Source organism: Equus quagga, chromosome 11, assembly GCF_021613505.1.
Source record: "Equus quagga isolate Etosha38 chromosome 11, UCLA_HA_Equagga_1.0, whole genome shotgun sequence".
NCBI classification, from domain to species: Eukaryota; Metazoa; Chordata; class Mammalia; order Perissodactyla; family Equidae; genus Equus; species Equus quagga.
The window spans coordinates 45,441,028-45,513,116 of record NC_060277.1 but is presented as its reverse complement, the minus strand read 5'-3'; the positions used below and the strand labels follow the sequence as shown (position 1 = coordinate 45,513,116).

Here is a 72,089-nt window from a genome sequence, read left to right as displayed (position 1 = left end):
CAGGGAGCCTAGGGAAGACCCTGCCTCTGTGCTCCTTGAAGCAGAGACCCAGTCTTATCGTTTCTTTTGTATCCTCTCAAAAGCACCTAACCCAGAGTTCAGCACACAGCAGGTGCTCCAAAACTGCTCTCACCATTTTGAAATATGAAGAACAGCAAGTGAGTTTTACTCCGTGAACCTGATTTGGACTATAAAACCATTGTATCCACTTGCGAAAGTGCAAACTGAACACCTACTAAGTATAGGCAGTGCTCACTGCTTCTGTCAGAGGAGCCTCTGGAAGGACTGCTGGGTCCAAACCACCAAGTACATGAGGCACGAAGACACAAACAAGAAGGGAGTGTATCCAAGTTTAAGGATCCAGTACAGATTAATAGAACAGGCTAGAGAATCTTAAATGCTTAGAGGATGTGAGAAAGCATGAATCTAGAAGCTAGAAAACCTAGGCTCAAAGCCAGGGGTACCACTTCAAGCAGTATGACCTTGGGCAGACTGTATCATCTCTTGAAAGCTCAGTTTCATCTACGAAATAGGTGTATAATATGCATACTTACACTCCTCCCTCACTGGATTTTTAAAAAATATCAAGCAATTTAATACAATGTGTAAGGTTTAATTAAATTATAGAGCATATGACCTGACCTGGGGTAGGTCATATCACTGCTCTAAGGCTCAGTTCCAACTTTAAAATAAGCGTATAATATATATACTCACATTCCCTCTCACTGGATTCTTAAAACTACCATGCAATTTATGGGGCTGACCTGGTGGCATAGTCATCAAGTTCCCACGCTCCACTTCCGTGGCCTGGGCTTGGCTGGTTCGGGTCCTGGACGTGGACCTACACACCACTTATCAAGCCATGCTGTGGCAGCATCCCACACACAAGAACTAGAAGGACTTACAACTAGGATATACAAGGATGTGCTGGGGCTTTGTGGAGGAAAATAAAAGATGGCAGCACATGTTAGCTCAGGGCCAGTCTTCCTCACCAAAAACAAAAAAAAATCCCATGCAATTTAATATAATATCTAGTATTAAATTAATGTTATAGAGTTTACAAAGCACTTTTATAATTTTATCTCGTTTTAATCCTGAAAACTTCACTGTGAGGTGGACATTACTATTCCCATTTTTCCACTATTTCTTTTCCACGAGACTGTAAGTTCCATGAGAGCCTGGACTTTGTCTTGTGCATCACTGTATCCCCAGAACCTAATGTACTATCTGAAACATTGTGGGAACTTAGACTAAGCAAAAAATTTAAGATTAAGGCTCAGAGATATAGTGACTTGCTCATCCTGGGACCCATGGGAAGAGCTCTTTCATTTGACATATTATAGTACAGAATAACATTCTGGGCTAACGCCTGATACAAGGAACAAGGAAGTGAAGCCATCTCGTTCATTCCATCCAACACTGATTTGGAGAATCTACAAGCAAACAGCAAGTAGATAATGCTAGAGGATCTATTAATATTCTTTAATGAAATCACTTTGGGAATTATAACATGGAAAAGAATAACATTTATTCAGAGATATTTTTCCTCTTTAAAATATATTTAGACGGCATAGTTCTCAGGCTTAACAAACAAAGGCTATCATTTTTAACAGTGTTTTGAAAGTTTAGAGTATTATTGGAAACAAAAACTCTGGTGTTTCCCTTAGGAGAGAATGGATAGAGAGAAAGTAGCAAAACCTGAAAGCAGAGGCTGAGGGGAGAAACATCCTTAAATAAGTAATTGGGAAGCAACAGATCTGGTAACGAGCAGGGGAAATTGCTAGAGGAGTTTTGACTTTAAAGCTAAAAGCAGATTGTGAATAATCTGAGAGTAACCTGTTTGTGGTTAAGCCAAAGCTAGTACTTGATTTATAAAGTATCTTTAGAGGAAAAGAAGAATAAAGTTGGTGGTTATAGTACAAGTTGAGTAAGAGTTAACATACTATGCCTAAATAGCAATATTCTTTTAAAAAAAAAACCTTGCCATACGTCTCCTCTATGTTTATTTCATCTATTACCAACGTATCTAATTTGTGGGAAGATATTAATGACTAGTCTAATTTTTCCAAAAGGTAAAAACTGGGCTTGCTCATGTTTTTATGCGACATCCCTTCTCAGTCCCCTCACCTAGAGTGAGCCAACCTGCAGGAGCGCCTTTGTCCACCCGGTGGAAGGGCCTGGAATTGCAGGAATAATTTTCAGAGCAGCAAGCCTCTGACGCATGGGTAAGGAAACCTAGACGTCCATGCATGTACGCAACCAACACTTACTGGGCACTAAAAAAAACAAGATGTTAGAACATAAAGACGAATTTCAGCAGCAACAAAATTTTAAAAGGTTTCAAAGTGCATTATACACTGGTGTAGCAAAGGGTTTAAATGCCAGCCGTGAAGGACCTAGCACATAGCACTCAATTATTGAATTCAAAGTGCTACAGTCTAATCAATGCTCACTCTGATTGCACATCTATCAGCATTTTAATTAAAACCATATGTCTTACAACAGGATTCCAGTTCCTGTGAGATGAATTCAGCCCAATATACGTCTCACAAAGATCACTTGTCTACTCTTGATTGTGTTGGGCCAGTTTGCGTACCTATTACAACTGATAGTTGCCAAGAAAAAAAAAAAGGAGAAGAAGAAAAATTATGTGTTCTGATGAGCAATTTAATACAGGATGAGAATTATTCACTTTTCTTGGATACTGCTCAATTTTATCACTCCTCAGGGGAGGAAAAACCTAAATTTGTTTTATTTTGCAACAACATAATCTAAAACACTCTAACCTGTGAACTAAAATACCTCTTTTAAAACCTGTTGAAAACTATGACTTTGCTGACTAGTTCAAAACAGTCACAAATGCGCAGTCTATAATTTAGGGCCTGAGCAAATTAAAACTATTTCCTGGCCTGCCCAAGGCCACAGAAGTTGCTGTAATAGGCTCTGGAGCCAGTTTGCAAGGGGACTAGTGGATGCATGAAAGCCTTTTTAAAATACACGTTTTCTTTTGTTTGTGTCTGTATCACTCAGGGATACAGAATGAACCGAGAGCCCATACATAGAATTTAATCTCTTGATTAGGATACAAACATTTGATTCAGAGATGCTTTTCTTTGTTTGGACCCAACTCTGGTCTTGAAATAGGAGGCCCTGATGTGCATGTCTAGGTGCAACCTGCCTCCTGACTAAGGTGATAAAATGGCCACGCCAGAAATCCACTTTCCAAGCCATTTGCACAGCCCCAGGCAAACTCATCCATTAAGAACACAGCTAGAGGGGCCGGCCCCGTGGCCGAGTGGTTAAGTTCGCGTGCTCCGCTGCGGCGGCCCAGGGTTCAGATACTGGGCGTGGACATGGCACTGCTCATCAGGTCACACTGAGGCGGTGTCCCACATGTCACAACTGGGAGGACCCACAACTAAGATACACAACTATGTATGGGGGTAGATTTGGGGAGATAAAGCAGATAAAAAAAAAAAAAAAGAACATAGCTAGAGATACAAATAAGAATTCAATCCATATCAATTCATTTGGGATTTTAAATTTTTCATTGAAATGTTGATTAAGCATATACCAAGTACCAGACACTTGGTCAGTTCTTGGGATATAATGAAGATGAAAATTGGGCTCAAAAGAGCTTACTGACTAGTGGCCGAAGCCAAAATGTTATTCTTGTTGAGCCTGTGAACACTGTCCTCAGACGCCTCCAGAACGGCCCCTGCAGCACACTTTCTAGGTAATACTTTGCTTGGCTTCCAAAGGGTATATAAAAAGTAAGCACTTCAATCAGTAGGAGAAGTTTACTTGGGGGAAGGATTTCATTGATTATATCTGACTCCCCACCCATCTTTATAGAACAGGAAGCAGGAGGTGTTCGAAGGGAGCGTGCTGACACCGGCATAGGGAACAGTGGAGACAACTCCCCTCAACAGGGCACAAAGGGGAAGAGTGGCTTTGCTGAATTGCTCTCCTCTCAGAGCAAAGTGATCTCACTTTAAGAGACAAATCTCAGGGCACACACGCTCCAGTTACCTCGGGACTCAGCAGACACTTGAACCCTGCAAACCACCTCCTTAGAGCTGAGCTAGGTCCCCAGTAAAAATGGTGGGTCTCAGCCAATGGATGAGAAAGCAGGAGAAAAACAAGAAAAAGGAAGTAGAATGTAATGAAGTTACAGAGGAAATGTGGTGAGAGGAAGGGGTTAAGAAAAGGAAAAAGAGCTTAAGACAAAAGGCAATTAAGAGAACAGTAGTTTGGATGAAAGGAAAGAAAGACTGCACATATGAAAGAATGATGAAGTCCTAAAATCAGCTGCCTTGGATGCACTAATGGGACACCTACATTCAGATCATAACCAGTGACTTATTCTTTTCGTAGTGTTGGTTTGCTGTGGTTGAGAAGAGTCTAAACGTAAGTGAGCTATCCTTGGGCTTTGAAAGTCACTGCAGAAACATCACCTCCTCTGTGAAGCCTTCTCCAACCTCCAGGCAAAGAGCATGGGCACCCTTGTGCTCCTCTAGCGCTAGGCTTAGGTCTGTTATAAGATGGAATTTCTCCTATTGTTCCACTGCTCCTATTGTCTCTCATTGTTCCTGTTGTAACTAGAGTCCATACCTGGGGGAAAAAAGGTCTAAGTACTAAAAATCCTCCATTCAGGGAATCATTAGGGTTTTGAGGCAGACACCACACACTGCTTGTAGTGAGAGATCCCAGGACTGATTGAACACAGACATGGTCACCAGTGATTCTAAGGGAGGTCTGGGAAAAGGGGTGGGGCCTCGTAAGGAGTTCAATATTCATGAAGACAGAATATCACCCCTCCTGAAGGAAGAGGAAGATGGAGCCCTCAAAAAATCGCTCTTAAAATTTGGCAATGCTTATAGGAAAAGCAGACTAGCATTTTGTTTCCTGGTTGAACATAATATCCTGACCCTGTAACAACGAAATGGGGGAAGAGGGAGAGAAAGGAAAGATGGCATGGTAAAGGATTGCTATGTGGAAGGGGGCACAAATGGCATTTTTTGGCAGTCTTAAAAGTCATAGACAACTGGTTCTATGTGGCCTTAAAGACCAGAAGTTGGTATTTATGGGAAAATGAGATTTGAAGTAGTCTGTCTGGGATTGCCACAGGATGAGGGAGGGTTGGGGGACAAATGTGGGCATGTAATAAAGGAATGTAGTGGGATTCCACCACTTGGATGTTGGCTGGAAGATGTGGCCCAATCTCAAAAGGGACCAGCTGATTCATCCTATAGGTTGCACAAGATAAAGGGGACACCTCAGCCCCTCTCCTTTCCCCATCAAGGCCAGAGACCATCAACTGAAACAGCAGTTCGCCACCAACCGAGGAGAGAAGTATAGCCTTGCCCTGTTGAGTGATGAGAGAGTTTCTCCTCTGCCCACACCAGAGGAGTGAGAGCCCTGAGGAGGGAAGGTGCAGGTGTCCGAACCAGACCGTCCTCACCTCCACTTTCTGTTGCTAGAACTGGAGCTCAAGCCTGCACTGGGGGACTGGGAGGAGAAGACCCTTAACTCAGACAGGTGATTATTCTAAAACGAACAGGGCTGAATAGTAAACATCACACAGGACTGTTTTTTGAACTTAAAGATGATACCAAGAGAGAGAATCAGGCCAGTCTGTGTTCCAGGAAGCAGGCACACAGCAGGAAAGGAAGGCTGGGCAGAGACAGTTGAGGGGTGCAGTATTAAAACAGAGAATTTTATGTTTTTATCTCCAACCACTTGAGAGCTCTCAACAAATTGGTTTCTTATCTCAATGAGAGGATTTACCAAATCTGACCTGGATTTGCCTAACTGCCCTAGTACAATGTAAATTCCTTGACAGCAAGGACAATTTCTTAGTCATCTTTATATCCCTACCATCAAGCCTAGTGGCTTATACTCAGTAGGCATTCAATACGTATCAAGCTGAGACTAAATGTTAAAATCCATTTTACAAGGTAAGCCCAGGTTTCCTATGAATTTTTTTTACATTCTGCAATTCAATGGTTTCTCCTATTAGGCTCATTTGAGAAAGTTTATTAAAGCTGTTGGAACAAAAGGCACTCATTAATTTGATAATATCACTATATCATCTTTCACCAGGTGTGGCAGATTGTTGCAGTAATGGCCCCAATTTGTTCACATCTCTTTGTATCCACCTCCAGGTAGTCCCCTCCCATACTGACTCTGGGCTTGGCCAGGTGACTTGCTTTGGCCAATGGGACAACAGTGATTGTGATGCAAATAGAGACTTGAAAAGGACTTGGGCATTGGGGCTTGCCTTCGTTTCTCACTCTGGGAATCTTGTAGTCTCAGTAAGAAGAAGCCTGAGCTAGTCTGAGGGAGGATTAGGAAAACGTGATCTAGTCAGCACTGTCTCCTTAACCAGCAAACAGCTATCTGTCACATAGGTGCATGAAGCCATCCTAGATCATCAGTCACCAGTCAACCCGCCAGCTGACTGCACAGGCAAGAGTGAGTTCAGCCAAGGTTAGTTAAACTACACAGACCAGAAAAACGGCCCAGCTGATCCACAGACAATTTTTAAAAATCCATTTGCAAGCATGTATACATCTTCTCTAAAGCATCCCTTGCTGAGGCAAAATGAGTAGGGAAGTGCTGGAGAGACACAGAAGGCCAATGGTTATTCTGCATGTCCACAGAGCAAAATCTCTCTTTCATGGAATACACGGAATAGGTAACATTGGAGGAATTCGGGATCTACCTCCTCCTATCTTTTACTTCCATTAAATAAATATATTTTGGAGGGGTAACTGAAACTTTAATAGTTATTTTTAGGAATCTCCTCTTTTTTTGCACATTTGGCTCTCAACTTCCTCTGGAACTGCTTTGTCCATAATACACCCCTATTTGTTACTCAAATGTTCTCGTTTCTTCAAACAAAACATAAAAGTAAAGAAGTTTGTTCAGCAAGACAACGTTGCACTCTACAAAAGAGCCAAGCAACACACGATCTTGAAATCAGAAACTCCCAGCTCTTTTCCTACACTGGCCCTGAAGTTAACCATTTTTGGGGCCCAACTGCCTGGGGAGTGAATGAGGACTGAAGGAATCAGAGTTGGCAAGAAAAATGTGTCTCCCTCTGAAGACTCCAGCTGCACATTCAGTAAAGACAGGACATTTGAAGAAAGAGCATAATCTACCTGTCAGAAACATTTTGATTTCACTTAAATACCAGGCAAAGTGACAACCACTTTTCCCACAACTGAGAAGAATCTCCTAACATGAGAGGCACTTGAAGACGTGTTAAAATTTTTGCAGCCATTAACACATTCCTAAGAAAAATACTGCTGGAGACACAAGAAAGCCAAGGATAACAATCTCCTCTTTCCAATGAAAACGTTTCGTCTGTTTGATTAAAGGAAGATAAATGAAGGGGCTAGGGCCAACTCACCTCACATTCTGTGCTACACTTTGGTTTGCTTGAGATCAAGTTAGCTTAGGAAAAATGCAGACTGTCTTCAACGCCTGCCTTCCTGGAGCCAGGGCATCTGATGAGGAAGCACTCAGCATTCAGCCAAAGAGCCCGGGTGGCCCTGAAGGGCTTCATTCTCTGGTGATCTTTTCAGGGGCAGGCAGAAGGGGAAGGCAGGCCAGAGCCATTAGTGTCTGTGTCCTTCTCCCCTTATCCCTATACATATGGAGTCAGAGAGGTGCAGCTCATCTTAAGAGAAGAATGTGACCCTCTGGACCAGAAGACCTGAAGTCTGGTCCCAGCTCTGCAATCACTTTGTGACCTTGGACAACTCTTTTGGCATCTCTGAGCTACAGTTTTCTCTTTTAGTAAATATGAGAATTATTGGTCTAAAACAGTATTTTTCAAATTGTGATGTGTAGCCATTAGTAGGACATAAAATCAATTTAGCAGGTTGCAAGAGGCAATTTTTAGAAATATAGGACAGGACAGGACAGGACAGGACACAACAGGATAGGACAGGACAGGAGAAGACAGGATAGGACAGAAAATACACTGCATCACATCGTGTTTCATAAGACTTTTGTTTCAGTTATTTGATTGTGTGTGTGTATGTGTTGGTAAATACGGTTTTCACTCTATATTGTATTTTTAAAAAAGTTTTGATAAATACTTGGTTAAATACTCAGGTTTTCTCTAACTCTAGTCTTCTGGAGTTTGGTGAGACACATACAGGCACCATTTTGATGAGCCTACATTCTGGGTCCCTCCAGACCTCAGTACACATTACTACTCGGTATGAACCTGTATTTATGTGCATTGAAACCACTAAAATGTGCATGTTTGTATATTGCTGTGCATGTGCTTTCGTGTTTTTATCTCACCTAATACAGGACCTATCCGCATGACCATCATTGCTGTACAACATGACTGACAATGGTAAAACAAAACAATGTAAACCAATGGCCTTCAACATTAGAGGGATTGGTTTCCAGGAGAGCCCCTGGATGCCTTGGGGCGGTGTTTACATGATGCACAGGAGGAAGGAAGGGGTCCATACATATGTTCCTGTAGTCTAATAACCAACAGCAATGCTTCCTGGGAAATACACCACCACACCATAAAAGTAGTTATTTGTAAAAGCAAGTTACATGCTCTTGTGACTTAAACACATTTGAAACAACAGTATAAGCCTACAAAAGCATTAAACATGCTTAGCTTATTCAAAGCTTCTTTCCTTGTACCTGTCACTGTGCCCAGGACATGGTAGACACTCAGTAGATATTTGTTGGTGTCCTATGTGACTTTGCTAGCTGGGGGAAACTTCTATCTCAGTAGCTTGGCCCTTTGTCCTTCCCAATGAATAGAGAACAGTAATAACTGTGATATCCATCCCACTGGCCAGAATCCAGTCACAGATTGCCAACCTTAACATAGAGAGGCTTGACATAAACACAGATATTGGATGAATACCATCGGTCTCTGTTAACATGATCACTTAGTCCCTCTTAAAGCATTTTATTATTTTGGCTTCCAGAACACAACAGTCTCTTGGTTTTGCTTTTAGCTCAGTGGCCTGTTCTTCTAGGTTTTCTTTCGGTTTCCTTTTGTTCTGGGTGTGTCTTTTGTAGACAGCATATAGCTCAATTTTTCAGCCCATTTACATTTATTGACATCATTGATATATTTGATGTGTTTTTATCATCTTACTTTTCAGTTTGTATTTGTCCTACTTTTTCTTTTTTTTTCTTGTCTTGCCTGTTTTAACGTGAGGTGTTTTTTTTCCCCCACGTTTCACTTTTCTCTCTCTAAGGCTTTGGGATTTATATACCTTACTCAGTGGTGTTCTGGAGCCAGCTTGTAACAGCTTGTGAAAGTCAACTGTGCGTATCTCTTCCCCACTTCAAGTTCAGTGACTGTGTGTTGGTAGCTTGATCCGCATCATGGTGGGAGTATTGACCTCACAGAAATTGGCAAATGTCGCAAATCAGGGCTTTGTCTTCGGAGAGACAATCATTAAACATTTACCAACTCACCACTATTTCTATTCTTCTAGTGGTTATGCTCAAAACTTTACCAAGGGTAATTAACTTAACGAAATCTAAAATTAAATATCTTGAACTCCTTCTGAACAATATAAAACTTTAGAATAACTAGTCTTACCCCACCGAGCTTATAAACTACTGTTGTCTAATACTTTAGTCTTGTCTTTTTTTCAGCACCATAAATTACAGTTATTTTATTTACACAAAGTTTAGGTTTACCTACTTGTTTATCATTTTAATTCCCACCATTCTTTCTTGTATCTCAGTCCTTTCTGAGATCATTCTCCATTTTCTTGAAATGTATCCTTTATGAGTTCCTTTAGAGCGGAATCCTTGGTGGCAAATTCTCTCACATTTTTGTTTATCTGTGAAAGACTTTATTTTGCCCTCATTTTTGAAAGAGAGTTTTCTTGGGGGGGGGCGGGGCGCAGAATTATAGATTGACAGTTGCCATCTATCATCATCATAAAAACAACATTCCGCAGTCTTCTGGCTTCCGTTATTGCTATTGAGAAGACTGAGGTCATTCTAATTGTTATTCCTGTGTGGGTGACCTGCCTTTTCTCTCTGGCTACTTTCTACGTCTTCTCCTTGTCTTAGTGTTCTGAAGTTTTCCTTGGATGTGTTTGGGATGGGTTTCTTTTTCTTTATCCTCTTTCGGCTATGTTGTGCTCCTTGGAAATGTGTAGGCATAATTTTTATTAGTTTTGGAAATTTTACAACTATCACTTGTTATATATTGCATCTCCTGTATTCTCTCTAGTCTCTTATTTTAAACTCCTATTGTGCATATGTGAGAACATCTATTTCCTTGTTCAGCATGTCTCAATTTTTGCTAACATAGTTTACAGTACTGTATCTCTACTGCATTCTAGACAGATTTTTCACATAAATCCAATTGACTAATTCTTTCTTCAGTTGTGTCTAATTTATTATGTTACCAATCCATTGAGACTTTTTCAAAATTACAACACATGTATTCTTACTCCCAGAAGTTATATTGTTTTTTAAAATTTGTCCTTTTTTGGTTGTTTTTTGTTGTGCGCTCATCTTTGTAATTGCAGTCTTCTTTTCTTTAAATATTTAAATCTTAGCAGTCCATGGGCATTCAAATCTGTTGTTTGTTCTTTCTACTGACTTTCATTCATAGTGGCCTTCCTTCTAGTGTGTTTGGTAATCTTTGCATGTGAACTCATGGCTTGATATTATTCTGTGGAACTTCTATAGCCCTAACTTGGGGAAACATTCCTTGAGAGTTTGGTTCTGCCTCAACTGGTCATCAATGGGCACCTATGACCTGGAACTACTTTAGCCTTTCTAAAGAGTTTCAGCTCAGAGCCAGAGATCCAGATTCAGCTTCACCTCACTACTGTTCCAAAGCTTAGTACCCTCACAACAGTGTTGCTATAGTAATACAGCCTCAAAGGTATAGGAATTTATCCCTCCAGGCTACCTGCAAGATCCAGTATGCTCCCTACTGCTCTGTCAGCCTGCCGCTCCCACTCCCCTGTTGCTCTGTTTCCACTCCCCACCTCCGCAGTTCTGATCTAGGTCAACCGTGCTGGGCCCAACCTCATCAAGGCTTCCAGTTGCCCTGAACCAAAATCAGAGATGCTCATGCCATGTGTTTCAGGGAAGGCAAAGTAGAAATCAAGGAAAATGCATTAAATTGAACAAAAAACAACTCCCTCTGCTGGAAAGGGTCTCCTGTGTCCACTCCATCCCTGACTCTTGTCTATCTGGGAAGCACTCGGCTATCTTTCAAAACTCAGCTTAAACATCACTAACTATGCACTTAATTTATTGTCAGCCAAATTGTTTTTGACCAAACTATTGCCTACTCCTTTGTGATCCTACTATATTCCACATGTATTTTTATCATAGCATCTTCAAATTTTTATTTATGTACTTGTTTTCTAGACTACTAAATTGTATGTTTCTTGGAGGCAGTGACCATTTACTTTTATTCCCAGCACACAGTAGAATGCCTTGAACTTATTACTCACTTAATATGATTAAAGTAATAAATGAATAACAGCCAGAAGGGACCCTTTCTGTCTAAATAAAGTATGCTAACTCTGGGTCTTAGTAAGCAAATAGTATATATTTTGTACACAACTGTTTATGATTTATAAACTTTGGGGCATGTGTTAATATTACATAATTGCTTGTGCATAAAAGGTCTTTGGAGTGTTGTGAAAATGATGATCATAAAACCTAAAACCATGATTATGTGCATAGTTCAGAGTTTTTACAAAAGAGAGCACCTAGGGGAGAGAAAGTTGTTTCCACTTCACCCAGATTTACTCCCCCAAATATTTTTCTTACAAAAATACCTAGACCCTGCCAACTACTGTTGCTTGGTGAGATGAACCTAAGAGTGACTGGTGAAATTCCAAAAAAGATCAAATGAATTCTAAGGCTCAGAATTTATCATATTTCACCTGTTTCACCAAATCCTCCTTAATTCACTTGTTGCCAACCAGTTTTCTTTTCTTTTCTTTTTTTTTTTTTTTGAGGAAGATTAGCCCTGAACTAACTGCTGCCAATCCTCCTCTTTTCGCTGAGGAAGACTGGCCCTGAGCTAACATCCATGCCCATCTTCCTCCACTATATATGTGGGAGCCTACCACAGCAAGGCTTGCCAAGCGGTGCCGTGTCCTCACCAGGGATCACAACTGGCGAACCCCAGGCCACCGAAGCGGAACATGTGTGCTTAACTGCTGCACCACTGGGCCATCCCTGACAACCAGTTTTCTTAAATGAAAGCTTTTTTTTGGATAGACTGGGGTAGGGGAGGTGGTATTTTTCCCAGAATGTACGTCAATAAATATTTACTGAATTGAATATAAATCTTCATTCATATTGATTTTCTTGATCTACTGCATGGAACAATTTAATCTATGTACTCTATTAAAAGTCATTAAAAGCTGAACTTAATAAATCGGACTCTCCAAATATTGTCTATCACATCCAATAATGATAGATTTGGATTTCTGATTCTGCAAAGATTTTATATTTGATGTCAACATCTAGATAAGCATAGTTAATGCTCATGTCTGGGTGTTTTTCTTTGAAAGATGTGCAACCACTTCTGCACTGAAATGTCCAATCATTGAGCAGAGGAAATCTAATTTCATTATTATTGATCCCATTTTTAAAAATAAATAAGGTGGTCCAATAAATTTTGAAGTCAAAATTGAAGCAATCTTAGGTTGGCTACTAATGTTAGCAACGATGAGAGAACATTGAGATACAAATCCATTTGAGAGGCAGAGTGGTTTTCTATTTTGAAAACCCAGGTTCCATTTTGATGTTACATAGTGGGGAGCAGAGTGATAAGCAGTGAGACAGATTTGGTGACATCTAATGGGCATGTCACCTTTCCTGGGGATTCTCAACTTGAGTCAAGGGGAAGGGATGGGAGATGAGGAAGCAGCCTTTCAGATTGATCTGTGGAGGGTTTTTTCCCCCACAATATAACTGTTGAACCCCAAGAAAATATGACCATGGGACATGTAACAAAGATGGCTTATGGTGTGTGTATCTCCACCTTCACTGTTTAAGTACCTATGTTTAGAACCTAAACTATCTGAGGTGATATTTTAACTACACTCCATCTTTTAAAGGCTCAAATGAAAATTGATATGCAAATGAATACCCCTTTATAATGAAGACGTAATGGTCCCAGATACAATAGTTTCCATGCTGTGTACTGTATGCTTGGTATAATGGCAGCTTTTTCCCCTAGCTGTATGACATAGCCTAGAAAGCTCGATAGTCATTTTTCTTGTCTAAAGGCACCCAAACTTCTCCTTTATAGGAATACCTCTGGCTGGCGTATATACTTAAGTTAGTGATGCTGTCCTCCCACAGCACTGATTATGCACCAGGTACTGTTCTAACTGCTTTACATTTATGAGGTGATTCAACCTCACAACATCTCCATGAAGAAGGGACTATTATGATCCTCTTTTTACAGATAAAGACACTGAGGCTCCGAGGAGTTATGGAACCTGCTCAAGATCTCATAGCTAGAAATTGTAAGGACATAGACATGCACTTACAAATTGAACACAAGTTTCCTTTCATAAGAATGTGATACAGAAACCAAATAAACCTATAGAACCAAAAGAACTATCTGAGAATCTCAGGTGAAAAACATGACAATTTAGGTCATGTTAAAGATAGGTAAGGAAGTCAATGCTCAGGAGAATATAAAGTATGCAAACTATCAACTTTCCTTACTTTTCCTTCTCTTACAGGTGCTTCCATTCTTTATTTATAAGACTAGGAAAACTGGAAGAATCCATACGAAGTTAAAAACAAAATACACATCCCGTGTTGAAAGCCTGGGTGAAATCAGATGCCTTATGTCATTCTTATTCTTCCCACAGAGTTATTTCAGAATGGGTCCTGAATGATTGCATGGTGAATAGCATATAGTTTCCTCAATGGATAATGAGTTGGGTATCCAATCCTCACACCCGCAGTCTTAGTTCTTTCTCTTCATAAAAGTCACAAGACAAGACTGTCTTGTGTTTGAGTTTTACCGGAAGCTATCTATATGCTTGACACGTGATTTTCTTGCTAACCTCCTCGTGTTAGCGTTTTCTTTTATTATTGTCTGTAGTTCAAAAGCAATTAACATAATGGCGGATATACTTTAGGATTTTCGGAGATGAACCACTCTATTCCCATTCAGTTGGATAATAGCTTTCACATACCAGATAAAGCTCTGTCCCACAATAGTTTTTGTGAGAGGAAAGAGGAAAGACGCAGGGTGGAGCTGGTTTGGAACAATTCCGGTGTATTTAAATACCATCAAAATATGGTGTATATATATGGTAGATATATTTCTTGTTAGTGCCATCGAGTCGATTCCAACTCCTAGCACCCCTGTGTACAGCAGGGAAGAACCCTGCCCAGTCTTTTTGTGCCATCCTCTCACCTTCCAGCACTGGATCAGAGAATGCTCCTCTGCTATTCATAGGGTTTTCATGGCCAATTTTTTTGGAAGTGAGTGGCCAGGTTCTTCTTCCTAGTCTGTCTGGTCTGTAAGCTCCACTGAAACCTGTCCACCCGGGGTGTCCCTGCTAGTACTTGAAATACAGGTGGCAGAGCTTTCAGCATCACAGCAACACACAGCTGCCACAGTGTGACATCCAACAGATGGATGTTGTGGTTCCCTGAGTGGGAAACAAACCCAGGCCACTGCAGTGAGAGCACCAAATCTTACCCGCTAGACCACCAGGGCTGGCTATAGATATAAATATATTTTTACTAAATATTATCATTATTATTGCTATTGTTAAACTGTCTTACCTCCTTCTTTCCTCACCAAGTGTGAACATTGGGTGCTTGACACCCAACAGGTTGACTGGAAAGGGAAGGATAGGATTGATGACACAAAATCACTTACCTTCATCAGTGTGGACCTATTTTACTGAGGAATCAATTTTGGAAGATAATAGTACAAAAATCAACATATGGACAACAACTGTGAACAATGCCTGGAAAACAGCTTATAATGCTGAATTTCCGTATTGGTCAAAATTTATATTCAAGATGAAGAAGCTGTAAAAAGAAATATTTATAGATCTCAGACATGATGGATCATGAGGGAGGGAGAAAGGGCAAATAGTGTTTAGAGGAGACAAAAAGTAATCGAAAAGCATTTCTGACTCGAGAATATTTTGGGAGAGTTGAGCTTAGGAAACAGGTTTCTGATGGACTAGCATTGGGGTCAGCCCAACAGTCAACAAGAGGTAATCTGGGGAGGCCATTTTGTCCTTCATTCCACTGGAGGCAAAACTGTGTTGATGTATAAATGTGCCTCCTGGTTTCCAATTGTTGTTCTCACTCAGCAATGAGGCATGAAGCCTGGGAAACCACAGATATTTGGATCTAAGAAAGTATTTTATTTCCCCTCTCCAGGGCTGTAGAGTGGAAAATACACAACGGCACTTTATCTTAGTCTTCTGAATTCTCATAGCCTATAACCCTCTTCCTCTGAGCTTCAGGCTCATTAACTTGATCTGTACATAATGCTGTTATCAAAAAGGGCTCTCTGGTGCACACATCCCGGGCTGGGAGGAAGATGGGTGGGTTTCTTCCTTCCTCACAAGCCGCACACCTTACCGTTCTAGCTTCTCAGCTGCCAGAAACAGACGATCTTAAAGCACAGCAGCAACAATCTCTTTCTCTAGTCATGTAGCCTCCATATGCTTTGTCGGAGTAAGTTTCTCACTGAAAAGGAGAAAAATGGTCCTCACTCTGCCTCACACACACACACACACACACACACACACACTAACTTTTTTTTTTCCTGAAATCTCTGAATCATCTGAATTCCTTCAGGACTGAGTCAATTCCAGTCTCTTCTATGGGGGTAGGCAGGGGGGGAAGAGACAGAGCAGTGAATTCAGGGCTTCCAAGCATGGTTTTTACTTTCCTGAATCCTTAGAGACCTCCCTCCACAACTTTTTTCCCAGCTGTACTTGGAAGCTGTAACAGATCCAGAGACCATTTTAGAACCTCATTTGTATTGTCCTGACACTTAGGAATCCAGTTTCTGTTACAGGGATGTCATCAAAGTTGGTGGGCTCAAAACATGACCTACTTTTTAAAACCCATCTGTTAGGAGCCTATAGATTTTCTTGGTTTGTTTGTTTCTGACTGTCTACAGAGAGGGCAACAGCGATGTTCTCACTTTCCAAGCCCACCCCCCGAATAGCAAGCAACTGCGTGCTCACCACGAAGGGGCTGATTGCCTTCCAAATATGCAGCAGGCAAAAAAAAGAACAGTGATTTTCTTTAATCTGGAGGGAGAAGGGTAAGGGCAGGAAGTAGTACTTGGTTTAATTTATGCTCATCTAGGCTATTTCCCACCAAAACCTTACTCCAGACCAAGAGCAGCTTTAGAAAGTAGAACACAAGATCTAGCAGTTAGTTGCCAAGCTCTCACCACTTTGGGAGTATGGTTCCCTTCAACGATGAGTTCCTAATGTTGTGGAGCCAAAGAAAGGGGATTCAGAAACTACGAGTTGAAGTTAATGAACTTTTAACATAAGCCACTATTGCCCGTGGATAGCAGCTCTTCAATGGGCCCTCTCCATTGATTTTATCCTAGTTCAATGGCTAAATGTGTGCATGTGTGCACACACACAAGCCCCCTCTCACACACGCACACATAAACGATGAAGCCTCTAAGTTCTCACTTAGTTCTAAATTTTTCTTCCTCTCAAAGTTGATCATTCCTGGATTGGAATAAAGCTACAAATAAGGAAAGAGAACAGGAAGGAGGGAGGGGGGGTGGGGGACAGAAGAGGAGAAGGGGGAAAGCAGGAAGAAAAAGCAAGACATTCCTATAGACTGGCTATTTAGCTAAATCCTTAATCTCTACCCAAACGTCAAATTCCAGATTCTAACAACATTCAATTTTCCATCAAGTGGACCCCAACTCAGTTTAGTTACTGATTCTGTAGTTCACTGTAACATGGTTTAGGATCCTATTTTAGAGTCCTTTGATTAAAGTCCAGCCTCCTCGCCTTCCTGCCTCCGATCTCCAATTCTGTAGAGAATCTTCCTTCCCTACAACAGACTCCACACCCCACTTTGCTCTTGCCATTCTTAAGCTTAAACTCTGTCAGCAGCTCTGCCTGGCCCACTGGAAAATGCCCAGAGTTCAGGGCCTGATACGCTAGGTCCTCTGCAGCTGGCTCAAATCTTCAATTTTCAACTTATCTTTACGAGGCCTCGATTTTGATGCTCACAAAATGACTCTTCCACCTCTAGGAATGTGTCTGTATTCTAAGTGAGGAGAAGAAGAAAAATGTAAGAGAAAAATAAGTGAAAGGTGGCATCTGTACCAGAAGAGCAAAAACTTTTCAAGAAATCCCTAAGGCACGTCAATTTATATTTCATTGTCCTGAAATGGTCACATAGTCACCAACAGCTGCAAGGGAGTCTGGGAAGGCAAATAATTCCCAAAAGAAAATTGAGGTTCTGATAATAAGGAAGAAAGGAAGAATAGTAATTGGGTAGGCAACTTGCGATGTCTCCCATAGAGCCCAGAGCCAATAGTGCAAAGACGTTACAATCTATTTCAGTAAAAGAAATTAGACAAATTCATCAACGGTGCAAAGCTAACCTCTGCATGGCAGCCTTTGAAATTATATAGGATTTTGTTATAAGTCAACCCCAGACAGATGGGAGATAAAATATCCAAATTATTACATCCAGATATAAATATTTTTTATAATCTTTTTGTTCTCTCTTCTGAGCTCTGAAATCATGACTTGCTAGGAAGCAGAAAGTGATATACCAAATGAGTTAAGTTGCCATAACATTGACTACTCAATTATTCTTTATAATTAAAAGAAGCTTAGTCCAAGGGTAAAAATGAATATCAAAATTATCCAGCATTTTGGCACACAGCTTGAGCCCAGGCACATTAAAGTGACTGATATTTTTGTGTTGTCAAGCAAAAAATTACATAAATATTTACACAGCATCAGTCTGAAGGGTAAGAATCAGGACTAAAATAAATCACTTTCTACATGAGAATTTGCATTAAAATGAAAAATAAATGCAAGTATGATATATTTTTCTTAAATATCCTCAATCGCTTTCAGATAGCTCAACTCTAGGGGTGGGGATGGACAGCAGCAATTGTCTTTGTGACCCAGCCTGCGACCTGCAGTCAGTCACATTCTCTCAGAACTTAGGTGGATAATGCTGAACTCTTGCTGAGAGGAAGAAACGGAGTTTTTCATAAGCACATTGAACTGTGTGGAAGCATTCCTTAAAGAGACTAAGGAGAAGTCTCTCCTGGGCTTGACACCAGCAGAGAAACCTCCAGTCCTTCTTTCACTTTGTCACCAGTAGACACTGATTTGGGCTGGTCTCACTTTTTGGTACTCTTAATTTGGCTTCTGTACTATCTTCTCTTTAATATGTAAGCTTCCAGAGAATTGTTCCATGCCCAAATCAGAAGAAACCCAAGCATGGTCTAGAAACTCAGCCTTCCAAGCTGCACTTTGCAACTGATTCGCCCTGTGGGCTTCAGGCAATTCATCTCTCTCCTTCTATTCCTTCATCTCTGAACTGGGAATAACAGCAACTGTCCTTACTTATGACATTGTTTCCTTTGTCATTAAATGTTGATTAAGCATCCACATGCGTGACACAAAGTTGGAGCTGTATAGGCTGAACAGGGAGATGCTGTGCCTGGCTTTAGAGAACTTTCATGATGCAAAAGACCCGTGGAATCTGGGCACATAAGTACAGGGCAAGAGTGTGCAGCTTTGTATGTATGTTTGTGTGTGTGTGTGTGCTGAAGAACCAAACCTGGAACCACATTTCATTTTCTATCTTTCTGACTACGTGTGTTTGCCTTGACTTTAGGTTATCTTCAGCCATTAATAAATGGAAATACATATGAATTTCAGAAGCACTGGATTTCACACTGGAGCGTAACCAGATTCTGCCTCCTCTTCTATTAGCACAAAGAGCATTCACTAGCCTATGCCCAGAAGGCACTCACATAGCAGGTGTACAAGATGACCCCACAGAAGAATTAGCAACAACCAAACATTCACAGCATCAATGAGATTGTCACGTATTGGTGTCACCTAGTGCGGAATGCCATAGGGCATTATTCTTCATGGGAGAAGTCAACATGAGACTGAATGATAATGGTTATTTGTGCTAAGAAAATACTTTTTCTGGGCAGTAACGGGCATTTAGAGAAGTGGTGACCCAGGGGTTGTAGAATGGAAATCATACTGTGTTAAAATGTCTCCAGCTATGAAGCTCCAGCCCTTCCCAATAACTTTGTGTCAATCTATACTGTTAAGAGACAGTCAATTCTATGAGATACATTATAATATTTTTAAAGCAAGCAATTGTGGGAAGTGTTCATCTGGGCCCTAGCTGCACTTCCCTTGTTTGCTTAATCTAGGCTTTCGGTCTTCCTGAAAGATGAAAGCCTACCATTTTAGCCTCAATGCCTCATAATATGTGTGTTAAACTCACCACTGCCTCATTATTTATTAATGTCAAGTTATTATACTTCAGTGGAGGAGGGGGGCTGAAGCCGCCACAGTGACAGATGTTCTAACAGATCAGCTTATATAATGAGAAGTTGGGCCAAATCTGTCGAGTGGGGTGTTTTTTCAAAAAACACACTGACTTCAAAGAAATGAGTTGTGGCATCTGTAACATCTACGGAGCAGTGCCAGCGGAGGCCAGCGGCTCTGCAGCCGAGCGGCACAAGTCATGTGATTATTGGAGCTTGCAGCGCAGGGACTAGAACAACATCTGGGCTGCAGCAAGCCGGTCAGGACATTGTAAGAGAGCTCCTGTGGTGCCTCAAACTTTGATTTTACAGAGCTGTGGGGAAAGAGACAGGCTGCATACGAGAGCTCGTGTGTTTTGGCTCCCACGTTTTGTCCTCGGTCACTCTGGGGGACCCCACTTAGCCAGGGAAGCTGAGGGACACTCTTGGACAGTCATTCTCTATCCACTCTGCTAGCTCTGTGGGTTTGTGCTGGAGTCTGGGCAGGTGGTCCCTGAAAAGGGTATAAAAAAATAATAATACCTCTCACTAATTACACTTATTCTTTCTCAGCAAGAAACTCTCAAGGGGTGCTTTTGTGGAAGAACTTGATACCTATCAGTTGGTTTTGGGTAGCATGCCAGTTGGAAACGAAATAATGTATTGTGTATGTGCATGTTTGTGTGTGGTGAGGGAGTGAAGAGATTGCGTCTTATAACTGAGAATTAAGAATATGCATTCCCAGTATCACAATATCCCAGTACCTATTTCCAGTATCACAATGTGCAAAAACCATTTTCCCTGTCCCCTTTCTAGAATATTCATTTCTTAAACAAATATTTTTGTGAAACTTTCTGTGTGTGTGACATATAGTAGAAAGAGTCCTGGCCAGAGAGAAGACCTGAGATTGACTCCCAGCCTTGCAGCCCCCTGTCCCATGAGCCTCACCTGCTGCTGAGATGCTGTGGAAGGCATCTCTAAGGAGCTTTGGAAATCCTGGAGTTCTCTCACCCGGCGCGGGGGGCACAGCGGCAGGGTGAGGAAGAGCATGGTTTCTGGAGCCAGAACGCTTGGGTACAAATCCTGACTTTGCCACTTATATGTTGTGTGACCATGGGCACATTATTTACTCCCTCTTTGATACTCAGTGTCCACATCCATAACACAGAGGTGATAATAACAGTAGTAATACATCCTATTACAGATGTTTGTTGTTAGGGGCAAATGTGCTAATACATATGATGCATTCAGAATTTTACTTGGCACATAGAAAGCATTGTATGTCATGTGCATGCACACATGCACACCCCCTACACACACACAAAAGAAAGGTGTGTGGAAGCTTTCCACTCTCAAAACACAAGCAGGAGCAGAATCCAAAGGGCAGGATGTCCATGTAAGTTAGAAAAGGGAAAGAGGAGCACAGGAGCCAAGAGCCACCAGGCAGAGGAAGGGGCTGGGCTGAGGAACCTGGAGTTTAAGACTCTCCCTTATTAATGCCTACTAACATTTCAGAATCCTTGATAAGGCGGGCTTTGGAATGAATCACACTGGGTATGAGTCCAGGCTGGAGTATTCACGAGCTGTGTGACTTTGGTAAAGTATTTAATCTCTGAGTCTTAGTTTCCCCATCTGTAAAAGGGGGATAATAATGTGACCTCCATCCTAGCACAGTTGCTTGGATCCTATGACGTAAAGTAGGTAAAGGGGTTAATAGAGCATCTGGAACATAGTCAGTGCACAACAAAGAGAAGCTGGGATTATTACCATTGGCTGCCCTGCTTCCAAATGGCACCACCACCCCAGTGCTCTCTCTCCAATACTCCCCCAAGGCCACAGCGGCACACATGTGAGAGCCCTTAGTCTATTTCACTCACAACCTCAGATCAGCATGAGGGAGGAGTATGGGGAAAGAAATGGCCTGCGCCAGGAAGAAGAAAGAGAAAGGGACAGCCCCCTGCTCTCTGCCTTTCTTCATGTCACGCCACAAGCGTTCAACAGTGCCTGCCAACGCCTACTCCTCATTGCTTGATAGAAAAGAGGTAGGCTAAAGAGAAACCCCAGGCTGCTTACCCAGGAAAACAGAGACTTACCTATAACAGAACCAGCATGAAGACCAAACTTCAAAGAAATTAGAAAACAAGTATTGTTTTCCAAAATGACCACAGTTCTTTGTTCCTGAAAAAAAAAAAAACAAGCCAAATATGCCAACAGAGCAGGAAGAATTAAAGAATAACTTTAATAGGATCATAATCTTCATGAGCTATTACATTTGTTCCAGTCTCTAGAAGTGACGTTCATCCTCTAGAACAGTTCGGGTTCACGTGCTTCAAGAACTTACAGAATCATCCCAATGCAGGAGCCCATAAATGAGTCACTTTGGGAACAGCACATTTTTTCTTTTCTTCTTATAACTTCAGTAACAGCAGAAAGAGATCATAGTCTCTAGAATCCACAGTGGTAATCCTCCTGTCCAACGTATTTGCACTTCAGGAAGAAAGATGGCATCAAGGCTCAGCAGATTTTCTTGAAGTTTATGGTGGGTCAGCTAAACAGACAAGAAGTCCAGCTTCCTCTTTGACAGCTCTTGTTTTCCCCTTATCTAATGCCAACTCAACTTTACTGGATTTCCATTACCTCAAAGTTTTTTGTGGAAACTCAGTGCCTATAAATGTTAACAGCTGATGGTAGTTCAGTACTTTGAACATCATTAATTAACTAGCTGCATCACACAGGCCAGGCACATTTCCATCAAAAGTTGCTATCTTGTCCTCCAGCCTAGAAACCTTGGCAAGGGTATCCTCTCAGAAAGCCTGGATTGTATCTAAAACCATGTGGCAGAGAGAGAAGCCAAAAACAGGACATCCTGAGAAGACTCAGGCTGGGAACAAAGCTCTGCTATCCAAGCACCAGGGGACCAGCCACTCTCAGAACTCCTCCACCGGCCAGCACACAGGTTTCCATACTTTCATGAGCAATTTCATTTGCTTCCACACCACTTGCCCCACCCTGACCTCCTCTGCTTCTATTATAGTGACAAATAAATCCCAAACTCAATCTCAACTATGTCTTCTTTCCAAAATACGTATAACTCTAGCACACCAGGTATACCTAATGCTTATCATAAACCAGTAACCATTTTCATGCGGTCTGAAAGAAATCCCTCTTTTCTACAACAATCATCCGATGGTTGTCTTTATAAGAACCCCTCCTGAATCACAACCACTAGCCACCTGTAAGAATAAATAGACCAGGTTTTATCCTTTTTACTGAAAAAGAAAAAAAAAGAAGATTGGCAACAGTTGTTAGTTCAGGTGCCAATCTTTAAAAACATTTAAAAGAATAAAAACAGAAGCAATGTAAAATATTTCCATTAAACACAACTTTATTGTTCTGGAAACAATGGCTACCCTGAAAATTTTGCATCCAATTTGAGATGCACTGTTACTGTAAAATAGACACTGGAGTTCAGACTTAGTACAAAAAAATGTAAAATCTCCCATTAATAATTTTTAGATTAATTACATGTTTAAATGATAACGTTTATGAAATATTGGGTTAAACAGAATATTTTACTAAAATTAATTTCACTTGTTTCTTTTTTTAATGTGGACACTAGAAAACTAAAATTATATATGTGACTCATTTTATATTTTTATTGGGCAGCAATGTTCCAGAAAAGAATTATAAAGAATTCTAGGAAAGAATTATAAAGAGAATAGAAAGAATAGTTTCTGCATCGAAATGGAGGGGGAGAAGGACCGAGGGGGGGAAACGTGAAAATACTACTTTAGCCCATCTAACTATGTGAAAGAAAATAATTTTATCTGAGACCAGCTCATAGCTCACAATTCCCTGTAGGGTGAATTTTCCATTCCGTATTCCTAATCAACCCCTGCCCTGGCCACTTCTGGGTCATGAGACTGCTCTGTGTGATGCTGACTTCTCCACGCCTGCACATGACACGCCCCATCCTCTTATCAAAGTGCTTAAAATGGTGTAATAAACACACAGCTCACAGCCACAGCATTAAATGTTTCCCTACACGGTATCTGTGTGGAGCTTAATTAGATGGAAGGATTATAGGAAAAGTTTGTGTCATAATGATTCCTTAAAGTGAAACTGTAGATCAAAGTTCACCACTGCCAAATATACAACTTGAGAACAAACTCAAGTGCTGCTATTAATCACGGTTTCTGGGGATTTGATGACACAGATTAAACTGCTGTAAAGAATACTGCTGTGCATCACGTTCTTGCAACTGTCATCAACGCTTCTGCCAAGTGTCCACAGAGCAGGAAGAAAAGCTGTTCATCGCTTACTGGAGGTGCCTCTCTCACTCTGCTTAGTCAAAAATCTGGGCAACAGTTTAAGTGCATGACAACACCTCAAAGGTATCTGCAAAGCCTCTGCTTTCTTAGCAAGAAAAGTCTTGGAGTGATTGAGGCAAAGTGGAGGTGGAGAGTGAGGGGAGGCCAAGTCAACTGAGATCAGGTATCATGTTTAATTTTGTTTCCATTGAACTTTCAATCAGATATAAGACTCTCCATACAGATGCTATAAAATATTTTAAGTAATTTATAATGTGCTATACTTCAAAGATCTGAGGATATGTAACTTTCTGGTTACATTTTTAACGTCTTCCAAACAGAAGTGCTTCTTAGAGTTGATGGCATCTTATAGTCGCTGTGGGCCAGACAGCAGCTATGATGAGGTTGTTGCTGCCTGCAGGCTGTGTGCAGGACCTTCAGTCATGCTGGTCCTCTTTCGATCACTTTCTTTGAGTTCTTTGCACTGTTGGTTCAACAATGTTTGAGTTTAACTGCAAAATAAAATGTCTTCAAGAAGATTACATAAGGATACAGCGTTGAAACAAAAGGCTATGTGCACATAAAAAGGCATCGAGAAGGAAAGATGGAGCAAAAATTTGACGTGAGTGAAGTCATCTTTGGAGGATTAATGTCAATTCCACCTTTTCGTACAAAGTGCTTCATGGGACCAAACGAGATGAAAAAGCCACCTTATGGTATGTTGGAGACACATGCAAAAAAAGATAGCCCCATGCCTCTTGCAAGCCAAACAATGCAATGGAAGGCAGAAGAAACGGCAAAGCAATGAGGGACTGGTGTGACAAGTCATGTGTTGCACAGGACTATGGATAAGGCCTTGTATCAAGTTTAATTAGTTTCATGTTTTCTTTCTTAGTGGTTCAAAAAATGACAACATATCTTAGATTCCAAAAAAATTGGCAATAAATAAATAAAGAAACAAAGAAACATAGAGTATTAAAGAGCTTGTGCCCTCAGTTTACTTCGGGCCCCAGTGATACACTCCTAAGGGACTTCTTTGTTTTTGGTAAAGAATAAGTTGTCCCATGTTCTCCCTTCTAACATTGGTATGCTTGGATAAAATTGATGTATCTCCTTATTTACTTTTTAAAACGATTGTTTTAAAATATGAATCACTTGGTCTTTTACAGATGAGCAACATTCTGTTACAGAAATGATAAAATTTCCCTGTGTCCTCTTGCCTGTAAATGAAATAAAATTATCTTCCCTTCTTCTTACTTAGGGTCTAATCGAAACGACCTTAGAGATTTACTAAATAATGTTGATAGACTGTTTTGATTGCCAGGAAATGAGGGATGGGAATGAAACACACAGCAGTTGCATTTGTGTATTGGGCTTATGTTTTCAATGCCATACTCTGGCAGCCACACAAGAAACATTCCCCATCCTTTCTTAGTAAAGCAATTGTCACGAATATATTTGGCTTGCAGAAATGAGAGACTGGAAACCTGTGCAACTCATGCTATGTGAGGGGCAGCAGTGGAGTGTGTCCAGGACCCAAGTGTCCGTGGTTAAATTTTCTTTTGAAAATCAAGACCAAAAGTGTTCCTTCCTTCAGTTACATCCGCCTAGTATATGCTCTCATAGCACCCTCGATGCCCATTTCATGGAGAACAGTTACACCGTAGCAATTTTATATTTTTGAGATATTACTTGACTCATTTCTGTTTCCTCTGCCAGATCATACACTGTATGTTTGCAAGGCAGTTCCGTGTCTTACTCACCACCGTATTCTCAATGTCTAGAATGATGCCTGATTCATAATTTATGTTCAGTAAATATTTGTCAAATACTGAAAGAATGAGTGGACAAATTGTGCAATTGATCTTCTGAAAGCTATGAGGATTATTTTTAGTTTTTTTGTACTAGAATTAGTACAGTGCTATGAATGTCTTAGCAGTATGCTTTTTAAAATGTTTTTTCTTTTGCTAAAATAGACATAACATAAAATTTTCCATTTAACCATTTTAAAGAGTACGGTTCTATAGGATTAAATATATTCACATTGTCGTGCAACCAGCACAACTATCCATCTCCAGAAATATTTTATCTTTCCCAACTGAAACTGTGTAGCCATTAAACACCTGCTCCTCCTTCCCTGCCCCCAGCCCCGGGCAACCACCTCTCTACTTTCTGTCGTGTTGAATTTGACTACTCTAAGTACCTCACATAAGTGGAATCATACAAAACTTGTCCTTTTGTGTCTGACTTACTTCACTTAGCATAATATTTTCAAGGTTCATCCATTTTGTAGCATGTATCAGAATTTCATTCCTTCCTAAAGTTGAATAATATTCCGTTGTATATATGACATTTTGTTCATCTGCTCATTTGTTAATGAACACTGGACTTGATTCCACATTTTGGCTATTGTATTCAATGCTGCTGTGAACACGGGTGTACAAATATCTGTTCAAGTCCCTGCTTTAAATTCTTTTGCGTTTATATTCAGAAATGGAATTGCTGGATCATATGATAATTCTATTTTTAATTTTTTAAGGAACTGCCACACCATTTTCCACAGTGGCTGCATCACTTTACATTCCCACCAACAGTGCACGAGGGTTCCAATGTCTCCACATCTTCACCAACATTTGGTATTTTCTGTTTTTTTAATGACATCCACCCTAATGGGTGTGAAGTGGTATCTCATTGTTATTTTGATTTGCATTTCCCTAATGATTAGTGATGTTGAGCATTTTTTCATGTGCTTATTAACCATCTGTATATCTTCTTTGGAGAAATGTTTATTCAAGCCCTTTGTCCATTTTTTAATTAGTTTTTGTTGTTGTTGTTGAGTTGTGGGAGTTATTTATATATTCTGGGTATTAATCCCTTATCAGATATGTGCTTTGCAAATATTTTCTCCCATTCCGAGGGTTGCCTTTCCACTCTGTTGATAGTGTTCTTTGATGCACAAAAGTTTTTAGTTTTGATGAAGACCAATTTATCTACTTTTTTTTCTCTTATTGCCTAACATTATGTTTTGTAACACAATGACTATATGAAAATAATTCTGGGATTAGATGAATTGAGTTAAAATTCTGATTTTGCTCCATTCCAGTTGGGTAGCTCTGGGTAGATTAGTCCCTTGTTTTGCTTCAGTTTGCTTATTTATAAAATTGTACTAAATAATACTTCCCTTGTTTAGATTTTGGTAATTAAAACATGTAAAGGAGGGGGCTGGCCCCATGGCCGAGTGGTTAAGTTTGTGTGCTCTGCTTCAGTGGCCCAGGGCTCACCGGTTAGGATCCTGGGCACAGACCTACCACTGCTCATCAAGCCATGCTGTGGCAGCATCCCACATAGAAGAGCTAGAATGACCTACAACTAGGATATACACCTATGTACTGGGGCTATGGAGAGGAAATAAAAAAAGGAAGATTGGCAATAGATGTTAGCTCAGGGCCAATCTTCCTCACCAAAAAGCATACCTTAAAAAAAAACTGTGAAGGAGATTTGGGATTACAACTTATGTTAAAAGAATATTAGGCAATGACAACAACAATTGTAAGATTTAAATTTCAAGCTAGGGGGATTTTCCTTGAGCCAATACAGCTACAAGATTAGTGAACTTTGATATAAGGTAAACTTTTCCTTCAAGAAACAAGATGACATCATTCTTCCTCTCTTGATTTTCACTACCTCAACATATTCGTTCTCTTTTTTAAGAGATGTGGAAAACATAATTTTCTCAAACGAAGACATCACTACCAGAAATAATTTCCCCCAGCACTTTGAAGTTTTGTACACATATCTCCAAGGAGATCGTAAGAGGGAAAGCTGACAGGCTCATTTCTCGTCTTTCCAGTCCCTAACGGTGAACTCTTAATATAACCAAGGCTTTCCCACTGGCTTCGCCCCACCGTGAATTCCTCAGGGTAGGCGCTCTTCACGGGAAGCAGGTGGCAACAGGAAGAGAAGTTGTGCTGAAAGCTATGTTTTGGCGATTTTTCCTCCCAACCAATTGCTTTCCCTGCTAGGAGCTTCGTGTTTTAGTTCCACAAAACCAGCAAGAAGAACCTTCTTTCCCCTTTCTCTTCCCTTCCCTTCTCTTCCCTCTCCCTCACCTCCTAGTCAGGACTTTTTCCCCAATCATTCTATTATTGCCCCAGTCCCCTTCCTTCCATGCTGTCGGACACCTTTTAGGCTTCAGAAGCCTTAGGCTGAGCCCCAGCTTGTCACTTGATGGCTGGGTGATGGTGGGCAGTTCTTTAACTTCTGCAAGCATCAGGATCGTTGTAAAGACTAAATAAAATAATGGATATGAATGTGCAGTGTGTACTATCAAATGCTGCACAAACTCTAGCTGCTTTTTTATACTTCATATGAGGAAAATTTTGCCTTAATTTCCCCCCATCTCTCCCTGGGAAGAATTGTCTTCTGAATTCATTTAATGGGGATAAGATAAAAGGAAGAATCACATTCACCAGGAATTATCTGGGCATTAGTCTGGTTTGACCTGGGAAGAGAATGAGGCGACACCAGACAGCCTTTCGTCCAGGGGTTCAACAGCAGGTACTTCAGGGAAAGAGTGAGGAGTCGGGCAAGGAGAAAGGGGCCAGGGCATCAGCATCTCCTCAGCCAGGAAGGTAGCCACTGATACCATAAACATCATCCCTGTTTCAGAGTTAATAACTGCTCCTCCCCAAACAAACATTGTCAAAGGGAATTATAATGTGCAAACTCCCCAAAAGTCATCTTTTGGCCTTTGCCTGATAGAAGGGAAATTACATAAGGCCTGGGTCATCGCAGGATGATTGTGTGACAAGACCAACTGTGTGTCCTCCTGTGGGGAGGACAGAAGGAGAAGTGTGTAGCTGCACATAACCTTATATGTCATAAATGAGTTGCCTGGCAGAGTCACACAGCATCAGTCAGTTTTCAGTGACTATAGAGTCACCGCCTGCTGGTAATAACCCTCCAGAAGCATCATCCACACAGTGAGTGAACTGGGTATTGAGGAAGCTCTTCTCCCCATTACCCATTATCTATAATTCTCTCAGGACACATATTACTTTCTGCTCTGCAGAATTTTCCAGAGCTTCACTGTCCAACTTGGTAGCCACTAGCCACATGTGGCTATTTAAATTTAAACTTGAAAGAATTAATATTAAATAAAATTAAAAATTCAGTCCCTCAATCAAACTAGCCTCATTTGAAGTGCTCAATAGCCACACGTGGCTACTGTATTGGACAGCGCAGATAGAGAATGTTTACATTGTTACGGGAAATTCTATTGGATCATTGGACTATTCTGTTCTAGAATACTCATCTCCTACTCCCACCACCTCTCCCTGGCTGTTAGCAAACAGCCTCTCATCTTTACAGCTTCCTTGATCCCTTTCCTCTCCCTCATATAACCGTAGTCACATCCTCCAATGTCCCCACAGCTCCTGGTACTACCTCTGTTTTAACATTTATTCCATTATGTCAGGACTGCATTTGGCGAGAGCTCAACAAATGCTAAATACAAGGATGAGTGAATGACTGAGCTTCGTGTACATAAGCCAACGCCTGCCTTAGCTCCTCAGGGTGTCATCATACCCTTCCCAGGGATTCTGACAGATTCATCACACACATGTGGAAAATAGAAAAAACAGAAGCAAAATATAGTTTTGTGAATCTGGGCAGACACGTCGTACCACCAAAGCAGAGCTATGGCAAGATACTCTGTGAAGTCTCTGTGGCCTCCTGCTTTCTGTATGTGCCCTTCCCCCGGCCTCTGCCTATTTCACCCCCAACCTCTCAGGTGGATCTTACCACTAGATTTGAGGGAAAACCGAGACAAAGTGCTCTCCTGTAGTCCATAGAGAAAGGAATGGACAGATAGCAAGAAGGAGCATGTGAGCCCCCAAATGCAGTGCCTCGCTTGTGGAAGCCGCCCATCCCTAAGATGGCACCAGCTGCTGGGTCAGCAGCCATCGCTATGGTTTTTCTCATAGGAAAGAGGGGTTTCTCCAAAGTGTCTTGAGTCTCCACCAAGAAAGGACACATTTTCTTCTTGACAGAGCACCTGTAGTCTATGGGAATAGGAGAGATCTGTAGGTACTCTTGTGTAATTTTATTTTTTCTGTTAAAAAACAAGCATTTTTTCTAGATGAAATGATAATTATTGCACTATCAACTCACTTGCAGGGATGTGCAACTATAACCTAGAAGTAACCATCTTCCTAACCTAACACAGCATTCTCTTTAGAGCCATGGGCCCATAAGTACCAGGATACAGTATGGCCCTGTCTTGAGAAGCCTGGGCTTCCCAGCACCCCACTGATGTCTCGCACTGCAATCAACAAGACATCTGTGGCTAGCTGCACGTCCTAGGATGTGGGAAACCTCACTTTCCTCTGTCGTCCCTAGACTAGACTCTAGGGACTGCAACAGTCACTGCCTGAAGCTACAGCTGAGCCCGCTGAGGCCGCCTGGAGTGAACCATCTCCCAGTGCATGTAACACTTTCCTGCCTTAGGGGTATTTCCCCTTCGAATTTACATAATGTCCTAATAGCTGTGGACGATATTGATGATAAACTGCCTACAGTTTTGAGAGTAACATCTATTTAGTTGTCAGTCGCAATTCTCTGTTCATAAGATTCAGCTCAAGCAGACTAAAACAAAAAAACGGAAAGAAAGAAAGAAGCCCTTCCTTTCCTGTCTCCGTGTGAGGAAGCTGCAGCCCTCTGTGTCTCTACTGAGAAGGGCAAACTGGCAGCTCAGCAATCAAAATCTCCAGACTACCAAATTTGAGAATCCATTCCAGGTCTACAAAATTCATTCATTTTTCAATTCATTTATTCTCACATTTATTCATGTATCCAGCCCTTCATTAATCACTTTTGATCTTTACCAGATGCTGTGGCAAAAAATAAACACGAAACAGCTCCCTTGCTTGTGGCTCTCCCTTTATAGTTGGGCTGGTTGGCCTACATGAAAAGCATATAATGGGGTATATTCTTTTAAGCGAAGTATACACACAGAGTGCTGTGACAACATTTTAGAGAGAAAGTGTAATTCTCCTGGGGAAAGGAAGATTGAAGGATGGAAAAGGGAAAGCTTCACTGAGAAAATATTTGAGTAAGTCCTTAAAAAATGAGAATGTAAGTGCAAAAGACACTCAAGACTGAGGGAAAAACATGAGGAAAGACCGGAAAGCTTGAAAACGCTTGATGTCATTGGTGGAGACTATCACTCAATTTGCTGAAAATCTTGTCTGAAGCTTGTAGATGGGTCAAAATTGTTACCGCTGAAGGTCACTTGCTTCTCCATACATCACTCTCCTGCTTGATCTCTGAGGACCATCTCTAAATTTTTGTATTTGTCTCCCCACCCTCTCAGAATGCTCAAGGTAAAACAGTACACAGCAGACATTGAAACACATGCAATTTCTAGTTCCTCTCTTCCCTGCACACGGGGGTCATCGTACTCAGAAAAAACAAAACAGCAGACACTACAAGGGAGCCGCCATGATGTTCACTATTCTGAGCCAACCTTCCCCAAGGCAAGGAACTGCTGGAACTTTGTTAACATTCCTTGATAGAAGTGCCTTTTAGGAGTTTCTTTATTGTTGCTGAGTGAGAGCTTCTATTTTGTTTGAAAAACATACGGTTCAACTAATTTTCCCTTGAAAATCATTTAGGCAAATTAAGAAAAAGGCATCTGCAAATCTCTGCAATCCATTTCACTAAATACCTTTAAGAAAAAAGTGCAGGAGTTTTTCAAAACCCTAAACAAGCAAGGTCTTCCCTTCCTGCTATTAATAGAGAAATATCTTATTACAGTTCTGTAAACAGGGCTAAATTGAAAAAATTACATTTAAATGATGTTAGGGTTTCCAAAGAAAACCACAAAACAAACTCAGAGCGAAGGCGATAATGCAACCCTGTTGTACCTTGGCGCACGAGCAAGTATTTTGCAGTGACCATCTGTGATAGGAACATTGCAATAAGTGTGAGGGCACCAACTCCCAGAGAAGCCACGAAGCAACACTTTTTTTCCTGCCAACTGTGATATACTGCAGTATGAAGAGTCTTTCCAGGAAACAGCATTTCAACTTTTACAATGCATTTAAAGACACTAAAAGTTTTTTTTCAGTTTTCTTACCCCAAATGTCTAAAACAATGCCAAGTAAACATAGATACTCAATAAATATTTAATAATTGAATAAATATTGAAAGTGCCAAACTTTACCTATGGTAGTAAGAATTTCATGATGCTTTGGGATCCCGTTTACCTTCTCTTTAAGATAATGAAGGATGTATAACTATTCCCCCAAAAACAACATTTCAGGTATGTTGGGATAAGGGGTAATTTATCAAGTACTATTAAATTTATGCATCCCAAATCACTTTAAAAATGCTCTTCTGTTACCACTACCACTACTAAGAAAGTGAAAAGGCAGATTAAAAGAGTTCATCAGGGGCCAGCCTGGTGGCGCAGTGGTTAAGAGCGCACGTTCCGCTTCGGTGGCCCAGGGTCCGCCGGTTTGGATCCTGGGTACGGACATGGTGCCGACATGGTGCCGCTTGGCAAGCCATGCTGTGGCAGGCATCCCACATATAAAGCAGAGGAAGATGGGCACAGATGTTAGCTCAGGGCCAGCCTTCTTCAGCCAAAAGAGGAGGATTGGCAGCAGTTAGCTCAGGGCTAAACTTCCTCAAAAAAAAAAAAAGAGTTCATCACAGCATCTTGGCTCTCACACCAAAAGCACAAGCAACAAAAGATAGAGATATCTACATTAGATCTTTTCAAAATTAATGATGTTTGTGATTCAAAGGACATTATCAGTAAAGGTAAAAGGCAGCCCACAGAATGGGAGAAAATATTTCCAAATCATAAAGCTGATGAGACTTGTAACTAGAATATATAAAGAACTCTTAAACTTCAATAATTAAAAGAGAACACAATTAAAAATGGGCAAAGGATCTGAGTAAACATTTCCCTAAAGAAGATGCACAATGGTCAATAAAGCACATGAAAAGATTCTCAACATCATCAGTAATCAGGCAAATGCAAATGAAAACCATGATGAGATACCACTTCACACCCACCAGGATGGCAATAATCAAAAAGGTTGTGGTGGGGGGGGGGGGGGGGGGGTGGTCAGCCCGGTGGCATAATTGTTAAGTTCTCATGATCCACTTTGGTAGCCTGGGGTTCATGGGTTTGGATCCTGGGTGCAGACCTACACATCACTCATCAAGCCATGCTGTGGCTGCATCCCACATACAAAATAGAGGAATATTGGCACAGATGTTAGCTCAGGGACAATCTTCCTCAGCAAAAAGAGGAAGATTGGTAACAGGTGTTAGCTCAGGGACTATCTTCCTCACCAAGAAAAAAGGTTGAGGAGGCTGGCCCCATGGCATAGTGGTTAAGTCCAGTGCACTCCTTTTCAGCAGCCCTAGTTCATGGGTTCAGATCCCAGGCATGGACCTACACCCCTCATCAAGCCATGCTGTGGTGGTGACCCACATACAAAATAGAGGAAGACTGGCACAGATGTTAGCTCAGGGCTAATCTTCCTCAAGCAAGAAAAGAGAAAGATAGGCGACAGATGTTAGCTCAGAGTGAATCTTCCTCATCAAAGAAAAAAAAAAGGTTGATAATAACAACTATTAGTAAAGATATAAAGAAATCAGAATCCTTACACATTGCTTGTAAGGACACAGAATAGAGCAACCACTTTGGAAAACAGTCTGAAAGTTCCTCAAAACGTTACAGCAGGATGTAGCAATTCCATTTCTAGGCATATACCCAAGAGAAATGAAAATATATGTCCACGCAAAAACTTGTACACCAATGTTCTTAGCAGTATTATTCATAACAGCTAAAAAATGGAAACAACTCAAATGTCCATCAACTGATGAATGGATAACAGAAATGTGGTATATACCTACGATGGAATATTATTCAGCAATAAAAAGAAATGAAATACTGATACATGCTACAACATGAACGAACCTTGAAAACATTATGCTAAGTGAAAGGAGCCAGTCACAAAGAACCACATATTGTACGATTCCGTTATATGAGATGTCAGAATAGGCGAATCTATGGGCAGAATGTAGATTAGTGGTTGCCTAAGACTTTGGGGTTATGAAGGGGTGGGAGAAAATGGAGGCAACAGTTAATGGGCATGAAGTTTTTTGCAGGATGATGAAAATGTTCTAAAATTGATTGTGGTGATGGTTGCACAACTCTGAATATACTAAAAACCATTGAATTTTTCACTCTCAGTAGGTGAATTGTATGGTTTATGAATTACATCTCAATAAGGCTGTTATTTAGAAAAATTGTCTTGGGCTTATAATTAAGTTATTCTAGTGACCTAATTAATATAATTTAAAACATGGACATAGGATGTGTATGTTGATCCAGCCTTGTATAAAGTCAACGAATTGCAGAGCAATCAACTGTTTCATATTATTGTATCTGAGTCTCAGCATGAATAAAACTCTTCAAAAAGACAAGTTCAAGTGTTTTCTCCATGAGGATTGAAATGTATTTTAAATGGACTTGGAATGATGTCTAGATATTTTACTAGATGCCATACTTATTCCAAAGTGAGTTAATTTTATGCCATGCAATTAAAGCATCATGAAAAGGAAATTTTATTAGTATCTTTTTCTGTTCACTATAAAGTAGCAAATACATTAAGTACAGTTTCCTTCAAATATTAAAATACTAAAATGTGTCCTACATATTATAACTAAATAATGCACAGTTCCATTTAAACAGTAAGTTCTAAATAAGACAATAAATTTTAAATAATCCTGGTGGTATTATGTTCTTTGTAGAGATATAGATATGTGTCCAAAAATATAAATATATATTCCAAAAGATATAATAGTTTTATAAAAGTATTTTCCTAATATTAAACTGAATATTATTTATACACTAGGATCATATGAATTTTTTTTTTTTTAGGAAGATTAGCCCTGAGCTAACATCGGCTGTCAATCCTCCTCTTTTTGCTAAGGAAGACTGGCCCTGAGCTAACATCTGTGCCCATCTTCCTCTACTTTATACGTGGGACGCCTGCCACAGCATGGCTTGCCAAGCAGTGCCATGTCCGCACCCGGGATCCGAACCGGAGGACCCTGGGCGGCGGAAGCGGAACGTGCGAACTTAACTGCTGCGCGACTGGGCCGGCCCCGATCATATGAATTTGAAACTGGAAGGAACATTAAAAATTCTCATCCCAGCTGCTCCTTTCACACATAAGAAAACTGAGACTTAAAGTGGTTAAGTTTTTGCTCAAAATCATAATTGGGAACCCATAGTTTGAAACCAAGTTCCCTAAAGCTCAAGGAAATGATGTTCTCATCACACCAAAACTTGAAAGAAAGCAAACATTATTTGAAAATCTATCAGCATGTAGAGGGATACCAAGTTATTATATCTGTTGGATCTTTCTCTACTTGAATATGTATTTTTGGTTCACTTCCATCACTGATAATGTTTCTAAGCTTTGACCTCCTGGAAGGCTGCAATCTTGTATGTCTGCTTAACTGTCCACATATTCAACTTCACTGTCAACTTATCTGAGCAGCTATTTTTAAGAATGTGATCAATGAAAGTAAAACACAGCATGGTAATAACTTAATAAGATTATTTCATTTCCAATGGAAGGCTTAGGAAAAGCTTTATGTAGATGAGTCAATGCATTCTTCATGAGGAAACCCAGCACTTGTTACACTTTGAGATAAAATTTTCTTCACAAACATGTCTAATCAGAGAGAGCATTGGCGTAGCATCCATGAACTCTGTCATGACTCCTGAAAGAAGCTCATGAAACGACTATTTTTAATGGTTCCATGACAGCTTTGGTTTGAGATGCCTCTTCTTGCACCTTCTCCTCCCTATTGAAATCTTCCCAGAATTGCCTTATTCCAAAAATTACTTTTCTCACCTAATAAAACCTCCAGCTATCTCCAAAGCTTCTGCTTATCAAATTCACACTATGGTGTAAGCTGCTGATAGGTTTAAGTATGGTGGACGATGACTAAGGTATTCACATTTTAAAAGTGAGATTCCTTTTGCTCAAAATTTCACTAATGAATGTAAAGAGTGAGTACGATCCTTTGCTATATCAGCAACACTGTGCCCCAGCCTCCTCTGGGGGCCACCAAAGTCTCCTGACCCCCTACATTCCAGAAATCTGGGGTCAGCAACTGGGTGCCCCGCTCGTGAAAAGATGTTGACCCCTGGGAGGGAGCTTGTATGGAAGCAAGTGTTAATTTTCAAAATGTGACTGGTTGTGATAGCCGCAACCTCACCTCATCACAATGTCCCTTGGAATGTTTTCCAGTCAAGGGGCTTAGAAGTGATCTGTCATCACTGGTCAGTGGTACAAGCAGCTCATTCTTGTATCCTTGCCCTTCTCCCCTGGACCCGAAACAAAACATCCCACTCTGCCCTCCTCTTCTCACATTTGAATTTTCATGTGTTCAACATTTGTCAGGGCTTCACCTTCAATGACGTGGTCAGGGTAAGAAATTATATTTAACACGTGAGAAATGAACACCAGGCCCATTTCTCCATGCCCTGTAATTGAAAGCTACAGAGTTTGTGTTTGGGGTGTGTGCTTATTCTTGGAACAACACTTACAGACATTTTAAATGATTACCCTCCAAAGTCATAAAAGGGTTTAGTAACACACTTTAATATATAATTTCTTAGGCACTTTTTTAATAAAATACAGATATATAATTATAATTATCAATGCATGTATGGCATTTAATATAAGGATAAAAGACTAGTCTTTGAAGTGACATGGTGATTAATATTTACAGTAAAACCCAAAGGAAATAGCATTTGTACAATATTGCTAAATTTTACCAAAAAAAAAGATTAATAAAAAACTCTACTCATATTATGGTGTCAACTTAAATCACCAACAGCAAAAAGGAAAATGCTCTCCTTATTAATACATATGGGTATAGATCATTACTTTCTGTGTTTTCTCAAGATGGAAAACTTTCTTGTTCTCCTTGAATTATACCAAGCACTGAGGCTGGGATGTTCTCATGAGGACTTTTCCCAAATCTTGGTCAAGGTATTCATGCCATACACAAAATCTTCTACAGACCTGCCTTTGGAAATATTTCATGTCCCTTCATGCTAACCTTAAATCTAAAAATTAATCCTAATTTGACGAATTGTTACAGGATCTGTGAGGAAATTTGTCATTACCTATAAACAGATCATTTCCTGTGCAAATACTGTTCAAAGAGTAATCCCCCTAAATACCTAACAGCAGTGCTGTTTTAAAGTAAAGAGGCAAACCAGGAGCCACACACTTTCCCCATCTAAACTAGGGATGAGTTAAAGCAATTCTGTTTAGCACCAAAAGGAAATCACAGTTTTAGCTCGGCAAATATGTGAAATGCAATGAGTCAACGGACAGACACATTGTATCAGTTTCTCAACAGACATAGGTAACGCTCCTCATCATGCATTCTTAGCCTTTCCTATTCATTTCACAATGTGCTATCAAAGTTACTTGTTTTGAAAACTTAAACCATGTACACACTATTTTAGGGATTTAAAAAAAAAAATAATGGTGTTTTCATTGCTCCAGTTTCAAGGTTAAAAATGCTGTTGAGGTTAAAAGTTTTATAGCTCCTTTATCATAATTAGTATCTTCCTCCCCAGTCCTCCAAGAGGCTTTTATAGGAATGGGCCTCGGCCTTTGCACTACAACCCCCAAAAGACAGATTGCTGGAGATAACCCCCTGAAATTCCTTACAGCGTTATTTAACACCGTAAAGGCCCAGAATCGATCTGTTTTGGGAAAGACTCAGACAGAGGGACAAGGTTAAGGAAGGGTGAGGTCTGAATTTGTAGGAGTTTCGAGACATAAGTAGCAGAAATGTCTTTTTCCTTACTGATAGACCATGGGTCAGGAATCTCAAAGCAAGATGGAAAAACATCCTGAATGGGAAAACGCACTACAAAGTCCAAAGACTACCTGATGATATTATTCCTCTTGATTTAAAAAGACAGACATTTCTCACTGGCATCCAAGAATTTGAGGTGGATCTATTTTCTTTTTGCCATTCCACTCATACCACATATTCCTTCCCTGGTGAAAATTTGAAATTAAAAATGTGTATAGAACATTCTTTAATTGTCTACTTAAACTAATAAAATAAGCAAAAAATCCAAAATACTGGAAATTTATTCTCTGCAGATGAAGAAATACCTCTATAGGCCCAATGAAAAGTGAAAAAAAAACACAAGCCTCTTCTCCATCTTCCTTAAGAAAACAATTACTACGGGTTATGGATTCTTATAGACCCAAGGTCACCTAATATCTGTGATAAATAAGAACAAGCAGGAAGACAAAAGTTAATCCTTCATAATCACAAAGACCTCAGAACCAATACTAAGACTTCAACTGGCTTTTGCAGTAGGTTCCCACATGCACCCAAGAAAAGCAGAAATCACTAGTCTCTGTGTGCTGGTTATTGCTGGTTATCAACGCTCAAGTATGAAACTGTGTAGAGCATCCTTCTGATAAATTAAGTTGTAAGTCTTAGTATGGCTGGTATCAATGCCAAGTTTTACGTTTGCCATTTGGTTTTTGAAAGAATCTGAGAACTCTGGTTAAAAATACCATATTTATGCCAATACTCTATGCAACTGGATGAACGAGGAGAAAAAATGGAGGATGTGGTTTTGCTGGCCACAAAACTCCACATGCTATATACAGTATACATCTATACCATAGATAATTACAGTCTCACCATGAGAAAGTCAAACAAGTCAGTGAGCCTTCATTTTCTATTATATGTACATTTTACAAGCTACTGATAGTTTCTTCTCCTATTGCTTTCAAAAAATAAAAAAATAAAAAGGAAAGGAAGAAAGAAAATACATTAGATTCGAATGTCGGTTAACTTAATGGCTTCATCAGACCATATGTGCAGACACTTGAGACGATGACAGAGTTAAGCTTCCTAGAGTCCTAGAGTCAAAGAAACTCTGCTGACCCCCACTGCTAAGCAGGTGTACTCCTTCCACAGGGGGCAACATCTGCCGATCGGTCATGGTCCCACTTGGTGAGGACCCCAAGAAACTTCCTTGGGAAGAAACAATTTTCTCAGGACTGGCAGCCAGTTTGGGGGATGTAGAGAAGTTATATCCATACAAGGCACAGGGACTGTGTAACCTGAAAGTGTTATAGGAACCCTGATGGGTCTGGTTAGTAGCAAAGGCGTTGCTGGAGGGTGAAGGCATGATGTACTGGAGCTGAGGGGACATCCCCGAAATCTGCATGGACAAGCTGGTCTGTGGGCAGCTGAAGGTGTCCCCGTCAGCGCCGCCCATGGACATGTTCACCGAGGCGCCGCTGCTCACGCCCACGTAGGAAGGAGTCCTGGGCGGGGCGAAGGTCTCGCTGGTCTGGTTGGTGAGCCTGTTGTAGGTCTCGGCCAAGGATGTGCTGTATCGGTTGAGGGCGAGCCCCGAGCGGGCACAGGCGGAGTAGTCAGCCGGGGCCAGACTACACAGCTGGCTGGTGTTGGGCCCCAGATGGAAGGCAGGCGAGGAGCAAGGGGAGCCGGACAAAAGATGAGGGTGAGTGGCAGGAACGCCATTCCCGGAACCTTGGAGTAAGGTGGAGGAACTTGTGTTTCCTGCAAAACAAGGTGACAAGTAAAGAGCACTGACTCCACAGCAGTCTTTTGCTTTCAATTTTGTAAACACGAGCTAGGCACGGCTGGTGACAAGGGAAGCTAAAAAGATGAAATGGAGATAGTCTCGGCTCTCAAGGAATTACTGAAGTGAATTCAGACTGAAATATTTTAAACACAGATCCTCTCAATATTTTCAAGGCAAATTATCTCCCCAGGGACTGATGGGTGTTTTATATTATTATTGCAGAAGTGTTAGGACACTACCACATAGAATTTTCTCCCTCAATTAGCTTTTTCTTTTTTTTTTTTTTAAAGATTTTATTTTTTCCTTTTTCTCCCCAAAGCCCCCCCGGTACATAGTTGTATATTCTTCGTTGTGGGTCCTTCTAGTTGTGGTATGTGGGACGCCGCCTCAGCGTGGTTTGATGAGCAGTGTCATGTCCGCGCCCAGGATTCGAACCAACGAAACACTGGGCCGCCTGCCCCGGAGCGCGTGAACTTAACTACTCGGCCACGGGGCCAGCCCCCCGCAATTAGCTTTTTCAATTAGCTCATTTACTTTAATAAATATTACAAATACTGACTTTCCAAGCAACTTTACAGAAAAAAAATTTCATCTTATTCTGCATCTTGTTCCAAAAGTGTACCCATTGCCTCTCTTCTAACCACCTTTTACCCTTTCTTTTAGCAGAGCTTGCTCTGGATCAATATATTTTCTTGCAAGAAAAAAGAAGAAACTCAAAGGAAAGAGCCAAAACTGGTCAAAGGCACATCCAGCCTCAAACATCTCTGCAGCTGCCCACTGCAAGCTTGTGCATGTCAGTGGTCAGTGACTATAGCATGCAGGGCTTGGCTATTGCAATAGGCAATAGTCTAGAACTTGAAAAATTTCATTTCCAACCAGAAAACAGGTTGGTGAATCACATATTAACACAAGAGCAGAAGTTCAGCAAAGAAACAGCCCTGTGAAACTTACCGAGGGTGGTTAACCTTCCTCCAATCAATAATGGTGGTGGGGCTGGCTCCCTGTCTCTGGATCTGCTGGCAGATTGATGTTTGCAAACCTGACAGAACTTAGGCGGGGAGGAGAATTCCAAGGGGCTGGACAGGTTGTAAAACCTTCATTGCTCTAGCGACAGTGTTTTATATAGCTTCTGAAAATAATCTAAAAGCCCAATTCAACCAATGATAATTACCTAAAACCCAGCATGTGAAATTCTCACCGGGGTGCTGGGCAGGATCCTTGTAAAGAGCATGAGGGCAGGGGTGGGCCAGAGTCCTACGTACTGAGCAGAGAAGGAAGTGTCATCCCTTTGCAGCAGCTCCCTCTGAGGAAACACCAGCCCTGACTTGTGGGAAATACTCAGAGGTGAGCCCAAGGAAGTCTGCCTGAGTGGGCCTGAACTTCTCATCATAAACCCAACAAAATAACCCTGCCTAGAGGGGGTTCTGCTGAAGGAAGAGAAGAAAGAAGCTGGCAAGACAGGGTGAACTGGGACGGGCATTGGCGATTTCTCATGAGGTGCACCTGGCACCAGAGCCCACTAGTCCACTTCTAATTTTAATAGGAGATTTAAGCGTGAGGTAAAGGTCATGAAATATATAGATAGCCTAAAACGTCCGAGACTTAACCTACAACCACAACAGCCATTTCTCGTGGTTCATCTCCATACCACACAGAAGAGAGATGGATCCTGTAACAGGACAATGTTAGTGCCGGGGTCGCCATTGTACATGTAAATAGTGACTTGTGCGTTTTTCAGTGCCTGAGCTTCTTGGCAGGAACTGGCTGTGTATGTGACCCAGGAGACGTTGTGATTTACCTTGCTTGGGAATTCCAGGGATATCTTCAAAGGTGAGAGTCCGCAATGAAGGTCTCCAGAATGCATAGGACTCCACAAGGGCTTCCAAACCCATTCTAAATGGAAGAGTCAGGATGGGGATGGACAAAAGAAGCCTAGTTAGGAGCAGTTGGAGCTTTCACCAGTAATAAGTAGCTCAGAACACACCACTGGTGTTGACGAGGCCCCCACATTGGCAGGTTAGGAGCTGGGCACAAGCAGAAAGAAATGCTTCAGAGATGGGCTACTATTCTGCCACCAGGAGCACTAGACAATGGAAACCAACAAGATGTCCTGCTAATGTTCTCAGAAAACTAAGCCAACCTCGGGGGTTAAAAAGCTGTCTCCTTGGGCTAAGGAGCTGAGGTGAAGAGCTTCCATCCTAGCTGATGAGTCCAAGGCTCTGCTGTGCTCTGGAACTTACATTACTTCTCCATCTGATGAGGAAAGCTCTACCACAAAAGCATGTCCCTGGAAAGCCACCTCTTGTCTGAGAGGCACTTATGCCATCTTTTGGTACCTCGGCAGCCAGCTTAAAAGAGCACTCATCCAAAGGAAACGGACTTCTCTCTCGGGGCACGATCTCTTCCACACCCAGGGCAGTGAGGGTGGGCTCTCCCTCCAGCAACAGAAGGTCCAGGGTGAGCAGGACTGGCCTCGCAGTCCCGTGTGTGGGAGGATGGCAGAAAGGAGATCTCACAGGGCAATCTGGGATATACAGCTAGGATCAGTATCAGACATGATGTTAAGGCCCCTACATACACTTCGTGAATGGATACCTAAAGAGACAGGATAAGTGGGTCATGGACTACTTACATGATATATGCATATTTTAAAACAAGGACAACTACACTAACTAGATACATAAGTCTCCTACCATACGTGATTCAGAGTCTTCCCCTCTTTATATCAGATAACTGAGTTCTCTGGGTTCTGGAAATGAGGCCCTTCACTCCATAACCCATTCTCCAGACCTCACTACATTTCCCTTGACCACCTCAGTCCTAAGCAATTTGTTAATCTAGATAACATTGTGCTTTTCAAGAAACAGCTCCATTGTGGGGAATGTCTGCTTCCTGAGTGTCAAACAATACTCAGACATCTCTTGTGCTTGTTAGATACAGTTTTATTTAATACAGACAATCTGTATTTAATGCAAATATTAAAGAGAGAACCTATCTTTAATAGCCTAGGCTCAACATGTTCCCTCCTCTGGATTTCCTGCATCCCCAAGTCATGACTATGAACTAAGACTAGAGGAAGCTGCCCCACAGAGTCGTGCCACCTACGCAACATGGTGAAAGCTCTCTAAACACCCATGGCAAGTGACTGTGCAGATTAAACCATGTCAGCTGCCCTTCTGTTCCAAGGTTTTACACATGAAATTTGCTTCCTTAGAATGTTTGGAGTATAGTCTCCATTAATTTGTTGATTTCTGTCATGACTGCATGAGGCGCATGACTATCCCATCTTAGTTATAGAAGGAGACAGCTGTGTGTGTGGATGGGTGGCATGTGTGCATGCACAGGCTTGCATGCATGAACCATCCTCACGTGAGTCCACACATGGAGCTGAGTCATCTCTGAAGTCACAAGTTCAGGGGGGTGCTGTGCTGGGAACGCTTCAAAGAGCCGTCAGCATCCCCACACAGGTGTTCGTGCTGGGCTGCCAAGGGGAGAGCAGGGCACAGAGTGGACCTACACGTGCCCCACGTGGGCTGCTCTGAGAGGGAGGGGCAGAGTCTGGCTGTGCATGTAATCAGTGTGCCACAGCCACAGGACTATTTAGTGGAAAGGACACTGGATTGGGGTTCCGGAGAACTGGGCCGTGACTGCAACTCATTAAAACCCACTGTGTGACCTTGAGCAAATGTTTTAACCTCCCTGGGCTTCAGTTTCACAGGAAGTGAGGATCAGAATACAGAAGCTCTGCATCCTCTCCTAGCTCTAACGTTCTTTGCTACAAAGTGACTTTTCCCAAACCAGACATCATTTCTGTAGGTGACTTCCAGCCAAATCCAAGATCACGCCACTCAGTACTATTTCATAGATATTCAAGTATTGATTTGAGGGCAGTTTGGCAGCCTGGTCAGTCCCCAAACCCCATGCAGCCTGCAGGTTGCATGTAATACTTGACTAATGAATGCTGGGTGCTGTTTAGCTGATTATATTTAGCTTGTGCTAATACTAAATTTTTATGACTTTCCAGAAACAAGCTTCTTTAAATGCAAAAGAATGTTAGAACACAGTTTTATATAAAACTGCTTTTTAATTATCACATAGATGAGTTTTAGTAATCATAGTTTTAAATATTAAGGATACCAAAGTGGTCATGGAGTGGTTTCAAGGGGAGTTGACTAAGAGGTAAGTAATGAGTATCCACTGGACTTAGAAATTTACTAACTATAGAGATGAGCATTACTGCATTATTTGCTTTAGCAGCGCGAACTTCGTTATGCTTCAAATACAAATCTGTGGACCAAATTCTTAGGGAGAAGTTATTGATCATCACAAGCATAGAACCCTAAGCTTTAAAGAGATGTTCTTAGGTGACATATCTACAAATGCTTTGATTTGAAGTTATTCATGTTTTTCTTGAGGCTGCTATTTCACACTGCAAGTTCCAGAAAGGATTTCAGGCTATTTTGCAGGAAATAGTTATAAAATATTTATTAGCTGAATCTGGACTTTTTTAAAAAAAGCCTTCATTTTCTCCAGTAATGGAGACTTTTCCTGGCCAGTTAAAGAAAAGATAAAAGGCACCTCCTGCAGGAGTGTAGCGAAGGCGATAATTTATACAAGATGCCTTTGAACAATTTCCACTTTTTATCACCACCCTAATTTATGCTATCAAATGGCCAAGTTTATTTAGTAAAATGGTTGTTTTTCCTGAAGTATTTAAAGAGAAGAAATTTTTGTACCTTCCTGAGTAAAAAATTTTATAGGGTCAAACCTAAGGCCTAACTGAAGAATGAAGCTATTCTCAGCACATAAATTCTCTTTCACGTAGCGAATGTCTTGCCGGAGAGCTTTTAAGGGCTAAGCTACTGATTCCTATAAAATAGGCTGTAGAACCATAAACAGCCAGGAAGGGATAATTTTTAATTAAAGCAATTGTTTTATAAAGTTTAAAAAAGTCACAAGACCATGTTTATTTCTGGTCCTGCTCAATTTGTTTATTTCATGTATGGGGAAAAATTTAAATAGAATCTATTTTAAAAAGCAATAACAACAACACAACAGAACCAGGAATCATTAACAAATGTATTGAATTTCTTCTCAGGGGCTTTCTTCTCTATTAATACAGGAAAAAACACGCCCTCTCCCCAAGCCCTCAACACCAAGCACCTTCCAAGGCTTACATCTAATTCAGACTCTGTTTTTTCTTAAGGAAAATAATACATAAGTTAGAAATATTTAAAGCTGACCAAATTCTCTCTTCTCCATGTAAGTGTCTTTTACATTTATCAATGGAAAGTGTTAAAATCAGATTTTTTTACATGGTCAATCTTGATTTATAGATATTTAGCATTCCAAAGTGAGCACTGATGAGCTTATCTGTGATAAGCAGGACAAGTAATTTTAATGAGAAAAAAGGTAAAACTACTCATTTCACTAACAAGAAAGCTAAGAATAGACTCAACATGTTTTCCCTGTACTGAGATATTGTTTAAACATCTGGAGCAAAATAAAAATCTTAAATTTTAACAAAATTTTAAAAGTGTTAATATATAATTCATTGTTTTCTGTATGTCCATTAAAAAACTTTAAAAGTTTTAGAGTCAGGAAAGAAATAGTAGCAAGCACCATGATGCCACGCTAATATACTCCTGAAACAGCCAAAAGGAAGGAAAAAATTCATATCAAACTTAGCATTTTGACCTTACCATACCAAACAAGGGACTGAATTCATTTTCACCAATGCCAGTCATGTTTTTCACTGACCAAATTTTGAAAACCAAATATCTTTTCATTATGCTGACAAATCTAGGATTCTTCCCGAAAACTTGTCATATGCATCTTATCATCACGCTTCTCCTTGTAGAAGGGTTATTCATTATTATTACCTACCAAAAATATACCTTTAAAAATACGTTTTAATTTGTTGCTTCAAAATGAGCAAATAGGGTACAAGCAGTGTGAACAGCAGTGGGCCCTCTGCCAGAGCTGCCCTCCAGGAGGTCTCGGACAGAGCTCCCGACTGTCTCTCCAAGCTGCAGTGCCGCCCTCCTGGACTTTCAGCGAGTTTTAATATATTTATTCTCTGCTTAAGAAAAATGAACTGCAAGCAATAAATACTATTCTTCTATAACCAAAACCACAAGAAGATTCCATCAAAGTATTTGTCACAGTGGAAAAGGAGTCATCCCAAAGCTCCCTTCAGTCACCTCACCAGTGACCATCTCAGTTACTAAATTGTTCGATTTTCAGAAACTCCTCTGAAAAGCAAAGTCAACCAGGAGCTAATGTAAGATAACAAAAGCCAAGCAAAGTTCTTCTCCCCCTTGAAACAGACATGTAAAAAGACAGAATACTTTCCATACAGCAGACACCGCGTTTCAGCACTACCTGCCATTCTCCGTTCAGAGCGGGGAACTTCAGAGGGAAGACCTATGAGTAGTGAGTCTTGTCGATCTATCTGCACTGAGCTAAAGGCTGCTCTGCTGTCGATGCATTTTAGTCGCATGTTAGTCCTGACATTGCACGGTGTTTAAACAATGCCTATATGAAGATGAAATCGGGATTCTGCAAGCACTTGAATGTATTCTGAGAAACGGTCTGTGTCTACACCTACCTACTCCAATTAATCAGCTGAAAGAACTAAAAATCTGGACTACCACCAGCTTTCTTTCTCTCTAAAACTTTAAATGAACTTGTCCCTAAAATAAGATAATAGGGGATTTGACTTCATGTAGACACAGCTTATCAATATCAAGTTTTCATGGAGTATTAGAATAATTTCTGGAATAAAGTAATAAAAATCACACACACAGGTCTTTTTAAAAACAAAATGCTCTTAAAAACATTTACGTCAAAGCCTTACCCTGAAAAGGCATTTGGAGAACGTTTGTCTATTATTGTCTATTACAATCAACAGTTATTTTAGAAAATGTTGCACCAAACTATATTGGAAGAGAAGCATATCAATAAATTCAAAAAAACTCTTGGCACACAGACTAGGGTGATCTGCTTTTTGATAAAATTAATAGAGTGGAATTCATTGTTGTAGCTCTCCCACTTAGTACAAACACCATAAAACACGACACAGAAAAAATAAACAAGTGTGTGGCTGTCAGCCGAGCCAAGACAAATTTGGAAACTAAAGAACATCAGCTCTCTTGGCAATGGGGAGCGGTTTCATATTCTAGTTAGAAGTCTGAGGGAACAAGAGACTTCATCATACTCTGAAGGCAGAATCAAAAGATGGTTGTAACATCGCTAATTCTAAACCCAGAGCAGATGCAGAGAAGATATTGACGGGATACTGAAGCCCCTGGCCCGTAAGGCAGGCTCCCCATGGACCCTTCAGAGGCAGCTCACACTCTGTACCCCAAGAGCTTCCATTTTCACCCCAGCATTGCACATCAAAGTTCCCATTAGGAACATGCGGGTCACAACTCTACACCCTAAATAAGTTACATCCAACACCCGATAGTGTTAACGAATTTAACCTCATCAGAAATGATTGCAAAACCATGTCAGCAAATTTAACTGGTTGCTTTGTAATGGAAAATTCACAATTAAAAAATCAGATATATTTATCACCACCAGAATGCTACCTGTTCCGTCCAGAGTCCCGAAAGCCTTTGGCAAATGGATTCCTATCTATCTTCAGGCGAGTGATCTGCAGAGTAGAAAAAAAGATCACATCAAATCTTATTACAAATGCCAAGGTGATTATAAATGGAAATGATGGAAGAGCTACAAGTAATTCCAAAACTAACTGTCAGAGGATTCTATTGTGTTTCTCTCCCCTATTTCCCAGGTATTTTATTATCTTAGCAACAAAGCTAGAAGAAAATTTCAGAAATCATCTAGAACATCTATGAAAAAGACACACTCCCACCCCTATTCAAGCTCCAAATAGAAAAAAGTTTGTTTTGCTTTTCACATCGTTAGAGAAGGAGATTCTGAATCATCTGTGGACACTTTGCCCTGTGCGACAATCCCTCTGAACTAGAGTTCTTCCCTTTAATTCTGTGATATGATTTAATCCTGTTTCTCTTGCAACAGTGGTGACAGGGAACAGCTAATCTCCAACCACTATTTAACAGCCATTTATACACTTGAATGTTGTCAGGCTCCTACGAAGCCTTGTCTTCTTCAGAATTAAATAACTCCTTTAAATTTCCTGCCTCCATATTTTTCTTTGTCTCTCCTTGAATCGTCTTTGTGACTCTCATCTGAAAGTTTTACTCTCTCTTCTTTTATCTGTGGAGTCCTGACCTAGTCAGCACATTACAGTGAATGTCTAACCAGAGGTAACCACTATGTGAAGGTTCTAGTGGGATTAAATCTTATACCTGTAGTAGAAATAAAAGATTATTTTTTTCTTGCTGAGGAAGATTCGCCCTGAGCTAACATGTGTGCCAATCTTCCTCTATTTTGTATGTGGGTCACCACCACAGCATGGCTAACAAGTGCTGTAGGTCTGCACCAAAGATCTGAACCTGCAAACCCAGGCTGCCAACATAGTGTGCTGAACTTAACCACTACACCACGGGGCCAGCTCCAAAAGATAACTTTAGCTACAGTTCTAATTTATTGACCAGCTTTTTGCACACTAAGACCTCAAGATTTGGGGGCAAACGTTTACAAGTGGTCTAAGTGTCTTCATTAAAAGCGACTTGTTTTCAGCTACACCATCTTAAAATTGACACTAATAAATAACATCCCATCCATTTCTTACCAGACCGTCACTTTGCCCAAAGGGACTGACAGCCCATTTTCTAAGAGGCACATCATGTTTTGTTTCTACGTTCCTTGGTTCAGTGGAATGCACAAAGTTAATGAACATACTTCTGATTGCACCACTTGGCTAAGGATGAACACTGTTGGGTAACACTAAGACAAGAAAGGCATCTTTGGAAAGTCATCTGCAATCCCCCATATGGTCCTGTGTGTGCTCAGCCATCCTCCATTCATCTGTGCAGCACCTAAGATACATGTGCTCCATGTGGTATTGTCTTCGCATGTGGATAAAACTACATTATAAATGATATAATGTAAGGGTTTGCTAATTAATCCACCATGTCTGACAATGGCATTGAAGGAATTCATTATGAATCATTATAGCGCGATTCTCTGTTCATTTAAATGTTCAGTAACATTAAATAATTTAAATGTTTACTTAAAATAGAATTTTTAAAGAGTACAGATTTATATAATGGTGAATTGTCTAAATAGAGATATATCACAATTATCATTATTTTTATTATTAACATAGCATCTATTGAGTGCATACCATGTATGCTATACTAGGAGTTTTACGCATATTATTTCATTCAATTTTCATGACAACTTACGTGTAGCTATTATCCCAACTTTATGTTTTCTTTTAAACTGAGGTTTAAGTTTCCTACAATCATAAGTTACTAGGCAGTAGGACTAGGCTGGGACCCCAGGCTTGAGAGCCCATGCTGTTAACCACCAGGCTTACCAATTTTCCTTAAGTTCTTCAAAAGAGTAGTGGGAAGTTAAAAAATGAACATGATTGCATTTTATCATTATCAATTTGCCACCTTCTGATTTTTCCACCCTCCTAATTGACTTATCAACATTTGCTAATCGGTGTTAGTCACCAGCACGTACCAACAGCCCACTGCCTCTGTTTACTGTATCACAGAAGATGGGAGAAAACACACATATAACACTGTTTATATGTGTATATGTGAGAGAGACAGAGACAGCGAAAGAAGATGCACTGGGGTTGTTAAAAAGGTACTAAATGCTTCTCTTCTTTACTCCTCATGCATTACTTTTTCCTTAAAAAGAAATCATTTTCTGCACCTAACACATTTTAAGAATATCTTCCTCCTTATCTCCAGCCCTCCTAAAGGTAGACTTCATGTCTCTTCCTAACAGCCTCTATAGATGCATGGCAATGTGAGCGTGAGGACAGACAGCTTCGGCTGTGGGGCTGGTGTCTCTGTGGGGGCGAGAGCCACAAGCCGCTCAGCCCTGAAGGAGGACACGCGGGATGGGGTCAGAATCTTCTTCGAAGCTTCAAAACAACAGACACCACAACAGAGGGATTATAAAGCCTTAAAATTTTAACTGCGATGAATGTAAATGTGAGGAGAAGTGGGGACCTAACATGATTCTGCTGACCACTGAAATTAAAAAAGAAAATCTACCACCGACCACATCAGTGTCAACTACATTGCTATTCCTTGTGAAAACTGGCCAGAATTGCATGGATTAGAAAATTGCCTCCATTCAATTCTCTACCTACTTGACACAGCCTCAAAGAAATGTTCATGCTTACACATATAAAAAGACATATGTCACTTCTCAAATTATTTATAATTTTCTGAAAGGACTACTCCACCATCGCTGATCTCTCAGACTATAAGCTTGCCCAGCACCCTCTAGCACAACGAAAGCATATCTTGAAAGAAATCGCCCTTTTTGTAACTATACCAAAATGACTATATATATAAATGCTTCTGAAATATTTTTCATAATACATGAACTGTAGTTTTAAAATAAACTGAGCTACCGAATCCCACGCTCTGCTTTACAAATCACGTTTCGTATTTTACATGTCTATTTCCTAGGCAATGCTCAGCTTTTCCAATGTTAATTACAGCATCATGACACAACATCTCAAAATGGAAAGTAAACTTACACCATCAGTCATGAGACACATTCTTGTCTAAAGAAATCCTCACTGGAGTAGACTACTTGAGGAGTTATGGATAAAGAATTGTTATTAGAATCTGTATACTCTGGACGTCATATAGGGCAACTGCTTTGTGACAATTCATAACATTTGGATACAGTGAAAGGATTATATATATATATATAATACATACAATAGAAAAGCTTAGATATTGTATATATAAAGGATTATATATATATAATAGAAAAGCTTTCTATTTACACCTGAAATGAAAAGTCTAGAAAGATACCAATTCTGAGAACAATACCTGCTGATTCTGATAAGCGGTGACGGTCGTGAAGACAGTTTCTGGGAAGGAGAATGCCTTCACTCCCTCCCCAGATGGAACAGGCTTGATGGGAGAAAGATCATCTCCACAGTCTTTACGGATGACGTGGACTCGAGGTTGGTATTTGTGCATAGAATGAAGAATAATCTATGTCAAGGAAAGAAAAGCCAAATTTATCAGGAACTTCTGCCCAATCTCAACACCACGACTAAATATTTAACATGCCAAATAAATCCCAGTTGGAAGCGAAAATTTCCAAGGACACAGAAGTGTCAATTTAATAAAGTCTATTATTTTGGGAAAGGGAGGACTGGGAAGTTGTGCATAAAAATACAAAAGAAAATCATTATTTTGGTGGAACCCTGTTTACAACCACGTGAACTTAACATCAAATTGTCTATTGCTGAAAATACGAGGATAAATTCATAAGCATTTTATTTGTAATGAGCCGAATGGAACTTAGAGTCCAAACCAATAAAACTAAAAATGTGATTGAAATGATTATTTAAATTCCACCACACCCATCCCCTAAAAATAAGTATTTGCACACCAAGGTTTTCTAGAGAACATTTTTCCTCTATTAGTGACACAGTATGTCTATTCAAGGACAAACAGGATTTTAAGGATACTTCTGGGTCTGCCTTGCGTGCGGCTCACAAAGTCTCTGGTTTGCCTGGAGAGCCCAGTGTCCATGCCTCCGTCACAACAAGGCCTCCAAAACCCAGATGCCCGGGGATAGAAAAGCTGGCTCCCTCAGACTCTGCTAAGGGAATCTGGTAATACGGTTCAACCATCTTCTACCCGATGATTCCACTTCTGAGAATTTCTCTTAAGGAAATATTCCAAATCCAGAAAAGCATTTCGTGAACAAAGATTTGCATCACACCCTTTATAACAGTGGAAAAACTATAAACTACTTACTTGAGTAGGCTGGTTAGGTAAATGAAAGTTCACGCAGTGGGATACGGTATTATTCAGCCATTACTAATCCTGTTCACGACATTTTTAACCACATAATGAAATGCAACTTTTTAAATCTTAAATGGTAAAAAAGGATCCAAACTGTCACAATTACATAAAAATAGATAGTAAAAAGGACCCATACAAAGATATTAACAGTGATCGTTTCTAGAAGATGGGGTTGTGGGTGAATTTTTCTTTATATGTTCTTTCCTTTTGAGGCGGAGGCAGTGGGGTCAAGAAATAGCCTCATCCAGTGGGATTTTCTATTTGCTCTGGTCTTCCATATTCAGGTATTCAGTAACGAATTTAGTTAGCAAACCTATGTCTTTCCTGAGCTATTAGATTTGAATTCAGGTTTTGGGGTATTAGGAGTTTGGAGGAGAAGTACTTTTAAAAGTCTTGGAAAAACACACTGTTTGACCCACCTCAAGTTTTTCAGAATGCAGGCAGTTTAAATAAGCCAAATTCAGAACATTTAATCAGCCGAAACACAAACAGCCCGCTACCTGGAGAGTATGTTTGCTGCCAGAAGAGGATGTCTTTACCCTCTGGTAGTAACCAGTGCTGTGGTCAGGGTTCTTTTTTCTTTTTTCTTTTCCTACCCTAACGTTTTCTTTCTATCAGTGGCAGAAATGCCTGGACAGCAAATCTAACGATCGTGCCCACCAGACTTGCTTGATGGGGATGCAGCTTGAATATGAAGAAAAAGTGAGTGGGGATGATAGCTCTCATCCCCACCTGCGGACACACACAAATCTGCAACTCTGGAAAAGCTTCTTTCCATGTCTAAAAAAGGATAGAACTCCAGTAAGCCATTAGTGGCTCATGAAATCAACTTGAAGGGTTGCCACCAGGCATTTTTTTAAAGAAATAAAGTTATAAAATAAAGTAGAAAAATAGAGTGTGCTGCTTATAGTAAGGATAAGTACTGTATTGCCAAAACCTTGTTACTTTTGCGTGTATATGTGTGTGTGCACGAGGTCATGACATAAAACGTATATGTTGCTGTGAGTCAGATAAAAAGTTTAAAAACACAGAAGGAAAATTTAATTCTAATAACCCTAATGATCAGCAAATCCCAGAGCAGAAGAAAAATTGGAGAAAGCTACTTTACATTAAACAAATAAAAATGAGTTCATAGCCAATTTCAGAAGATGAGAATGAACTGACTTGGAATGAAGGAAACAAAATGTGATTTGAGTTTCTATTTACTAGTCAATGAAAAGTAGGTTCTTGTTTTATGAAGTCTTTGTTGCGTCAAGCAGATTTCTCCATAGCTACACAAATTTTAATTGCATTTGCTTGTTTATATCCTTCTGGGTTTTTAAAATGACTTAAAGTAGATTATATTGGGGCAGGGTACAGAAATAGCCAATGTATGCCTATGTTTCCACATTAAAGGGCAACTGCCCATAGAAACCTGAAGATGATTCAAGCAAAATAATATACTTTCAATATTATGTATAAGAATTTAGTACATCCCCGTTTTTAGGGAATGCTAAACAAGCCTCAGTTCTTTATAAAATAGCATTATTTGCTTTTTAATGAACTATCAAACGTACAATGACCAGTGGTCAATAAAATTTTGCTTATTTAATACAACGAGTAGAACCAGGAGAGCCACTGGCCTTATAAACAAGGAAACCACAATAATAATGCCCATTACCCAAACTCAGATCATTCTATCTGATCTGCATGCTCCATGTTCTCTGTTCTGTTTAGATGGAGGATATTTTTTTCTTTTTGGCATTACCTATTGGCACAAATAGTCACATGGATCTATGTCCATAAACACCGGGTGCTTTCCCATGTGAAGGTTAACACGTGTTTTTTCTGCTTTAAAGACGTAGGTTTGTGTTGAAAGAAGCAGGATATTACTTATTTCTGATCTGACGGGGCTAAAGTGTCTGCTGTTTGACAGACATGCCAGCTGCGTCCAGTCTTACAAAACAGCTCAATAGGGAAACACTACCTGCTGACTCTGGAAATTTTCTAGATGACCTAAATGCCAGCATTGGAACAAGTCAAGCAAAGGATCAAGGAGGAGCAAATAACAAAAACCTGGCTCCCTGCACTTTGGTGATACCAGATCCTGACTCACTTTAAATGGCAGAGGTCAAGGCAGTAACACCTGGTTGCAAGCTCCACAGCAAGGTGACCTTGTTTTTGTTTCAGACGTGATGCTATATATAAAGCCCTCCTTTCAAATGTGTACTTTCAAGTTCCTCAGCTCATTTGACTCACTCAAAATCCTCTGGTTCCAATGTAACTCATGAGAAAGCCAAGCCTCAGAGAGTGGAACTGACTTGCCCTCCAACATGAATGTGTTGGCCCGCTAAGCTGTTGCAAGTTCCTTCCAGCAGGGAGATCTGAGCAATCTCCTGTGTAATATCTTTTCTCCCTCCCTGACTCTCGAGCATAAATGAGAAGAGGGTGAGGACAAACCAGAGCTAGAGTGACTCTATGTTATTGACTCCTCAGCAGTCCCTGGGAGTACAGGCCATCCCACAGGTCCCCTGGCTGTGGCCACCTGGCCGTGCTTCCTTCCAAAGCACCACAGCACTGTGGGTACAAGTCCTGCCTAGGCTTAAGGTGCACTGTTACCTGTTAAATGTCTTCTAATTCTTTGGAAAAATACTCATGTAAATATTTCCCTCCAGATGGAAAATTCCAGATGAATAGGGAATTACGCACATGATGAGGAGGAAATACCCTACCCACACATGCTAAGCATCTGCTCATGGGCAGCCCAAGGACCAGTCTTGGTTTGTGTACAATCCAACATAAATCTGGCTACAGATTCCCTAAGAAGCAAGTAAGGATTATAAAGTTTTCACAATATTCAAAGTTTAGCTGCAGAGCAGTGGGACATTTCCACTCTAGATTCTCACCAATGTTCCTCTCTAAATAATCCCTGGTCTTTGAGAAGATGAAAAGTCACTTTGGAGAAAACTTCAATGGCACACGATCTCATGTCTCATGCCCTCCAGGGCCCTGTCACAGCCTGTGAGGATTTGAGTCATGCAATCACTCTGTGTTTAATAAAAGTCCCAGGTCTACATGGAGATCTCAAGTCACTATGTTGAACGTTTATGCATCTTTAGGAAAGTAAAACCGGGAACTGAGAGGACCAAAAAAAGTAAGAAAACAATTTAGAAAGCAAGTTAGCAAATCACCTCTCATTTCGTTTGAGTCTAGAGCTTGATTAGTTAGGGATTAGCGCCACTGCTTTTAGAACTGGGTTGGGAGGGAGTGGCGTCAACCATATAAGTACAGAGGGGTGAGTCCCTGCGAGATCTCTGCATCAGGAAAGAATTAGAAACTCCCACCCAGTGGTCCTACTGTCTTCTTAGACCCCGAGTCACATCAATAATAGAATAAGAAACAAATGCCTAATCACTAGCCTTATTTGGGTTCATCAAACTGAGTAAACAAACACCACAGACACCTTCTGCACAAAGCCTTGCCAGTCTCTCCTGGCTGGAGGATTATGGTGTCTGTCCTTCTCTGAGCTGACAGCATAGTTATCCGTGTGCATGTCTTCTCTCCCCATCTAGGCTGGAAGGTTCCTGAAGGCAGAGACTAGCTTCTTATCTTTTACTACATTTCACAAAGTCTTCGAAAGTAAGTTTTTAAAATAAATAACAGAAAAGAGCATTTTCCATCCTACATTCCCCTCTAGTATCTGATACGTACATTTTTCCCACTTGCAAAGGCAATTTCCTTGCTTCTAAAATGCACAGGTACATATCTTTCTCTTCCTGTTCCCCACACACTTTACTACCTCCCCCTACGAAAGTATTAGCCAGCCCTGGTGGTCTAGTGGTTAAGATTCAGCGTTCTCACCACCACAGCCTGAGTTCATTTCCCAGTCAGGGAACCACATCACTCGTCTGTCTGTTGGTTGTCACACTGTGGCAGCTCCATGTTGCTAGGATGCTGAAAGCTATGATATCAGTATTTCAAATACCAGCAGGGTCACCCATGGTGGACAGGTTTCAGCAGAGCTTCTAGACTAACACAGACTAGGAAGAAGGGCCTGGCCACCCACTTCTGAAGAAAATTGGCCATGAAAACCCTATGAACACCAGTGGAGCACCGTCTGATAGAGCGCCAGAAGGGGAGAGGATGGTGCAAAAAGACCGGGCAGGGTTCTACCCTGCTGTCCACAGGGGTGCTAGGAGTTGAAATCGACTCAACAGTACTAACAACAACATTAAAATATTATATCCTGCCACAACCTTAAAAGAAGAATTTCACTGGTAGATGACACACTTCTCTAGATTTTGCCTGTTTTCTGCTATTTTTTTTCTTAATAGTGAAATATTATAATTATTTAGGCATAAACAATTGAGTTTCAATTTGAATCTATTCTTTTGTGTTTTAAACAATGCTGCATGATAATTAAGTGCATATGTAAACTTGGCTAGGCCATGGTACCTAGATATTTGGTCAAACACCAGGCTGGATGTTGCTGTGAAGGTATTTTTTTTTTATGAGATTAACATTTAAATTAGTAGACTTTGAGTAAAGCAGATTATCCTCCTCTATAATGGGTGGGCTTTGTCCAATCAGTTGAAGGCCTTAAGAAAAAAGACTGAGGTCCCTGAGGAAGAGGGAATTCTGCCTCCAGACTGCCTTCAGAGTCAGCGCACGTCACACCTTCCCTGGGTTGTCACTCTCCTAACATGCCCTGCAGATTTCAAACCTACCAGGCCTCATACTTATGAGAGCTATTTCTTTAAAATAAATCTCTCTCTATATATATTTATACATAACCTATTGGTTCTGTTTCTCTGGAGAATACAGTTTTAAATAAAGTCTAGCAAAATTACAAAGTTAACATGAAATAGATAAATTGCTAGATCTATATCTAATATTAAAGATATGTTAGATATAAAGCCAGAAATTTGTTCTGAAAGAATTAGAATTATAAAATGACTATATTGATTTAAATTATTAAAAGAAGTTTTACTTTATATATGACAGTGTAGACTCTTTAGACTCAATTATCTCGTTAAAAAATATATTCACAAACTGTAGAACTCAGAAAAGTATAGTATATTTAAGCTTTTGACATTTATTTTTAAATTTTCTACTCCAAGAAAATAAAGAACCTCTCAAAGGACATGCTGGCAACATTTCACAGTCAGCTCCTTCAGTGAGACAGAAACTACTGCTCTTTCACCGAAGTCAAATAAAAAATAATTGTTACAACTTGACTGTATAAATACAGAATAAAAAGAAAGGAAACGAAGTCTTGCACTAAAATATAGGGCACGAAGTTGGATTCAGAAATGAAATCTACTATGTTACTTTTCTGATTCTGTTTAAATCATAAAAGGCAACAAAAAGACAAAAGCACTGGCAATGTGAGAGAGAGACATTTTAAAAATCTACATTCCGCATTTGTACCACAATGAAATTCGTACGGAAATGTTTTCATTAAGGTCAATTGAGTAAGATATTGTCTAGCAATTTGCAAATAATATCCTGTCATCACTGTCTTACTAACTTGTGACAGTTAACATTTTCATTTTAAAAGATTTGCTCATAAATATGCTATCTTACTGTCACCCCTTTGAGAAATGAACTAGTTGATATTCATTTCACATAAGATGTACTCTTCAAAAGGCATTTCAATCCTGCCTCAACCAAAACCCTGTCGAGTAATAGAAATAGCTAACAGAAATGCTAGCTTTGAATGGAAATCATCATGTATCCAGAGTCATTTATTTATTAAAGTTTTGCTTAGGAGCAATACTGCATAAAAATTAATAAAGTGTTAAAAATGACGTTATTATTGGAATGGCTGACTTTGACTTACGTATCATGATTTAGCAGTTTTAGAACTAAAAAGAATTATTATTGTAGCATATTTTGACACATTAGATGTCATTATGAAACAACTGGGAGCTTGCAGATGGAACGCACAAACAGCATAAGCCTGGACCATTACTGAGAGGCAATGAGCTTCAGCTGGGAAAAGAGCTGGATCTGCAGTACACAATAAATCATTATCCCTGTCAACCCAATTCCCAAGTATTCATATTCAGAGTATAATAATTAGCACTTACTTCACAGGATTTCAAACAAATGTTGGCTAAAAAAGTCTGCCAGGGGTTCTTTCATTCCGGTACAAATGCTGTATCTAGTTTTAACCTATTAAATGCTTCACAGAATACTTGGGCCCCGGGCATAGTCTCTGATGCAAATATAACCTTGATTTTGCACAGATTATGCACATGCTGATTTACCAGGAGAGGAATATCATAATCTTTAAAAAGTTCATTTCCTTCAGTCGGGCACAGTGTAGATAGGGCTGCACCCTCCAACGGTGGCGTGTTAGGGAGGCAATCTACTCACGTGGCCCTGGTCATCCAGTTCATTGTTGGTGAGCTTCAGCTTGTCGAAGCTGATCACTTGTCTCATCCAAGTCTCCCCGGAGGCAGGCGAGTCTGGATGAATGTACACCCGAGGTGGCACCGGGGAGTCAGCGTTCCCCGCCACCATCCACTTAGAGCTGTGGTAAACATACCTAGAAGGCAGTGACACCAGTATGTGGACTATTGCTTTCTTGGAATTTGTAACTCAGTAGAATCAGACAAAATGTGCACCATCTTTTTCAAAGTCTAAAATACAATGATTTGCTCTTTATATCCAATTCATATAAAATAAGATTTCAAGCACTTTTCATAAACTCTGTAAGGCAGCAGTGGCCTACTGACCACTCGGAGTAAGTGTATGTTAAGGATTAGTGAGATATACAGGCTATCACCACCATAAATGTAAGTATTTTAATTCTTATGAATTACACTTATTCACATTAGACATTCTGTCTGTATTAAGATATTTTGTTTTCAGCTGGATAGTCAGTTGACATAAAGGAACTATTAAGTTGTCAAGCTCATCTTTAAGTAAATCTCAAAAATACTTGAGAATTTTATCTTAAAGTGTCCCATTTCCTTTAGGATCACTTCCCATTTTAGGCTTACATACAGGCTGATGGGATAGATGGTAGAAAGGCAAGGGGAAATTGTCAGAAGCTCCAATAACTCTTATTTTCATAGGAAAAAAGTTTTATCCAATATAATTTATAACTTTTTTCTAATTCTATTACATTATAAATTAAGGATAAAGTATTCAGTTCAATTTTTAAATTCTGTATAATCATAAAATGCAGGTCTTTATCTCTTGTATTTCTCTTTCTTGACCTTTGTAATAAAATTCTTTAGTTTTCACATAGCACTAGTTAAAATACAAATCAAACTTTGAAAATGATGGCATATCTAATTAGTACTACTTCTCTAATTAAGAGACAAAACATCCCATTCTGTTTGTTTATATATGTCAAAAGTATTGACTCAATAAGAGTAATATATTTAAATAACAATATTTCAAGTAAAAAATATCATAATATTTAATCCTATATTCAAATTATCATTTATTAATGTTAATTTAAAATACACTAATTCAAAAACTAGAAACTAGTATATCGATGAATCACTTAGAAAAGAGTATAAAATGAAATTTTATACTTAGGCATTTTTCTTCCATTGTGTTTTAAAATACGGCATACAATTTAAAGCAACAAGTTGTAAACAGTCTTAGAAAATTCTACCTGTAGAGTATGAAAATTGCTTTTTAAAATAGCAACAAATATTTTCATAACATCTCTGGTGAAGCCCTTTGTTTCAACTACAGGCACGTATTTCATTCTCTTTTGAGCTCTGTACGTCTTGTTTAATTTCTTTTCTTAGGAAAAAATACATAATCACAAAATTAAGACTAATTTTAACAACTTAATTGATAAAATGTAATTTCAATAAGCAAGTTCCTAAGTGCATGTGCTTTTGTGAATATTAATTTGATATTCTAATAAATCACGCTCATTTTTAACTTGACCAAATGCCACTCTTTGACAGCAAAGAATGAGCCAAAAAAAGTTTTCTACTATTGCTGAAAAAAATTGGAAAATAAAATGCAAATCTTAGAAAAGCAAGAACAAAATGGCACTATGGATATAGATATTACCAAAATAGAGTAATATGCCCCATTAAAATCTTCAAAAGGTATGCATATTGAATAGCTCAAAAATCCACATCCACTAAGAGAATAAATGCTACGTGTTATATATTCTGTGTGAAACATCCTAAATACAAATGCAAAAAACAAATTTCTTCTTCAAAAGTAAGGTAAGTGAAAGCAAATTTATGTTTTACAATTACAATTTGATCTTTTAAAATCTGGCATTTTAACACTAACACTTGAAATTCTTCTTGCTTTATGTGAGAACAATAGGAATCAGTTAAGTAAAATAAACCACCCAAAATACATGGAGGAAATTTTGAGAAAGAAATAGGAGACAAACTTCGAAGACAAAGGAATAACTTCTAAGCTCATTAAGAATTACATTATTTTCCTTAGCATCAAACCCAAATTAGAATACGGATTTTAAGCCAAGTCTATTTAAAGAATAAACTTCAATGCCTTCTAGTTTCTGTCACACAGTAGATAATTTTAGAAAACTCCCTAATGAGTTATTTAGTTAAAATAAGTAATACAACTTATACACAAAACACAAATAAAACTGTCCTTTTTATGACCCACTTTTTTTTAGTATTCCATATATGCCTGTACTAATTAAATCTGTATACTTTTGACACCATAAACCCATCTCAAAAGAGCAACTCCCTAAGTGTTAAAAAGTGGGAAAAACCAAATCTGATTCCATTTGAAAACTTACTAAATGCTCTAGCTGTTTTTTAAAAAATAGAAACAAAGAGGACCAAAATTTAAAGCAGCTTCTTCTGATCTTCCACTCAAAATTTGCTTTTTTAAACGTTAGCATTTTTAACTCTTTAGGAAAGTAAAAAGCATTGTCATTGAAAATAGCTTATTTGCTTACTTACAGAAGAAATAGAGCAGAGGTAGGTTTGAAACTGAAGAATGTATAACTTCTCCAACTTTATCCTAACTAGATAAATATATTCTCTTTCAAACTCCAAATATTACAGAAGGTTTTTTAAAAAAAGTTACTGTAACTAACAACCAAAAAACAATGGTAAGGTGCCAAACTCATTGCTAGTTTAAGGACGCCTTAATATTGTAATGAATATGGTACTTTATTTTTGTTAATTGTAAAAAATATTAAATAATTTTCTCAAATTAAAGGAAAAAAGCCTGCAGTTAAGATTTTGAATGTAACAAGTTAAAGAGAATTTATTTAAAGATCAAAAAATCATGAAGAAAATGAAACATTTCATTTTGTATTATGTATATCTGCAAACTTAGTATTTCCTCTCAATTCTAATCAAAATATGAATAAATATAAAGGATACATTTAGTTTAGCAACACTAAACTGGCCCCTATTAAAAGTCTTCAATACTTAAAGACATTTCTGTATCTATTAAAAGCAAAACAAAAATTAAGTTTTCACATTTCCTGCGAGAGAAGGCATCATCTGGGCTACTGGAACTGACAGGGGTTGGAGTGTGGATCTGGGAATTCTGCAGGCTTCTGGAAATAAACATCACAGTCGTAGCAGATCAAACAGGCACAGCCTGTAAAATCCTAGCGTTTCCTTATCCTCCTGTATCCATCTGATGGCTGTACCTGTATCTTTTGTTGTCCACTGGCACAATATCCATGGCAATGTAATATTGCTGGTGAGGATCTAATCCTGAGATCTTCACTCTCATTGCTGGAAACATGCGCCTATGTACAAGGGAAGGGAGGAAAGACGGTTTGGGTTTTGTTTTTGCTTGCGATTACACATGGAGAATGAAAACGCAAAGAAACCTCTCAAATCTCTATTTTTCATGTGTATGAATTTATAGTATTCACTTTGGTAATATAATTCAAAGACTCAGAACACACGACATATCAAAACTAAGGCTTTTAAAGTAATTTCTTGTACCCTGTACGTGTGTTCCATGTTTACCTAAATGTCAGCATAGCTAAAAGCAAAAGAATTGTACACTGAAGGAACAATAGCACTTAAAGAAAGTATTTTATTTTTTAAATAAAAATCAGTAAGCATATTTGCTTTAAAAACACAGATAATAAAATGTTCCAAATGGGAGGAATAGAAAATTTGAATTTCTAAAAGTGATAAAATATATTATAACGTGAAATTTTAAAAGGGTTATAAAAAACCACAAGGAGCCAATGTGCCATGCTGTAACCAAACAATATGTTCTTTATTGAGACAGGACTTCCTGTCTGCAGTGTGGTAAAGGTGAAGTGTAAAAGTTGCTCTAAATTTGAAAGGTATAGTAAAACTTCTTTATTGAAAGCAGAAACTAAACACAATGTATATTTACCAAATCATTCCTTTCCCCACCAAACCCTGAAAATACTTTCTTATTTAACCACATTTCCTCAAAACTTCGCTAATTAAAACAAATGAAAATCCACATTTCTCTTGGCTTTCCAGAGATGCATATCAAAGGAGATGCTAAAGTAAATGCACCTAACTTTTTAAAAGAGCAGAGTAGCAAGGAATATAACTGCAAATTATTGTATAGGAAAAACAAATAGAGCAGTTCTTTCTTTCTTTTTTTTTTTTCTTTTTTTTTAACTTTCATCTAATGATTTATGTCTAGGACCCTTCCAGTTAATCTAATTTTTGCTAATTTAACCTTATAACACAAATTTTAGCACTGTTATTTACCAATTTTTTTCTATAACAATAATGCTGTTAAAGACCACTTCCAGAGAAAAGAAAGTCCATTATTCCTAACTAGGCATGAGAACAGTTTAATATGATGGCTGTTTTAGTGTTATTTCAGTGCACCTGTAAGATAAAGAGTAGAGGCCTTTAACTACATCCTTTATAAGACAACTGTTGCTTTGTGTTGAAGACTGAATTTGGATCATTAATAAAAGCTCTGTGAAAATGTAGAAGGTAGCATATGGATTCAATAAAATATGTTTTTGTAATTTCTAATAAGTTTGGATACTTTTATGCTATCCAGGTTTCTGCCATGTGCACTCCATGAAAGAGTGGTGTGTGCTTTTTTAACTTCCTTTTAAGGAAGATGTTATTCATAATTTCACTGCACTAAATAAATTGAAAACTTTAAAATGCAAATATTCCTGTACCTTCCTCAAATTAATATGATTTGGTAAACAAATCCATTTATTTTATTACCTAATGGATGTGCAAATTTCACACTTGCAAAAAACTGATATAACTTCTTACAAATTTTTTTTGTATTCTTCAGCAAATTTAGGCTAATGTGTTGGATGTTATTTAGGAAAAAAAATGTATAACTGTGGATCTACAAAAATGGTTTGTAAAAATCAGGGTAATTATTTCTGCAGGGATTAAGCATGTATTACCGATGATTCCAGTAACTTTTTATCCTAGTCTAACATCAAAATAGCACAACACAGTACGTTCTCACATTGCCAGGAAATATTTCGATAAAGACTCAACCTGGAAGTTCTGAATCTGAAAAAGTAAATCATAGTTTGCTAAAGAGTAAACTGCTTTTTTTTAAGAACTGTGGAATGATCTCTCCCATAGTTTCAGAAACGCTAACTAGAGCCTAAATAAACCCCTGGACAGACATAAATATGACCACCAATCCGTAGCTACCCTGCACGCGGAATATCAACCGAAACGGTACCGCTGCGGCAACGACGGTGATTTCTTTCTCCCCAGCATCCAGCAGGAGGGCGGCGGGGCAGAGCCCCTCACCGCCTGGACTCTGGGGTAGGGAGGCAAAGCTAGTCTCAAAAGTGAACCACTACCTGGGGCCTTGTCCTGTTCGTACGAAAATGCTACCCAGAGACCCCACCGTGCTGCAGGCCCTTCTTCCTAACCCAGGGCCGGGCCGTTCGCGCCAGCTCGCCCTTTACCTGCCCGCCTTGGTGATGATCATCTCCGTGCCGATCTCGTGAAAGCGCTTCCAGAGCTCAGCTCCCTGCAGATCCACCCGCGGGGCCTGCGGCGAGGGCAGCGGGGTCCCGGGCCGGGCCAGGGTGGGCGCCGGGGACCCCTTCGGGGAGCCTCCCGGGGACGCCAGGGGAGCAGCGCCCTGCAGGAAGCCGTCCTCACAGCCGCCTGGGCAGCAAAGGGCAGAGAGGGGTACCCGGTGAGGACTCCAGAGGGGAAGCCTGACGGGAGACAGATCCCCGAGGGCGGCTGGGAGAAGAAAAGGACCAGGAGCAAACGGGCAGCTTTCCTGCCATCGGGTCCTTCTATCAAACAGGCTCAGGGGTAAACACCCGCTCTGCCAGCCAAAGGTACACTCGATGCTCAAGTGGGTCCCCTTTGGCCTCCAAGTCCGGAGTCCTAAAGAGGCCTGCGGGCCGCGTCCACTCCACCCTCCCCGCGTCCGCCCTGTCAAGGCCCCAAAATAAGTTTCGGGCTGCCGCTGGGGTCTGGGATGCGTGCCCTTACGGAGCCTGAAATGGGTTCCTGAATCCAGATCCCCAGTGCAGAGCCCGACACCCGCGGCGGCCCGGAGCGCACGCAGCGAAAGCGCCTGGCGACCCCGCGCCCGGCCCGAAGCGCCTGGGCCTCCCTTCGCGATAGGCGTCCGAGGCGCCTCGCTTTGGGCCCGACCGGAGGCATCCCCTAGAAAGTTCTTCAGACTCCGCTCCTGCCGACCTCCCCGGCCCGGCCTCCCTGTGTTTCTCAGCCAAGCAGCAAAGGGGCCAGAGGAGCGCAGAAAGCAAGCCCGCGGTCGCCGTCGGCCTTGGCAGGGGGAACCGGGAGGGGAAGGGAAGGGAACCGCTCAGCTACCCCTCGGGAAACCACGTTTGCAGATACGCCGCCCTCTTCCTGGTTTGCCCTAACGGTTTAGGACATTCGTTCCGGTTTCGGGGGGGTTATGCCGTCGTTCCCCCCACCCCCATGCTTTTAAAAGTTAGGAAAGAAAAAAGAGCACCCATTGGCTGGAACCCCAAGGGAGGCAGATACGGAAAGCACAGCTCGGCACCGCCGAGCGCCGCAAACAGCAGCGGCTGAGCGCGCGGGTCGCCGAGTAGGCGGCGGCAGCCCCAGAAGCGAGGCTGGAAGCGGCATTTTAACCAAGGCAGGGTGACCCGAGTTGCACAGCGAGAGCGGCCAGGGCGGTGGCGAGCTTTGTGCCTTGACACCCATGGCCAGTGCGCGTGCGGCGAGTTGCCTCCGGCACTTAGGGACATCGCGCGCGCGCGCGCACGCCCACAACTCGCAGAAGTTCAGGTTCTCGGGGCCGTGCGGGCTGGCGCGACCCGGGAGAGGACACGCCGGGAAGAAGTTAGGCAGGAAGGGGCCGACTCACCCGCGGCTCCGCGGGAGCCGCAGCTCCGCTCCAGGTCTGCGCAGCTCCGGGGGGGCCCGGACGCCGCCCCAGCGCCTTCGTCTCCCTCAGAGGAGCCCTTCTCGCCCGCGCCGCCGCCGCGGCTGCTGCCTCCATCATCTATGGCTTCGGCCGTCTCCTCCGTGCCCAGCTTTCGCCGCTTCTTCTGAAGCTGTTGCTGCTTCTCGGCGCCGATCAGCGCCTCCACGGAGAAGGCATGCGCCTTAAGGCTTAGCATGCTGCACGGCGAGCCTCTCCGCTTCTCGGCCATCCCCGCCGCCGGCGCCCGCCCGCCCCTCACTCATATACACTCACGCGGGCACACGCACACACTCGCTTTCCTGCCCCCACCAAAATGTGAACGACTCTAGGGGCCTCCCGCAGGCCGAGATCTGACCCCTTTCCCGCCGCGGGCAAACACAAATTTGGCGTTTCCTCTTTCTCGCTTGGGTTGGGATCCGAGGAACCAGCGACGCGCCCGCCAAGTTTCCTTTCCTCGGTCTCTCGCGCGCGCTCTCTCACTGATGCACTCCTTCGCTCCCACCCCCTCCACCTCCTCCTGCTGCTCCAAGATCTGCCTCGACTGATGCGCCAGAGAGGACTAACATGGGTAAAAAACACTCTGCGGACACAAATTAGGGATTGTAATTGAAATTTGTTGCCTTGATCTGTCAGCACTTCCAGGCAGGAGAGCGGTGGGAAGAACTTGCTCATTAGTGTCAATAAAGCGGCGGGGGCGGAGACCGGGCCCCTGTCAATCACCGAGACGGCCGGCCAATTAGGAGGCGCTGACACCGCGCTGCCCGCGCCCACTTCCTTACAAGGTTGCAAAAAACCAAGAGTGAAAAGCGCCGCCATCTGGCTTGGAAGTGCCAGCCCCCGGCGCTGAACCTGGTCAGTCTCTCTGCCTTCCACAGCCCAGTCCAGCTCCAGTCCAGGACCTGGAAAGGCTGAGGCTCCTGGCTTTAAACCGAGATGATCATCAAGTTAGAATATCAAGAATCTTTCAAGAAACCTTAAATTACCGTCCTACCCTTTTGTCACTTAATACTGCTACAACTCAGAACATTTTGAGAAGTGGAGAGAATTCACAGCCACCAGGCCGGTCTTTTCTCATTTAAACATTCCTGCGCCTGGCATGGCATTAGACTTATTTGTTTATTTATTTGTTTGTTTCACTCCATGGATTTTTCTTGGGGAGGGAGAAGGAATTCAAGATGCATTTAAATCCTTTAAATTTAGGAGAGCAAAATTTTACATTATCACTCAGTTCTTCATGTGAACCAGTCAGACAAAGCACGTCCTTTCCGGTGCCTCCCTTTTCTTTCAAAGCATGATACTTAATTTAAAACGTAGATCGTGGGATTTTTAATTCTGTATGTCTTTAATAATACGGACTAGCTTTTAAACCCCTAAAAATTTCGCAAAGTGAAATGTTTTAAGATGCAATAAAATTTCCATTGCAGTTTTTAAAAATGTATCTGTGATTTGACATACTTCATATTTGCCCTGCTTTTGACAATTTGCCATTTCTTTTCTCAGGCTTTTCAAGAGACATGTTTCCTTAAAACTAATTTAAAAAGAACAACGCTTTTTGATTGAATAACACTAACCATGTAATCGTACAGTTTGTTTTACAGTTTCAATTCGACTTTTTGTCAGGATTTTTAAAAAGATGGTTTTGAAGCAAATCTCTAAATAGAGCAAATCTTGTAGAATAAAATTCATGATGCATATTACTCTTAAATCTTTGATATAAAACACACGACAAGGGATTGTTTTCTTCTGTCCCTCGCTCATTTCAACCTCCACGACTGTTGGGTGCCCTAGTACCTCTGACTTCTCTAGAAGCTTTCGGTAGAGTGATTCAGAGAGTAGCTTTGCCACTGCGATCTTTTTACTGTAGCTCGGGGAACGCGCAGTGCCCCGGAGGCGACCAGAAGAGCGGGAACCTGAGCGGGCGGTGCCCGGAGGCATCCACGTACTCGCCGCCGGGCGGGCCCCGCAGCCTCAGGGTCAAAAACGACTGGGTAACACCCTTGCGGAGGAGGCCGCTTTTAAACGTTTGAGAAGCCGATTCAACAGGGAGGAGCTGTTTTGCACTTGTAAAAGGAGGCTTAGCTAAGGGTCCGGAGCTGTCCGGACCCCGGAGGGCCTCCAAGCTCCGCAGGCGCCCTGGGCGGGTAGCATAGCCTACAAAGTAAGCGCAAACCCGGTTTCTGAAGCCTAGCCGCGGGCCGCGCGGGCCTGGGAGAGCAAAGAGCCGCCTGGAGGGCTTGGGCCAGGAATGGGACTGGGATGAGGGGAGTGCAGACGTGGCAGGAGGCCGCGCCCGGAGCTCCGCGCAGCGAGGGCGTCTGAAGGCAGCCTGAGCAGCCTGTGAGGACGGAGAGCCCAGCTCCAGGCCCAGCGCTCGGGGACCCTAAGGAGGAGTGCCCCAGGGCTCCTGCGAGGAGCCCTGGCGGCTTTGGAGACTTGGAGGCGCTGAGGTTGGGGGCGGGGGGAGTCGCCCGGGCCCTCAGGCCAGCTCGGGTCCCGCGTCAGGGGAAGGAGGAGCTGCTCGTCCGGAGAAACCCGAGGCCGCCAAGGAAGAAGGCGGCTTTCCAGTCGCGAAGCCGGCTTTGTGGACGCGTTCTTGTCCATTTCTATGCCTCGCAGCTCAAACTGAGTTAGAAGCGAGTACACGGGCCTGCAGGGCGCTCTCAGGATTGCACAGCCCAGGGCCTCCTGCATCCCTCTGCCCCTTCTTCCGCCTTTACCCGGGGCAGCGAGCGGCGCAGACCTGGCAACGAGCGGACACCCGGGGACTTGTGTTCACGTGGACGACTAGCTGGAAAGCCAGGCCTCACAGACACCCACAATGTCAGATGGAACGTGGCCCTTAGAAATAATCCAGATGTGCGCTGGACGCCGGGGGCGGGACGAAGGCGCTGGTCCCTTTAGTCCAGGTCCAGGCCGGGCTTGGGAACCACAGCGATAGAGCCCCATCGCGGCTCGCCGCCTTGGGCTCGCGTGGGATCCGGCTCAGGCCCCGGGTCCCGGCAGAACCAGCTGCCCCGGACCCCGTGAAGCAGAGAGACGAAGACCCCAGCACACCCTGACCTTCGCTCTGGGGGAGGAGGCGCCGAACCTCTCCCGGGCGCGAAAGGAAAGGAAGGCGGAAAGGGGCAGGCAGGCGGAGTCACGGCCTGCGGAGTGGTGGTGAAGCCATCACCCTTACAAGGTGTTTTCTTAAAAGCGTGGCATGCGCGCGCCAGGGTCGAGCCAGGGCCTTGCATTTTGATAGTCAAGAGAGCAAAGGAAAGGGAGACTGGGTTCGAATTGGAGGGAGAAAAGCTCTGCGGGGTGCGGTGCTTGTGCGCGTGTACACGTGTCTGTGCGCGTCTGTGCACCTGCGCGCGTGTACACTTGGGTGGGGGCGTATGTACCGGGAGTGTTTGCCTCTCGTCACTTGGAGAGAGAAAATGTCTTTTCCCAGTATGAGCTACGTTAAGGAAACGATTAAAAGTGAATTAAACTGTCAGGCCTCTGGCAGGATTAGCCCAGCTCTATTTCAAATAAAAGTCACCCAGGGAAGAACGTTCTCAGAGTGGGTCTGTCTCAGGGACTTGAGGGGAGGAGGAAGACAGAAGAGCCTTGAGTCTCCAGGTCTGGGAGAGCGGTACCCAGTGGAATCTGTGTCAAGCCAGATAGCAAAACTAACAAGGAGTGGCGGACGTTTAAAAAGCATATCCGGTTCCTTTTATTTTTCTTGGTGCAGTTTAAAATTGGACAGTTCCAAAAGATTCTTTTTTAAAAAAGCGCATTTTCTCTGTCGGCTCCTGCTGTGCCTTCTCAGCCTAGAGTCTGTTTACACTATTTATACTGTAAACCATATATACATGTTTAGAGAGAGCTTGCTATTTCATCTTACCTGACATAAGCTACTTGTATTATAAACAAATTGCTTATTTTTAAAATTCTAAATGTAAAAATCCTAAGCGTCAGGATTTCATTCACTAGATAGACTTTTTTTTCCTGTTTTTCTTTTACGCTTAGCAATTGCCATAAGAATTTCTAACCCTTACGTTTAGATTTCCCAGACGTAAGACCTGACTCGGGGAGGTGAGCCCTGGCATACAGGAGCGTTTGTTCTTGGCCGTTGAACTCGAGGCGCATCAGGTGGTCCCCGAATTCCCAAACAGGCAGGATCCTGACTTCCTTCCCACGCATAAAAGAAAATGTTTATTAGCTGAAAGATTAACCTGGGGAGAAATACAGAAATAGAGGAAAGAGTAGGGGCGAGCAAGGGCACAGTCCAACCAAGGGGGCTACTTATTTGGCTGCCTTAATTTGTAACTTAATCTGGGAAGGAGCCAGATCCTAATTGGGGGCAGTGGACATCAGAAGCCGCCCGCAGTCACAAGGCAGCGCCACACACGCCGGCTGGGGCTCCCTCTCTCTGCCCTTCCTTTCCCACTCTCCTCCTTCTCTTTGCACACACTCTTCTTCTCGCCTCTGCCTCTGATCTGGTTAATAAAAATAATAAGTTACAACCTGCGTAAGTTTACAAAGGCTGCGCGGTAAATTCAGGCGGCCGGGGGCGGGCCCGCTGCGCTCTCCGGGCCTCCTCCCGCCGCGTCTCCGGCTGCAGCCGCAAACCCAGGCCCCGTGGAGAAAGCGATCCAGAACCGCATTGCCCGCTGCTCCTTCTGCCTCGGATTTGCGCACACAGACAGCCCCTCCCCCACGTGTTGGCGACTGTTCATCATTCTTCTCTTCCAACAATCAGTCTCATCTCGATTCGGATCCACTGAGAACCAGTCCCCTACAAAAAAACTCCTCGCGCAGCCCAGCGAAGAGCTCAGCGGGACTCCGCAGCGCCCAAACTCAGTTCGGGCCCGGAGAGATTCTCTCCTACTGTGGGGTTTTCAATCAATTCTCATCTGTCGCTGGGGCATAGGAGAGGTGCGAGGTTTGGGGAGAGCTAAAGGAGAATGTGCTCTGAGGGTAAGCTTGTCTTCACTCCTCCCTCCCTCTCACCTCCAAGTTCTCCAGATTGGGAAATGGGAAAGGAAGGGAGAGAAGGGGTCTCTGACTGACCAAGACAAGGGAGCGGTGAGGAAGCAATGAACCTGTGAAGCGATCCCACGAAATCTCACTAGGCTGGGGCTGTGAGCTTCCCCATTCGTGGCCAATCTCCAGCAGTATCTGCTCTGCCTCCGGGTGATACCGCAATAATTTCTCACCCTGTGCGTGAAAAACTGCCGCCTTCACTTTCTCATTCAATGACCCTCACTACTCCTACAACCCTACAGTGAGGGGTTAGCAACAGAAATGGCCAAGAAGGGCACATTTGTCTCTGTCACTAATACCTGATCCAAATACAAGACGGCCTGAAGGAGGCAACGAAATTAACATCCGGATGTAAATGAATACCCAAAGCTGGGTAGCTGGACGTTGTTGATATCAAAATTGCAACAGGTTGGTTCTGACATAAATCTAACGGAGACAATGAATGAGGAAATTAAATAACATTCTTTAAATAGTTAATGGGCATTTTAATACCTTATGCTATATAAAACGATGTTTAAAATATGCAGCTTCATATTTCTTTAATTAAATAAGTAATGCTATTTTCTCCTACATTCAAAGATGATCTTGAGTCTGCTGGTTTACTAAAATGAATTGAAAATGGAACTAAGCATCCCTGTTTAGACTCTGTTTAAGAATCACTAGATATGATGTTTAGCTTTTCATAAAAATTATTGCCCTCTCTAATTGGCTGTAAATTGGGCCCTGTTCTCATATTTCACATCTGTAGATAGCGACAATTCTTAAACTGTGGAAATTTTGTGCACATTTATATAATCTGCTGAAAGTACAAACAATGAAGAATGTGCCTGGAATTTATTCATATTTTTGTACTGACAGATGAGGCGTTTCTGTTTCAGCTGAATGAAAGGACTTTTAACAGACATTTAAAGCCAGCACTGAGAACTGCACAAAAAGAAGTTCGTTATTGAAAAATAGTATTAGCATTGGTAATGAACCCTACATTTAAACACATGTGCAAAATTTTGACAACAAACTATGACTTTTCTACTTTGACTTTTGGTTTGGTTTTGTTTTCACCTTTAATTGTGTGAACTCTCCCATCCTTTAAGAAGAGTATCATGAACAATTAAGATAGGTGGAAAATAGAAGAACTTAGGGTGTTTATTCCCCTTTTCAATGTAAAAATATTAAACTTCATCTCAAATAAAATAGTCTTACTGTAATATACTTCCAACCTGGGTTTTCAGAAAGAGCCAAATGGGAATCTCCAAGCAAAAGGCTAAAGAATAATAAAGAGGAACACTACAAAAACATTTAGATGTTTTGGAAATGTTGCCTGTAAAGAATACTGAGCATATGCAATACTGCATTTCTGAATTACTGCATTTCCAAATGCAGTCTCCTGAATAGAGGGGGAGGAAAAAAGCTATCTCAGGCCATGCATAATAGGTGATGTAAATTTAGAATAACTAGCATTTCTAGAAAGCCTTGTGCTTTTTTATGTTAACCTTTAGTCTTTGGTGCGGGTTCCTTCTCAAATTACATAAAATGTACTTTAAGAAGCACTCACTACCTGCTACAGATGTCCAGGAAAAACTGAATTATGGAAGTCGGAAACATATGGCAGTTGCCTATTGCACAAGGAAGGTACATATGAAAGTTATAAATTTCTTTCTTTAAGTCAGCATTGTAAACGCATTTTATAGGGTTCACAGTATGTATTACATCTGTAGATTTAATTTTTGAAATATACATTTTTTTGGAGATACTTGTGGCTTGGGATTCTAAGAGAAAAAACTCATCTTGATGTGTTAGAAATAAAGAAAAGCAATAACAAATAAAAATAAATATGTAGAGAGGCAAACATTTTTCTTTTAATTTCCCAGTTGGTTATACTGAAACGGACAGCAGACCCTCCATTGGCAAGGGATTACTCACAACACAGGAGCTGTCCGTCAGCAGAACAGGCTGCAGTTGCTGAGTTCCACTCCGAAGAAGCAGAGATGTCAACCTGAGCAAAGCCAGCTTGGGGCCGATATAAAAGCCACCAGATTAAGAATTGGATCATGCAAATGTCAAAATTCCACCAATTCAATTTGCTATTGAGAAAAATTTCCAATTACTTGCTGATCATTTTTCTATCAAAACATTAGATCTAATCTTATTTCATTTAACGCCTTTGAAACCACATGTTTTGACTGCAATCATAATTTAATATTATATATTCCATATTATCAATGGATACC

The 72,089-nt window shown here is 41.2% G+C and overlaps 1 protein-coding gene across 1 annotated transcript; it reads right to left on the bottom strand.

The window, feature by feature from the left end:
• Positions 1-36,532: 36,532 nt before the first annotated feature.
• Positions 36,533-65,473, bottom strand: TBX18 (T-box transcription factor 18). The gene is made up of 8 exons (XM_046677338.1): positions 64,789-65,473; positions 63,377-63,581; positions 61,124-61,225; positions 57,874-58,045; positions 50,524-50,691; positions 47,152-47,216; positions 41,355-41,449; positions 36,533-39,531 (listed from the first exon to the last, which is right to left on the bottom strand). The coding sequence occupies exons 1-8, from the start codon at positions 65,075-65,077 to the stop codon at positions 38,807-38,809; spliced, it is 1,821 nt and encodes a 606-aa protein (XP_046533294.1). The 5' UTR covers positions 65,078-65,473; the 3' UTR covers positions 36,533-38,806.
• Positions 65,474-72,089: the final 6,616 nt, after the last annotated feature.

What these genes read in the sequence shown, in the direction of transcription:
- TBX18 (XM_046677338.1), bottom strand. Translation starts at nt 65,077, where the DNA reads ATGGCCGAGAAGCGGAGAGGCTCGCCGTGCAGCATGCTAAGCCTTAAG. An exon ending in AACTGGATGACCAGGGCCAC is followed by an intron (nt 50,692 to 57,873) that starts GTGAGTAGATTG and finishes TCCTTGACATAG; the next exon opens with ATTATTCTTCATTCTATGCA. An exon ending in CGGGACTCTGGACGGAACAG is followed by an intron (nt 41,450 to 47,151) that starts GTAGCATTCTGG and finishes TCTTCCATTTAG; the next exon opens with AATGGGTTTGGAAGCCCTTG.